The 72,089-nt window shown below is 49.8% G+C and overlaps 2 long non-coding RNA genes across 2 annotated transcripts; one reads left to right on the top strand and one right to left on the bottom strand.

The window, feature by feature from the left end:
• Positions 1-19,458: 19,458 nt before the first annotated feature.
• Positions 19,459-46,065, bottom strand: LOC141087501 (uncharacterized). The gene is made up of 3 exons (XR_012231679.1): positions 45,912-46,065; positions 22,585-22,733; positions 19,459-21,782 (listed from the first exon to the last, which is right to left on the bottom strand). It is a non-coding gene; the product is annotated as an uncharacterized lncRNA (long non-coding RNA).
• Positions 46,066-46,075: 10 nt separating this feature from the next.
• LOC141087500 (uncharacterized) lies at positions 46,076-55,919 on the top strand. Its single transcript, XR_012231678.1, has 2 exons — positions 46,076-46,336; positions 54,795-55,919. It is a non-coding gene; the product is annotated as an uncharacterized lncRNA (long non-coding RNA).
• The last annotated feature ends 16,170 nt before the right edge of the window (positions 55,920-72,089 follow it).

Genomic DNA, 72,089 nt, shown 5'->3' with positions numbered 1-72,089 from the left:
GCGCGCCACCGAAGCACAGCCACTTTCCCGTTGGCGCGCCACCGAAGCACAGCCACTTTCCCGTTGGCGCGCCACCGAAGCACAGCCACTTTCCCGTTGGCGCGCCACCGAAACACTGCCACTTTCCCGTTGGCGCGCCACCGAAGCACAGCCACTGTCCCGCTGGCGCGCCACCGAAGCACAGCCACTGTCCCGCTGGCGTGCCACCGAAGCACAGCCACTGTCCCGCTGGCGTGCCACCGAAGCACAGCCACTTTCCCGTTGGCGTGCCACCGAAGCACAGCCACTGTCCCGCTGGCGTGCCACCGAAGCACAGCCACTGTCCCGTTGGCGTGCCACCAAAGCACAGCCACTTTCCCGTTGGCGTGCCACCGAAGCACAGCCACTTTCCCGCTGGCGTGCCACCGAAGCACAGCCACTGTCCCGCTGGCGTGCCACCGAAGCACAGCCACTGTCCCGCTGGCGTGCCACCGAAGCACAGCCACTGTCCCGCTGGCGTGCCACCGAAGCACAGCCACTGTCCCGTTGGCGTGCCACCGAAGCACAGCCACTGTCCCGTTGGCGTGCCACCGAAGCACAGCCACTGTCCCGTTGGCGTGCCACCGAAGCACAGCCACTGTCCCGTTGGCGTGCCACCGAAGCACAGCCACTTTCCCGTTGGCGTGCCACCGAAGCACAGCCACTTTCCCGTTGGCGTGCCACCGAAGCACAGCCACTTTCCCGCTGGCGTGCCACCGAAGCACAGCCACTTTCCCTTTGGCGTGCCACCGAAGCACAGCCACTTTCCCGTTGGCGCGCCACCGAAGCACAGCCACTTTCCCGTTGGCGCGCCACCGAAGCACAGCCACTTTCCCGTTGGCGCGCCACCGAAGCACAGCCACTTTCCCGTTGGCGCGCCACCGAAGCACAGCCACTTTCCCGTTGGCGCGCCACCGAAACACAGCCACTTTCCCGTTGGCGCGCCACCGAAGCACAGCCACTGTCCCGCTGGCGCGCCACCGAAGCACAGCCACTGTCCCGCTGGCGCGCCACCGAAGCACAGCCACTGTCCCGCTGGCGCGCCACCGAAGCACAGCCACTGTCCCGTTGGCGTGCCACCGAAGCACAGCCACTTTCCCGTTGGCGTGCCACCGAAGCACAGCCACTTTCCCGCTGGCGTTCCACCGAAGCACAGCCACTGTCCCGCTGGCGTGCCACCGAAGCACAGCCACTGTCCCGCTGGCGTGCCACCGAAGCACAGCCACTTTCCCGCTGGCGTGCCACCGAAGCACAGCCACTGTCCCGCTGGCGTGCCACCGAAGCACAGCCACTGTCCCGCTGGCGTGCCACCGAAGCACAGCCACTGTCCCGCTGGCGTGCCACCGAAGCACAGCCACTGTCCCGCTGGCGTGCCACCGAAGCACAGCCACTGTCCCGCTGGCGTGCCACCGAAGCACAGCCACTGTCCCGCTGGCGTGCCACCGAAGCACAGCCACTGTCCCGCTGGCGTGCCACCGAAGCACAGCCACTGTCCCGTTGGCGCGCCACCGAAGCACAGCCACTGTCCCGTTGGCGCGCCACCGAAGCACAGCCACTTTCCCGTTGGCGCGCCACCGAAGCACAGCCACTTTCCCGTTGGCGCGCCACCGAAGCACAGCCACTTTCCCGTTGGCGCGCCACCGAAGCACAGCCACTGTCCCGTTGGCGCGCCACCGAAGCACAGCCACTTTCCCGTTGGCGTGCCACCGAAGCACAGCCACTTTCCCGTTGGCGTGCCACCGAAGCACAGCCACTTTCCCGTTGGCGTGCCACCGAAGCACAGCCACTTTCCCTTTGGCGCGCCACCGAAGCACAGCCACTTTCCCGTTGGCGCGCCACCGAAGCACAGCCACTTTCCCGTTGGCGCGCCACCGAAGCACAGCCACTTTCCCGTTGGCGCGCCACCGAAGCACAGCCACTTTCCCGTTGGCGCGCCACCGAAGCACAGCCACTTTCCCGTTGGCGCGCCACCGAAGCACAGCCACTTTCCCGTTGGCGCGCCACCGAAACACAGCCACTTTCCCGTTGGCGCGCCACCGAAGCACAGCCACTGTCCCGCTGGCGCGCCACCGAAGCACAGCCACTGTCCCGCTGGCGCGCCACCGAAGCACAGCCACTGTCCCGCTGGCGTGCCACCGAAGCACAGCCACTTTCCCGTTGGCGTGCCACCGAAGCACAGCCACTGTCCCGCTGGCGTGCCACCGAAGCACAGCCACTGTCCCGTTGGCGTGCCACCGAAGCACAGCCACTTTCCCGTTGGCGTGCCACCGAAGCACAGCCACTTTCCCGCTGGCGTGCCACCGAAGCACAGCCACTGTCCCGCTGGCGTGCCACCGAAGCACAGCCACTGTCCCGCTGGCGTGCCACCGAAGCACAGCCACTGTCCCGCTGGCGTGCCACCGAAGCACAGCCACTGTCCCGTTGGCGTGCCACCGAAGCACAGCCACTGTCCCGTTGGCGTGCCACCGAAGCACAGCCACTGTCCCGTTGGCGTGCCACCGAAGCACAGCCACTGTCCCGTTGGCGTGCCACCGAAGCACAGCCACTTTCCCGTTGGCGTGCCACCGAAGCACAGCCACTTTCCCGTTGGCGTGCCACCGAAGCACAGCCACTTTCCCGTTGGCGTGCCACCGAAGCACAGCCACTTTCCCTTTGGCGCGCCACCGAAGCACAGCCACTTTCCCGTTGGCGCGCCACCGAAGCACAGCCACTTTCCCGTTGGCGCGCCACCGAAGCACAGCCACTTTCCCGTTGGCGCGCCACCGAAGCACAGCCACTTTCCCGTTGGCGCGCCACCGAAGCACAGCCACTTTCCCGTTGGCGCGCCACCGAAACACAGCCACTTTCCCGTTGGCGCGCCACCGAAGCACAGCCACTGTCCCGCTGGCGCGCCACCGAAGCACAGCCACTGTCCCGCTGGCGCGCCACCGAAGCACAGCCACTGTCCCGCTGGCGTGCCACCGAAGCACAGCCACTGTCCCGTTGGCGTGCCACCGAAGCACAGCCACTTTCCCGTTGGCGTGCCACCGAAGCACAGCCACTTTCCCGCTGGCGTTCCACCGAAGCACAGCCACTGTCCCGCTGGCGTGCCACCGAAGCACAGCCACTGTCCCGCTGGCGTGCCACCGAAGCACAGCCACTTTCCCGCTGACGTGCCACCGAAGCACAGCCACTGTCCCGCTGGCGTGCCACCGAAGCACAGCCACTGTCCCGCTGGCGTGCCACCGAAGCACAGCCACTGTCCCGCTGGCGCGCCACCGAAGCACAGCCACTGTCCCGCTGGCGCGCCACCGAAGCACAGCCACTGTCCCGCTGGCGCGCCACCGAAGCACAGCCACTTTCCCGTTGGCGCGCCACCGAAGCACAGCCACTTTCCCGTTGGCGCGCCACCGAAGCACAGCCACTTTCCCGTTGGCGCGCCACCGAAGCACAGCCACTTTCCCGTTGGCGCGCCACCGAAGCACAGCCACTTTCCCGTTGGCGCGCCACCGAAGCACAGCCACTTTCCCGTTGGCGCGCCACCGAAGCACAGCCACTTTCCCGTTGGCCCGCCACCGAAGCACAGCCACTTTCCCGTTGGCGCGCCACCGAAGCACAGCCACTTTCCCGTTGGCGCGCCACCGAAGCACAGCCACTTTCCCGTTGGCGCGCCACCGAAGAACAGCCACTTTCCCGTTGGCGCGCCACCGAAGCACAGCCACTTTCCCGTTGGCGCGCCACCGAAGCACAGCCACTTTCCCGTTGGCGCGCCACCGAAGCACAGCCACTTTCCCGTTGGCGCGCCACCGAAGCACAGCCACTTTCCCGTTGGCGCGCCACCGAAGCACAGCCACTTTCCCGTTGGCGCGCCACCGAAGCACAGCCACTTTCCCGTTGGCGCGCCACCGAAGCACAGCCACTTTCCCGTTGGCGCGCCACCGAAGCACAGCCACTTTCCCGTTGGCGCGCCACCGAAGCACAGCCACTGTCCCGCTGGCGTGCCACCGAAGCACAGCCACTTTCCCGTTGGCGCGCCACCGAAGCACAGCCACTGTCCCGCTGGCGCGCCACCGAAGCACAGCCACTGTCCCGTTGGCGCGCCACCGAAGCACAGCCACTGTCCCGCTGGCGCGCCACCGAGGCACAGCCACTGTCCCGCTGGCGCGCCACCGAAGCACAGCCACTGTCCCGCTGGCGCGCCACCGAAGCACAGCCACTGTCCCGCTGGCGCGCCACCGAAGCACAGCCACTGTCCCGCTGGCGTGCCACCGAAGCACAGCCACTGTCCCGCTGGCGTGCCACCGAAGCACAGCCACTGTCCCGCTGGCGTGCCACCGATGCACAGCCACTGTCCCGCTGGCGTGCCACCGAAGCACAGCCACTTTCCCGTTGGCGTTCCACCGAAGCACAGCCACTTTCCCGTTGGCGTGCCACCGAAGCACAGCCACTTTCCCGTTGGCGTTCCACCGAAGCACAGCCACTGTCCCGATGGCGTGCCACCGAAGCACAGCCACTGTCCCGCTGGCGTGCCACCGAAGCACAGCCACTGTCCCGCTGGCGTGCCACCGAAGCACAGCCACTGTCCCGCTGGCGTGCCACCGAAGCACAGCCACTGTCCCGCTGGCGTGCCACCGAAGCACAGCCACTGTCCCGCTGGCGTGCCACCGAAGCACAGCCACTGTCCCGTTGGCGTGCCACCGAAGCACAGCCACTTTCCCGTTGGCGTGCCATCGAAGCACAGCCACTGTCCCGCTGGCGTGCCACCGAAGCACAGCCACTGTCCCGCTGGCGTGCCACCGAAGCACAGCCACTGTCCCGCTGGCGTGCCACCGAAGCACAGCCACTCTGCCGCTGGCGTGCCACCGAAGCACAGCCACTGTCCCGCTGGCGTGCCACCGAAGCACAGCCACTGTCCCGTTGGCGTGCCACCGAAGCAAGCCACTGTCCCGTTGGCGTGCCACCGAAGCACAGCCACTTTCCCGTTGGCGTGCCACCGAAGCACAGCCACTTTCCCGTTGGCGTGCCACCGAAGCACAGCCACTTTCCAGTTGGCGTGCCACCGAAGCACAGCCACTTTCCCGTTGGCGTGCCACCGAAGCACAGCCACTTTCCCGTTGGCGCGCCACCGAAGCACAGCCACTTTCCCGTTGGCGCGCCACCGAAGCGCAGCCACTTTCCCGTTGGCGCGCCACCGAAGCGCAGCCACTGTCCCGCTGGCGCGCCACCGAAGCGCAGCCACTGTCCCGCTGGCGCGCCACCGAGGCGCAGCCACTGTCCCGCTGGCGCGCCACCGAAGCGCAGCCACTGTCCCGCTGGCGCGCCACCGAAGCACAGCCACTGTCCCGCTGGCGTGCCACCGAAGCACAGCCACTGTCCCGCTGGCGTGCCACCGAAGCACAGCCACTGTCCCGCTGGCGTGCCACCGAAGCACAGCCACTGTCCCGCTGGCATGCCACCGAAGCACAGCCACTGTCCCGCTGGCGTGCCACCGAAGCACAGCCACTGTCCCGCTGGCGTGCCACCGAAGCACAGCCACTTTCCCGTTGGCGTTCCACCGAAGCACAGCCACTTTCCCGTTGGCGTGCCACCGAAGCACAGCCACTTTCCCGTTGGCGTTCCACCGAAGCACAGCCACTGTCCCGATGGCGTGCCACCGAAGCACAGCCACTGTCCCGTTGGCGTGCCACCGAAGCACAGCCACTGTCCCGCTGGCGTGCCACCGAAGCACAGCCACTGTCCCGCTGGCGTGCCACCGAAGCACAGCCACTGTCCCGCTGGCGTGCCACCGAAGCACAGCCACTGTCCCGCTGGCGTGCCACCGAAGCACAGCCACTGTCCCGTTGGCGTGCCACCGAAGCACAGCCACTTTCCCGTTGGCGTGCCACCGAAGCACAGCCACTTTCCCGTTGGCGTGCCACCGAAGCACAGCCACTGTCCCGCTGGCGTGCCACCGAAGCACAGCCACTGTCCCGCTGGCGTGCCACCGAAGCACAGCCACTGTCCCGCTGGCGTGCCACCGAAGCACAGCCACTCTGCCGCTGGCGTGCCACCGAAGCACAGCCACTGTCCCGCTGGCGTGCCACCGAAGCACAGCCACTGTCCCGTTGGCGTGCCACCGAAGCAAGCCACTGTCCCGTTGGCGTGCCACCGAAGCACAGCCACTTTCCCGTTGGCGTGCCACCGAAGCACAGCCACTTTCCCGTTGGCGTGCCACCGAAGCACAGCCACTTTCCAGTTGGCGTGCCACCGAAGCACAGCCACTTTCCCGTTGGCGCGCCACCGAAGCACAGCCACTTTCCCGTTGGCGCGCCACCGAAGCACAGCCACTTTCCCGTTGGCGCGCCACCGAAGCGCAGCCACTTTCCCGTTGGCGCGCCACCGAAGCGCAGCCACTTTCCCGTTGGCGCGCCACCGAAGCGCAGCCACTTTCCCGTTGGCGCGCCACCGAAGCGCAGCCACTTTCCCGTTGGCGCGCCACCGAAGCGCAGCCACTTTCCCGTTGGCGCGCCACCGAAGCGCAGCCACTTTCCCGTTGGCGCGCCACCGAAGCGCAGCCACTTTCCCGTTGGCGCGCCACCGAAGCGCAGCCACTTTCCCGTTGGCGCGCCACCGAAGCGCAGCCACTTTCCCGTTGGCCCGCCACCGAAGCACAGCCACTTTCCCGTTGGCGCGCCACCGAAGCACAGCCACTTTCCCGTTGGCGCGCCACCGAAGAACAGCCACTTTCCCGTTGGCGCGCCACCGAAGCACAGCCACTTTCCCGTTGGCGCGCCACCGAAGCACAGCCACTTTCCCGTTGGCGCGCCACCGAAGCACAGCCACTTTCCCGTTGGCGCGCCACCGAAGCACAGCCACTTTCCCGTTGGCTCGCCACCGAAGCACAGCCACTTTCCCGTTGGCGTGCCACCGAAGCACAGCCACTTTCCCGTTGGCGTGCCACCGAAGCACAGCCACTTTCCCGTTGGCCACTGAGGTGCATTCATTAGACTTATTGCCTACCATCAGGGTACACACTGTGGCTCTTTCGCTTACCACCGGGACATCTATCTTGGCCTTTTTAACATGCCACCAGGGTGTGCCATTTGGCCTCTTGCCTACCATCGGTGCACCCATCTTGGGCTTTTTAGCATGCTACTGGGGTGCATTTTTTGGCCTTCTTGCGTTCTGCCAGGCTGCCCCTCCAGAGCATTTTAGCTTAGTAACGGGGTGCACTTTCTGCCTACGACCAGGGCACCCATTTTAGTCTTTTTATTCTGCCACTGGGGTGCATTCTCTGACCTTTTTATTTACAAGCATGACGTTCATCTTGGGCTTTTCCGCCTGCCACTGGGGTGCATTCATTGGCCTACCACCAGAGCACGTTCTTGGGCTTTTTAGCATGCCACTCAGGTACATTCATTGGCTTTATTGTCTACCACCATGGCGTCCATCTTGGGGTTTTTTTTACCCTGCCACTGCGGTACATGTTCTGGCCCTTTTGCTTACCACCGGGACACCCATCTTGGGCTTTTTAGCCAGTCACTGCGGTGCTTTGACTTTTCTATTTGACTGCAGGGTACCCATCTGTGCCTTTTTAGCCTGCCCTGCCAACAGTATAATGCCCCCCACACATAGCCCTACATAGAGTAGAATGGGCTCCACATAGCACAACATTTAATGTACTGGACCCCATATAAAAGGCTCTACATAACCCTCCATTTTATACAATGGGCCCAATGTAGCCCTCCAATTAATATAATGCGTCCCACAAGTAACTCAATTTAATATAATGGGACCTGCATAGAACTCTATTATAATGGGACCCAGAAATCCTTCTATTTAATATACTGTGCCCCCTATAGCATTACATTCAAAATAATTAGCCCTACAAAGCCTTCCCTTACCCGTGTCACCGGAGCGCACCCTTTTCCCGCTGGCGCGCCACCGAAGCACAGCCACTGTCCCGCTGGCGCGCCACCGAAGCACAGCCACTGTCCCGCTGGAGCGCCACCGAAGCACAGCCACTGTCCCGCTAGCGCGCCACCGAAGCACAGCCACTGTCACGCTGGCGCGTCACCGAAGCACAGCCACTGTCCCGCTGGCGCTCCACCGAAGCACAGCCACTGTCCCGCTGGCGCTCCACCGAAGCACAGCCACTGTCCCGCTGGCGTGCCACCGAAGCACAGCCACTGTCCCGCTGGCGTGCCACCGAAGCACAGCCACTGTCCCGCTGGCGTGCCACCGAAGCACAGCCACTGTCCCGCTGGCGTGCCACCGAAGCACAGCCACTGTCCCGCTGGCGTGCCACCGAAGCACAGCCACTGTCCCGCTGGCGTGCCACCGAAGCACAGCCACTGTCCCGCTGGCGTGCCACCGAAACACAGCCACTGTCCCGCTGGCGTGCCACCGAAACACAGCCACTGTCCCGCTGGCGTTCCACCGAAGCACAGCCACTGTCCCGCTGGCGTGCCACCGAAGCACAGCCACTGTCCCGCTGGCGTGCCACCGAAGCACAGCCACTGTCCCGCTGGCGTGCCACCGAAGCACAGCCACTGTCCCGCTGGCGTGCCACCGAAGCACAGCCACTGTCCCGCTGGCGTGCCACCGAAGCACAGCCACTGTCCCGCTGGAGTCCCACCGAAGCACAGCCACTGTCCCGCTGGCGTGCCACGAAGCACAGCCACTGTCCCGTTGGCGTGCCACCGAAGCACAGCCACTGTCCCGTTGGCGTGCCACCGAAGCACAGCCACTGTCCCGTTGGCGTGCCACCGAAGCACAGCCACTGTCCCGTTGGCGTGCCACCGAAGCACAGCCACTTTCCCGTTGGCGTGCCACCGAAGCACAGCCACTTTCCCGTTGGCGTGCCCTTACCCGTTGGCGTGCCACCGAAGCACAGCCACTTTCCCGTTGGCGTGCCACCGAAGCACAGCCACTTTCCCGTTGGCGTGCCACCGAAGCACAGCCACTTTCCCGTTGGCGTGCCACCGAAGCACAGCCACTTTCCCGTTGGCGTGCCACCGAAGCACAGCCACTTTCCCGTTGGCGTGCCACCGAAACACAGCCACTTTCCCGTTGGCGTGCCACCGAAACACAGCCACTTTCCCGTTGGCGCGCCACCGAAGAACAGCCACTTTCCCGTTGGCGCGCCACCGAAGCACAGCCACTTTCCCGTTGGCGCGCCACCGAAGCACAGCCACTTTCCCGTTGGCGCGCCACCGAAGCACAGCCACTTTCCCGTTGGCGCGCCACCGAAGCACAGCCACTTTCCCGTTGGCTCGCCACCGAAGCACAGCCACTTTCCCGTTGGCGTGCCACCGAAGCACAGCCACTTTCCCGTTGGCGTGCCACCGAAGCACAGCCACTTTCCCGTTGGCCACTGAGGTGCATTCATTAGACTTATTGCCTACCATCAGGGTACACACTGTGGCTCTTTCGCTTACCACCGGGACATCTATCTTGGCCTTTTTAACCTGCCACCAGGGTGTGCCATTTGGCCTCTTGCCTACCATCGGTGCACCCATCTTGGGCTTTTTAGCATGCTACTGGGGTGCATTTTTTGGCCTTCTTGCGTTCTGCCAGGCTGCCCCTCCAGAGCATTTTAGCTTAGTAACGGGGTGCACTTTCTGCCTACGACCAGGGCACCCATTTTTTTTTTTTATTCTGCCACTGGGGTGCATTCTCTGACCTTTTTATTTACAAGCATGACGTTCATCTTGGGCTTTTCCGCCTGCCACTGGGGTGCATTCATTGGCCTACCACCAGAGCACGTTCTTGGGCTTTTTAGCATGCCACTCAGGTACATTCATTGGCTTTATTGTCTACCACCATGGCGTCCATCTTGGGGTTTTTTTTACCCTGCCACTGCGGTACATGTTCTGGCCCTTTTGCTTAACACCGGGACACCCATCTTGGGCTTTTTAGCCAGTCACTGCGGTGCTTTGACTTTTCTATTTGACTGCAGGGTACCCATCTGTGCCTTTTTAGCCTGCCCTGCCAACAGTATAATGCCCCCCACACATAGCCCTACATAGAGTAGAATGGGCTCCACATAGCACAACATTTAATGTACTGGACCCCATATAAAAGGCTCTACATAACCCTCCATTTTATACAATGGGCCCAATGTAGCCCTCCAATTAATATAATGCGTCCCACAAGGAACTCAATTTAATATAATGGGACCTGCATAGAACTCTATTATAATGGGACCCAGAAATCCTTCTATTTAATATACTGTGCCCCCTATAGCATTACATTCAAAATAATTAGCCCTACAAAGCCTTCCCTTACCCGTGTCACCGGAGCGCACCCTTTTCCCGCTGGCGCGCCACCGAAGCACAGCCACTGTCCCGCTGGCGCGCCACCGAAGCACAGCCACTGTCCCGCTGGAGCGCCACCGAAGCACAGCCACTGTCCCGCTAGCGCGCCACCGAAGCACAGCCACTGTCACGCTGGCGCGTCACCGAAGCACAGCCACTGTCCCGCTGGCGCTCCACCGAAGCACAGCCACTGTCCCGCTGGCGCTCCACCGAAGCACAGCCACTGTCCCGCTGGCGTGCCACCGAAGCACAGCCACTGTCCCGCTGTCGTGCCACCGAAGCACAGCCACTGTCCCGCTGGCGTGCCACCGAAGCACAGCCACTGTCCCGCTGGCGTGCCACCGAAGCACAGCAACTGTCCCGCTGGCGTGCCACCGAAGCACAGCCACTGTCCCGCTGGCGTGCCACCGAAGCACAGCCACTGTCCCGCTGGCGTGCCACCGAAGCACAGCCACTGTCCCGCTGGCGTGCCACCGAAGCACAGCCACTGTCCCGCTGGCGTGCCACCGAAACACAGCCACTGTCCCGCTGGCGTGCCACCGAAGCACAGCCACTGTCCCGCTGGCGTGCCACCGAAGCACAGCCACTGTCCCGCTGGCGTGCCACCGAAGCACAGCCACTGTCCCGCTGGAGTCCCACCGAAGCACAGCCACTGTCCCGCTGGCGTGCCACGAAGCACAGCCACTGTCCCGTTGGCGTGCCACCGAAGCACAGCCACTGTCCCGTTGGCGTGCCACCGAAGCACAGCCACTGTCCCGTTGGCGTGCCACCGAAGCACAGCCACTGTCCCGTTGGCGTGCCACCGAAGCACAGCCACTTTCCCGTTGGCGTGCCACCGAAGCACAGCCACTTTCCCGTTGGCGTGCCCTTACCCGTTGGCGTGCCACCGAAGCACAGCCACTTTCCCGTTGGCGTGCCACCGAAGCACAGCCACTTTCCCGTTGGCGTGCCACCGAAGCACAGCCACTTTCCCGTTGGCGTGCCACCGAAGCACAGCCACTTTCCCGTTGGCGTGCCACCGAAGCACAGCCACTTTCCCGTTGGCGTGCCACCGAAACACAGCCACTTTCCCGTTGGCGTGCCACCGAAACACAGCCACTTTCCCGTTGGCGTGCCACCGAAGCACAGCCACTTTCCCGTTGGCGCGCCACCGAAGCACAGCCACTTTCCCGTTGGCGCGCCACTGAAGCACAGCCCTTTCCCGTTGGCGCGCCACCGAAGCACAGCCACTTTCCCGTTGGCTTGCCACCGAAGCACAGCCACTTTCCCGTTGGCGTGCCACCGAAGCACAGCCACTTTCCCGTTGGCCACTGAGGTGCATTCATTAGACTTATTGCCTACCATCAGGGTACACACTGTGGCTCTTTTGCTTACCACCGGGACATCTATCTTGGGCTTTTTAGCCTGCCACCAGGGTGTGCCATTTGGCCTCTTGCCTACCATCGGTGCACCCATCTTGGGCTTTTTAGCATGCTACTGGGGTGCATTTTTTGGCCTTCTTGCGTTCCGCCAGGCTGCCCCTCCAGAGCATTTTAGCTTAGTAACGGGGTGCACTTTCTGCCTACGACCAGGGCACCCATTTTAGTCTTTTTATTCTGCCACTGGGGTGCATTCTCTGACCTTTTTATTTACAAGCATGACGTTCATCTTGGGCTTTTCCGCCTGCCACTGGGGTGCATTCATTGGCCTACCACCAGAGCACGTTCTTGGGCTTTTTAGCATGCCACTGAGGTACATTCATTGGCTTTATTGTCTACCACCATGGCGTCCATCTTGGGGTTTTTTTTACCCTGCCACTGCGGTACATGTTCTGGCCCTTTTGCTTACCACCGGGACACCCATCTTGGGCTTTTTAGCCAGTCACTGCGGTGCTTTGACTTTTCTATTTGACTGCAGGGTACCCATCTGTGCCTTTTTAGCCTGCCCTGCCAACAGTATAATGCCCCCCACACATAGCCCTACATAGAGTAGAATGGGCTCCACATAGCACAACATTTAATGTACTGGACCCCATATAAAAGGCTCTACATAACCCTCCATTTTATACAATGGGCCCAATGTAGCCCTCCAATTAATATAATGCGTCCCACAAGTAACTCAATTTAATATAATGGGACCTGCATAGAACTCTATTATAATGGGACCCAGAAATCCTTCTATTTAATATACTGTGCCCCCTATAGCATTACATCCAAAATAATTAGCCCTACAAAGCCTTCCCTTACCCGTGTCACCGGAGCGCACCCTTTTCCCGCTGGCTCGCCACCGAAGCACAGCCACTGTCCCGCTGGCGCGCCACCGAAGCACAGCCACTGTCCCGCTGGAGCGCCACCGAAGCACAGCCACTGTCCCGCTGGCGCGCCACCGAAGCACAGCCACTGTCCCGCTGGCGCGTCACCGAAGCACAGCCACTGTCCCGCTGGCGCGTCACCGAAGCACAGCCACTGTCCCGCTGGCGCTCCACCGAAGCACAGCCACTGTCCCGTTGGCGTGCCACCGAAGCACAGCCACTGTCCCGTTGGCGTGCCACCGAAGCACAGCCACTGTCCCGTTGGCGTGCCACCGAAGCACAGCCACTTTCCCGTTGGCGTGCCACCGAAGCACAGCCACTTTCCCGTTGGCGTGCCACCGAAGCACAGCCACTTTCCCGTTGGCGTGCCACCGAAGCACAGCCACTTTCCCGTTGGCGTGCCCTTACCCGTTGGCGTGCCACCGAAGCACAGCCACTTTCCCGTTGGCGTGCCACCGAAGCACAGCCACTTTCCCGTTGGCGTGCCACCGAAGCACAGCCACTTTCCCGTTGGCGTGCCACCGAAGCACAGCCACTTTCGCGTTGGCGTGCCACCGAAGCACAGCCACTTTCCCGTTGGCGTGCCACCGAAACACAGCCACTTTCCCGTTGGCGTGCCACCGAAACACAGCCACTTTCCCGTTGGCGTGCCACCGAAGCACAGCCACTTTCCCGTTGGCGCGCCACCGAAGCACAGCCACTTTCCCGTTGGCGCGCCACCGAAGCACAGCCACTTTCCCGTTGGCGCGCCACCGAAGCACAGCCACTGTCCCGTTGGCGTGCCACCGAAGCACAGCCACTGTCCCGTTGGCGTGCCACCGAAACACAGCCACTGTCCCGTTGGCGTGCCACCGAAGCACAGCCACTGTCCCGTTGGCGTGCCACCGAAGCACAGCCACTGTCCCGTTGGCGTGCCACCGAAGCACAGCCACTGTCCCGTTGGCGTGCCACCGAAGCACAGCCACTGTCCCGTTGGCGTGCCACCGAAGCACAGCCACTTTCCCGTTGGCGTGCCACCGAAGCACAGCCACTTTCCCGTTGGCGTGCCACCGAAGCACAGCCACTTTCCCGTTGGCGTGCCACCGAAGCACAGCCACTTTCCCGTTGGCGTGCCCTTACCCGTTGGGGTGCCACCGAAGCACAGCCACTTTCCCGTTGGCGTGCCACCGAAGCACAGCCACTTTCCCGTTGGCGTGCCACCGAAGCACAGCCACTTTCCCGTTGGCGTGCCACCGAAGCACAGCCACTTTCCCGTTGGCGTGCCACCGAAGCACAGCCACTTTCCCGTTGGCGTGCCACCGAAACACAGCCACTTTCCCGTTGGCGTGCCACCGAAGCACAGCCACTTTCCCGTTGGCGCGCCACCGAAGCACAGCCACTTTCCCGTTGGCGCGCCACCGAAGCACAGCCCTTTCCCGTTGGCACGCCACCGAAGCACAGCCACTTTCCCGTTGGCGTGCCACCGAAGCACAGCCACTTTCCTGTTGGCGTGCCACCGAAGAACAGCCACTTTCCCGTTGGCCACTGAGGTGCATTCATTAGACTTATTGCCTACCATCAGGGTACACACTGTGGCTCTTTTGCTTACCACCGGGACATCTATCTTGGGCTTTTTAGCCTGCCACCAGGGTGTGCCATTTGGCCTCTTGCCTACCATCGGTGCACCCATCTTGGGCTTTTTAGCATGCTACTGGGGTGCATTTTTTGGCCTTCTTGCGTTCCGCCAGGCTGCCCCTCCAGAGCATTTTAGCTTAGTAACGGGGTGCACTTTCTGCCTACGACCAGGGCACCCATTTTAGTCTTTTTATTCTGCCACTGAGGTGCATTCTCTGACCTTTTTATTTACAAGCATGACGTTCATCTTGGGCTTTTCCGCCTGCCACTGGGGTGCATTCATTGGCCTACTACCAGAGCACGTTCTTGGGCTTTTTAGCATGCCACTGAGGTACATTCATTGGCTTTATTGTCTACCACCATGGCGTCCATCTTGGGGTTTTTTTTACCCTGCCACTGCGGTACATGTTCTGGCCCTTTTGCTTACCACCGGGACACCCATCTTGGGCTTTTTAGCCAGTCACTGCGGTGCTTTGACTTTTCTATTTGACTGCAGGGTACCCATCTGTGCCTTTTTAGCCTGCCCTGCCAACAGTATAATGCCCCCCACACATAGCCCTACATAGAGTAGAATGGGCTCCACATAGCACAACATTTAATGTACTGGACCCCATATAAAAGGCTCTACATAACCCTCCATTTTATACAATGGGCCCAATGTAGCCCTCCAATTAATATAATGCGTCCCACAAGTAACTCAATTTAATATAATGGGACCTGCATAGAACTCTATTATAATGGGACCCAGAAATCCTTCTATTTAATATACTGTGCCCCCTATAGCATTACATTCAAAATAATTAGCCCTACAAAGCCTTTCCTTTACCCGTGCCACCGAAGCACAGCCACTTTCCTGTAGGCGTGCCACCGAAGCACAGCCACTTTCCCGTTGGCGTGCCACCGAAGCACAGCCACTTTCCCGTTGGCGTGCCACCGAAGCACAGCCACTTTCCCGTTGGCGTGCCACCGAAGCACAGCCACTTTCCCGTTGGCGTGCCACCGAAGCACAGCCACTTTCCCGTTGGCGTGCCACCGAAGCACAGCCACTTTCCCGTTGGCGTGCCACCGAAGCACAGCCACTTTCCCGTTGGCGTGCCACCGAAGCACAGCCACTTTCCCGTTGGCGTGCCACCGAAGCACAGCCACTTTCCCGTTGGCGTGCCACCGAAGCACAGCCACTTTCCCGTTGGCGTGCCACCGAAGCACAGCCACTTTCCCGTTGGCGTGCCACCGAAGCACAGCCACTTTCCCGTTGGCGTGCCACCGAAGCACAGCCACTTTCCCGTTGGCGTGCCACCGAAGCACAGCCACTTTCCCGTTGGCGTGCCACCGAAGCACAACCTCTTCCCGCTGGCGTGCCACCGAAGCACACAATTTGACGTTGGCGTGCCACCGAAGCACACCATTTCCCATGGCCAGAAGGTCCCAATACTTGGCCTTTTTGCTTACCAGTTGTGCGCGCCCATCTTGGGCTATTTAGCCTGCCATTGAGATACATTCACTGGCCTCATTGTCTGCCACCTTTGCGTCTATCTTGGCTTTTTTTTACACTGCCACTGCGGTTCATGTTCTGGCCCTTTTGCTTACCACCGGGACACCCATCTTGGCCTTTTTAGCCTGTCACTGCTGTGAATTCTTTGACTTTGCCTGCAGGGTGCCCATCTTGGCCTTTTTAGCCTGCCCTGCCAACAGTATAATGCCCACCCACACATATCCCGACAAAGTAGAATGGGCTCCATATACCACAACATTTAATGCAATAGGCCCCATATAGCCCAACATTTAACGTAATGGGCACCGCACAACCCAACATATAATGTAATGGGCCCAATATAAAAGGCTCTGCATAACCCTCCATTTAATACAATGGGCCTCATGTAGCACTCCAATTAATATAATGCATCCCACAAAGAACTCAATTTAATATAATGGGACCTGCATAGCACTCTATTATAATGGGACCCAGAAAGCAATCTATTTAATATATTGTGCCCCCTATAGCCTTAAATTCAAAATAATTAGCACCACATAGCTTTCCCTTACCCGTGCCACCGGAGTGCGCCCTTTTCCCGTTGACGTGCCACAAGAGCTCACCCGTTTCCCATTGGCGTGCCACCGAAGCACATCCTTTTCCCGTTGTCGTCCCACCGGAGCACACCATTTCCGGTTGGCGTGCCACCAGAGCACACCCTTTTATTGTTGGCGTGCCACCGGAGCACACCCTATTTCTGTTGGCGTGCCACCAGACCACACCCTTTTCCCATTGACGTGCCACCGAAGCACACCCTTTTTCAGTTGGCGTGCCACCAAACCACACCATTTCCCGTTGGCGTGCCACCGAAGCACACCATTTCCTGTTGGCGTGCCATCAGAGCACACCATTTTCGGTGGGCCCGCCAGAAGGGCCCAATACTTGCCTTCTTGCTTACCACCGGAGGTGCCAATCTTGGGCTTTTCAGTCTGACACCGGGGTACATTCTCTGACCTTTATATTTACCAGTGTGGTGCCCACTTAGGACTTTTTAGTCTGCCACTGAGGTGCATTCATTAGACTTATTGCCTACCATCAGGGTACACACTGTGGCTCTTTTGCTTACCACCGGGACATCTATCTTGGGCTTTTTAGCCTGCCACCAGGGTATGCCATTTGGCCTCTTGCCTACCATCGGTGCACCCATCTTGGGCTTTTTAGCATGCTACTGGGGTGCATTTTTTGGCCTTCTTGCGTTCCGCCAGGCTGCCCCTCCAGAGCATTTTAGCTTAGTAACGGGGTGCACTTTCTGCCTACGACCAGGGCACCCATTTTAGTCTTTTTATTCTGCCACTGAGGTGCATTCTCTGACCTTTTTATTTACAAGCATGACGTTCATCTTGGGCTTTTCCGCCTGCCACTGGGGTGCATTCATTGGCCTACTACCAGAGCACGTTCTTGGGCTTTTTAGCATGCCACTGAGGTACATTCATTGGCTTTATTGTCTACCACCATGGCGTCCATCTTGGGGTTTTTTTTACCCTGCCACTGCGGTACATGTTCTGGCCCTTTTGCTTACCACCGGGACACCCATCTTGGGCTTTTTAGCCAGTCACTGCGGTGCTTTGACTTTTCTATTTGACTGCAGGGTACCCATCTGTGCCTTTTTAGCCTGCCCTGCCAACAGTATAATGCCCCCCACACATAGCCCTACATAGAGTAGAATGGGCTCCACATAGCACAACATTTAATGTACTGGACCCCATATAAAAGGCTCTACATAACCCTCCATTTTATACAATGGGCCCAATGTAGCCCTCCAATTAATATAATGCGTCCCACAAGGAACTCAATTTAATATAATGGGACCTGCATAGAACTCTATTATAATGGGACCCAGAAATCCTTCTATTTAATATACTGTGCCCCCTATAGCATTACATTCAAAATAATTAGCCCTACAAAGCCTTCCCTTACCCGTGTCACCGGAGCGCACCCTTTTCCCGTTGGCGTGCCACCGGCGCACACCCTTCCCGTTGGCGTGCCACCGAAGTACACCCTTTTCCCGTTGGCGTACCACCGAAGCACATCATTTCCCATTGGCATGCCACTGAAGCACACCGTTTTCCCTTTGGCGAACCACCAGAGCACACCATTTCCCGTTGGCGTGCCACCAACACACACCCTTTTCCTGTTGGTGTGCCACTGGAGCACACTCTTTTCCCGTTGGCGTGCCACCGAAGCACACCATTTCCCATTGGTGTGCCACCGAAGCACACCATTTCCCATTGGCATGCCACCGAAGCACACCATTTCCCTTTGGCGTACCACCGGAGCACACCATTTCCCGTTGGCGTGCCACCGAAGCACACATTTTCCTGCTGGTGTGCCACCGAAGCACACATTTTCCTGCTGGTATGCCACCGGAGCACACCCTTTTCCCGTTGGCGTGCCACCGAAGCACACCCTTTTCCCGTTGGCGTGCCACCGATGCACACCCTTTCCTTTTGGCGTACCACCGGAGTACACCATTTCCCATGGGCCCGCCAGAAGGTCCCACTACTTGGCCTTTTTGCTTACCACTTGTGCGACCATGTTGGGCTTTTTAGCCTGCCATCGAGATACATTCATTGGCCTCATTGTCTGCCACCTTGGAGTCCATCTTGGTTGTTTTTTTTTTTTACACTGCCACTGCGGTTCATGTTCTGGCCCTTTTGCTTACCACCGGGACACCCATCTTGGCCTTTTTAGCCTGTCACTGCGGTGAATTCTTTGACTTTATTTGCCTGCAGGGTGCCCATCTTTAGCCTGCCCTGCCAACAGTATAATGCCCACCCACACATAGCCCGACATAAAGTAGAATGGGCTCCATATAGCACAACATTTAATTTAATAGGCCCCATATAGTCCAACATTTAATGTAATGGGCACCGCACAACCCAACGTATAATGTAATGGGCCCCATGTAAAAGGCTCTGCATAACCCTCCATTTAATACAATGGGCCCCATGTAGCCCTCCAATTAATAAAATGCGTCCCACAAAGAACTCAATTTAATATAATGGAACCTGAATAGCACTCTATTATAATGGGACCCAGAAAGCCTTCTATTTAATATATTGTGCCCCCTATAGCCTTAAATTCAAAATAATTAGCCCCACATAGCTTTTCCTTACCACCGGAGAACACCCTTTTCCCTTGACATGCCACAAGAGCTCACCCGTTTCCCGTTGGCGTGCCACCGGAGCACTCTTGTTGGCGTGCCACCGGAGCACATCCTGTTCCTGTTGGCATGCCATCGAAGCACACCCTTTTCCCATTGGCATACCACCGAAGCACACGATTTCCGGTTGGCGTGCCACCAGAGCACACCCTTTTTTTCAGCTGGCGTGCCACCAAAGCACACCATTTCCCGTTGGCGTGCCACCGAAGAACACCCTTTTACAGTTGGCGTGCCACCAAAGCACACCCTTTTCCAGTTGGCATGCCACCAAAGCACACCCTTTTGCAGTTGGCGTGCCACCGAAGCACACCATTTCCGATTGGCGTGCCACCAGAGCACACCCTTTTCCCGTTGGTGTGCCACCAAAGCACACCATTTCCCGTGGGCCAGCCAGAAGGGCCCAATACTTGGCCTTTTTGCTTACCACCAGTGCACCCATCTTGGGCTGTTTAGCCTGCCTTCAAGATACATTCACTGGCCTTATTGTCTACCACCATGGCATCCATCTTGGGGTTTTTTTTTTACACTGCCACTGCGGTACATGTTCTGGCCCTTTTGCTTAACACTGGGACACCCATCTTGGGCTTTTTAGCCTGACACCGCAGTGAATTCTTTGACTTTTTTATTTGCCTGCAGGGTGCCCATCTTGGCCTTTTTAGCCAGCCCTGCCGACAGTATAATACCTCCCCACACAAAGCCCTACATAGAGTAGAATGGGCTCCATATAGCACATTTAATGTAACAGGCCCCATATAGCCCAACATTTAATGTAATGGGCACCACACAACCCAACATAATGCAATGGGCCCCATATAAAAGGCTCTACATAACCCTCCATTTAATACAATGGGCCCTATGTAGCCCTAAAATTAATATAATGCGGCCCACAAAGAACTCAATTTAATAAAATGGGACCCAGAAAGCCTGCTATTTAATATATTGTGCCCCTATAGCCTTAAATTCAAAATAAATAGCCCCACATAGCTTTCCCTTACCACCGGAGAACACCCTTTTCCCGTTGGCGTGCCACCAGACCACACCCGTTTCCCATTGGCGGACCACCGGAGCACATCCTTTTCTTGTTGGCGTGCCAAGGGAACACATCCTTTTCCCGTTGGGTGTGCCACCGGAGCACACCCTTTTCCCGTTGGCATGCCACCGCAGCACACCCTTATCCAGTTGGCGTGCCACCGAAGCACACCCTTTTCCAGTTGGCGTGCCACTGAAGCACACCCTTTTCCAGTTTTGTGGAGCACATCCTTTTCCAGCTGGGTGTGCCACCGAAGCACACCATTTCCGGTAGGCGTGCCACCAGAGCACACCCTTTTATTGTTGGCGTGCCACCGGAGCACATCCTTTTCCCGCAGGCGTGCCACCGAAGCACACCATTTTCCCGTAGGCGTGCTCCCAAAGCACACCATTTCCTGTTGGCGTGCCACCGGAGCACATCCTTTTCCCGTTGGCGTGCCACCGGACCACACCCTTTTCCCGTTAGCATGCCACCGGAGCACACCCTTTTCCCGTTGGCAGGGCTGCCACTAGGAATTTCGGGGGCCCCATACTGGCAAAATTTTCAGGGCCCCCTTGAGACTCTGCCCAGGCTCCACCCCAGCCCCACCCCTCAAACTGTCGACAGTAAAAACTGCACTTCTCATCAATCACACATTAACAGTTCCCATTACCAGATCACACATCTAGCCAGCAGCTCTTGTTTTGGCCTAAAGATTTTGTAAATCTGCCACCACGACAAGGTAGACTCTTTTGGCCGGGCCCTACTCTACTGTAACCTATTGAACATTTGCTAAAATATCCAATACAATTTAGGTATATTTCTATTTATTTTTCAATTTTTAAAATGACCAATAATCACATCCAAAGGGACTAATACCACCGCACCATCACCATGTCCAGACCACATATTAACACCACATAGTGACCTATAATACCACATACATGGAACAAATACAGCCACACCATGACCAGACCACATATTACCACCACAGAGACAAAATAATAGCACATACAAGGGACAAATACCACCACATCATGTCCCAACCACATATTACCACCACATGATGACCAATAATACCACATACAAGGAACAAATACTGCCACACCATGACCAGACCACATATTACCACCAGTGACAGAATAATAGCACATACAAGGCACAAATACCACAGCACCACGCCCAGACCACATATTACCACCACATGGTGACCAATAATACCACATACAAGGAACTAATACTGCCACACCATGACCAGACCACATATTACCACCAGTAACAGAATAATAGCACACACAAGGAACAAATACCACCGCACCATTCCCAGACCACATATTACCACGACATGGTGACTGAATACTACAATACTGATCATTAATAAAAAAACATAATACTATCACCATAAGTGCCATTATACACAGGAGAGCTGTACTTAGCATGTAGTGTCTGTGTTCAGGTAATACAGTGATCACCGGTGACATTATGCACAGGACCTCCGTATATAGTGCCAGTGTACAGGTAATACAGTGATCACTGGTGACATTGTACAAAGGCACTCTGTATATAGTGTACAGGTAATACAGTGACCACTGGTGACATTATACACAGGAGCTCTGTATATAGTGTCAGTGTACAGATAACACAGTGATCAGTGGAGACATTATACAAAGGCACTCTGTATATAGTGTATAGTGTCAGTGTACAGGTAACACACTGACTCACCAGTGATGTCTCTAGTGAAGTCCTTCATCTTTGTTTTTCATCTTTCATCCAGCACACACTGCCATCACGTCTTCCAGCCAGGGCTTGCCAGGAAATAACAGAATTATCTAGAGCTCCGCTTGCAGAACACATTCCTTATTTTTTTCCCAACTTCTACACTACACCAGATGAAGAAAAAAAGGCGACAGTGTCACTCTGCACAGTAACAGAACCGCCCCCCCCCCATTTAAAACAGTATCGTCAAAAAAAATAAAATAAATACATCATTTTCGTATTTTCTGATGTAAAAATAAACTACTACAAAATACGAAAAATTTCAGTTTTTACACCAGCCCCTTATACACAATATGACAAAGGCCAAGTGTGGCTGATTCTTTTCTTTTTTTTTACTGCCGTGCTTCCCCCCAGAAATGAAAACATTACAAAATTGCAATTTTTTTTTTTTTTTTTTTTTTACAAAACGTTTTCTTTTTTAACACTGAAATAAATGAAAAAAATCTTTGAGGTATGTGACCACGCTCAGGAAGAGCAGCGTTTTGGACGCAGCTCACCTGCACTACATACAAAACACTGCAATCTACTGTACACATTAGAAGCACAATGGATGGGATTTATAGAAATCCCATGCCCAATGTGCTACTACTTAGCGAGGCGTATACTCACCCGCGGTGCGGATTTACGAACATGCAGCTTCCCCCAAAGCCATTCATTAGATGCGGTAAATCCGCACAGTTCACTAAGAACATGCAGCTTTAACTATGTAACTAAATCGCAGCATTTTGGAAGCAGTGAAAATACGCTGCATACGCTGCGTTCAAAACGCTGCTATTTTCTGATAATGGGCACACAGACTGAAATCGCCGTAATAGAACTGCCCTGCAGTATCATGTTGCCCAGCCCTGAAGGCGTTAAAACGTATTTAAAAAAAAAAAAATGATAAAAAGAAATATATTTACTTACTTCATTTTGCCAAACATTAGCATGAACAAAACCCATTACAGGAATTACTTAGAGGATTTTCAGGATCCCAATAAACAATTCCACCTTTTGCTCCAGATCTTCCATTGTTAACAAAGCAGCCATCAGTATGGACATCTGCTGATCTTCCTCTAGAATAGAAAAAAAAAGCCGTCTTGTCACAACAAGTAAGATATTTCAGAGTCAGTTTTACATAATAATCTTATTTTAGGTATTGCAAAAGTATGTTCTCACATTTATTTCTGTAAGGCTAAGATCACATGACCATATTTTTGATCTGAGTGCTTTCTGTGAAAGAAAACGACAACACATGGACAGCGTTCAGGACAATGTTATTTAATGGGGCAATGCAAATGTTTTTTTTTTTTCACAGACTGAATCTGCAAGTGGCAAAAAAAATTGCAGCATGCATTAATTTCTTTCGTGTTTTGCATGAGACTTTTGCACGATGGTTGAGCAAAATATAAAAAATATCACATTTCACACAGGGGCACCATAGGGCATCCAAGGAATGGACACATTGCATTTCTCTATGAAAAAAATGCTGCACTCTATCGTGCTAAAGCAAGTCAATGTGAAATATATGAAATATGAATAGCAATACAGCTTTTCAATACTAGGAAAAAATGAATGAGACGCTTTGCACACAATTTGGCCAAATCACGTCTGCTCATCAACCAACATCAAGGTGGTCTCATAAGGCTGATAGGTCCCTATCTACATGATTACCTCTCTTAGGCCAGGGTCACACTAGCGTAAAATACTGACGAGTGCTACGCGAGAAAACATCGCAAAGCAGTCGGACTACTGTTAATCTATGGGGCAGCTCACATCAAAGTATTTTTTCTCGGGTGTATTCTACGTGCGTGTAAAATCACAGCATGCCCCGATTTTATGCATATATCAGCCGAGCCTCGCCAGTGCAAGCCTATGGGTGCGAGAAAACATCGGACACCACACAGACCATGCGAGTGCTGTCCGATGTATACGCACCGGTGTCCTTTGAAATGCCGTCAATTCATGTGCCGCATACAGTAAAATACTGACAAGTTAGAATAGGATATATACATATACACTGGGTGCAGAATTATTAGGCAAATGAGTATTTTGATCACATCATCCTTTTTATACATGTTGTCCTACTGCAAGCTGTATAGGCTTGAAAGCCAATGATTTGCATCTCTGTAATGAGGAGGGGTGTGGTCTAATGACAACAAAACTCTTTCTAAGGTGTGCTTAACTATTAGGCAACTTCCTTTCCTTTGGCAAAATGGGTCAGGAGAGAGATTTGACGGACTCTGAAAAGTCAAAAATTGTGAGATGTCTTGCAGAGGGATGCAGCAGTCTTGAAATTGCTAAACTTTTGAAGCGTGATCACCGAACAATCAAGCGTTTCATGGCAAATATCCAACAGGGTCGCAAGATGTGTGCTGATAAAAAAAAAAGGCGCAAAATAACTGCCCATAAATTGAGGAAAATCAAGGGTGAAGCTGCCAAAATGCCATTTGCCACCAGTTTTGCCATATTTCAGAGCTGCAACGTTACTGGAGTATCAAAAAGCTCAAGGTGTGCCATACTCAGGGACATGGCCGAGGTAAGGAAGGCTGAAAAACGACCACCTTTCAACAAAAAACATAAGATAAAACATCAAGGTTATGCAGACATCTGCGGGCTGACATTAATAGCCTAGGAAGTGGCCATGGATACTGCCCCCCCCCGGCTAAAAACATCAGCTCTCAGCCGCCTCAGAAAAGGCGCATCTCTAAGATGCACCGATTGTGGCACTTAACCTCGCTCTTCCCACTTGCCCTGTAGCGGTGGCAAGTGGGGTAATAGTTGGGGGGGTTGATGATATCATCAGGTGACATCAAGCCCCAAGGTTAGTAATGGGTTTGCTGAGAGCTGATGTTTTTAGCCGGGGTGGTCAGTATCCATGGCCCCTTCCTAGGCTATTAATATCAGCTCGCAGCTGTCTGCATAGCCTTTGCTGGTTATTAATTATAGGGGGACACCAAGACATTTTGGGGGGGTTTTAACCCCTTTACCCCCAAGGGTGGTTTGCATGTTAATGACCGGACCAATTTTTAAAATTGACCACTATCCCTTTATGAGGTAATAACTCTGGAATGCTTCCATGGATCCCGGTGATTCTGACAGTTTTCTTGCGATATATTGTACTTCACGATAGTGGTAAAATTTCTTTGAAATTACTTGCATCTATTTATGGAAAAAAAACGAAATTTGGCAAAAATTTTGAAAATTTCGCAATTTTCCAACTTTGAGTTTTCATGACCTTAAATCAGAGATATGTCACATAAAATACTTAAGTAACATTTCGCACATGTTTACTTTACATCAGCACAATTTTGGAACCAAAAATTTTTTCTTAGGAAGTTATAAGGGTTAAAAGTTGAACAGCGATTTCTCATTTTTACACCATTTTTTTTTTTTGGGACTGTCTACATCACATTTGAAGCCACTTTGAGGGGTCTATATGATAGAAAATACCCAAAAGTGACACCATTCTAAAAACTGCACCCCTCAAGGTGCTCAAAACCACATTCAAGAAGTTTATTGATCCTTCAGGTGCTTCACAGGATTATTTGGAATGTTTAAAAAATTTTTACTTTAGAATAGATCCAATTTTTTTGTTTAACCCCTTTCTGCCATGAGACGTACTATCCCGTCAATGTGCCCTGGGACTTAATTACCAGGGACGGGATAGTACGTCATGGCATTTAATGCGACATCGTGACTTCAGTCGCGATGATGGCATTAAATTTCCGATGTCCAGGGGTGTGTCGCCGCCCTCCCTTCCTCCCGATCGCTGTGATTGGCTGTTGAAATTGTTGAAATCGAAACAGCCAATCACAGCGCTTCTCATTGTTTCAGCCAATCGGCGCAGCTGAAACAATGATGTGCTAGGCTGGGATCGAGTACCGATGTACTCGATCCTGGATCCGATTACTTGCAACGCTAGGCACCGGCAAAACCCCCCCGGATTGGCGCGATCACATCGATCGCGGCAATCGCAGGGCAGAGCGGCGCTATAGCGCCGCTCAACCCTGCCAGTATCGGTGCTGTATTAGCACCGATCCTAGGCAGGGACCTGATACAGGCCCAGTAGGGCCTGCAGGAGCTGGTTGGCGCGATCGATTAGATCGGCAATCGCGCCAACCACAGGGCACAGCAGCAGTCACTCTGTGACCGCTCTGTGCCCTCCTGGTGACCTGGGCATGACCTGCCTTTGAATCGGAGCTGCGAGCTCCGATCCTAGGTGGTTGCCATGGTCACCAGGCAGTACAGGGATTGGTGGATCGATATTATCATTCGATCCCACCAATGACAGGTCACATCAGCGATGTGACCGCTCTGTGACCTGCCCCTGACCTGCCTGTGACCTGTATGACAGCTCTGCAGGGGGTCCTCACACTAGCTGACGATTCCCTAGAGAGCGGTCATATGTCTGGATCTCCTGGTGTGCTGGGTATTGTGGTGCCACAGCAGCAGTTTAGCAATACCTGCTAAAGAAAGAAGAAAACCCTACAACTGTAAGTATTGCCTGATCCCCGATCCCTGCCCAAACTAGCTTCACCCCCCAAACTAGCTTCATCCCCCCCAATCCCCCTTCCCGCTCTTTTAACCCCCCTCCACCCCTCCTTTGCGCCACCTCCGGGCGCACATTTAGCAGCCGCCGAGCGTTGATTGGTGACGCAGTTCACCAATCAACACTCGTGCTTGCTTTTTTTCCCTAAGCCCCCTTTGCGCCAGCTCCGTATTCGCATCCTACAGCCGCCAAACTTTGATAAGTTGACATAGTTCACTTATCATAGCTTGTGCTTGCTGATTTCCTTTTTTTTTTTCACCCCCTCTTTGCGCCACCTGACTACAAGCATAAGGCCTCTTACACACTTCAGTTTTTTGCATCAGTTCAAATCCGCCAAAAAGGCAGACAAGCGGATCCATTCTCAGACGGATCCTGAAAATGAGGAAATTTAAAGGAACCGCTGGCCGGGAGAGGGAGAGGGAGTTTTTTTTGTCCGGCACCCAGAAAGAATTTCGGGTTAAATTAGTGTCTGGAGGATCCGCCAGAAAAAAAATCTTTGAGGAAGGTGACGGACAGCAACTTTTGGCGGATCCGCAAAAAAAACGGATGCAACGGACGGCAATCCGTCACAATCCGCCAGTTATGGAAGTCAATGGGGAAAAAAACGGATCCTAAAAAGAAAATTGAGGATCCGTTTTTTTCAAAACCTGGCGGATTGTGGCGGATCGTGACTGATTGTAAAAAACTGAAGTGTGAAAGAGGCCTAAGTGCTAATCCCTGTCTGATCTCTCTTCATCCCCACCCTTCCCCCTTCCCTCTTTTTACCCCCTCAATCCCCCTTTGCGTCGCCTCTGTGCACACATTTAGCAGCCCCCTTTGCGCCACTCAGTATTCGCATCCCACAGCCGCCAAACTGTGATAAGTGACATAGTTCACTTATCAAAGCTTGTGCCTGCTGATTTCCTTTTTTTCACCTCCTCTTTGCGCCACCTAACTACAAGTGTAAGTGCTAATACCTGATACCTGTCCGATCTCTCTTCATCCCCCCTTCCCCCACTTTTTACCCCCTCCATCCCCCTTTGCACCGCCTCTGTGCGCACATTTAGCAGCCCCCTTAGCGCCAACGCCTTATTCGCATCGCACAGCTGCCAAACTGTGATAAGTGACAGTTCACTTATCAGAGCTTGTGCCTGCTGATTTCCTTGTTTTCAGCCCCCCTTGCACCACACCTTTACGCACACCCAGCAGCCGCCACTGAACTTTGATAAGTGACGCCGTTCACTTATCAGAGCTAGGGCCTGCTGTTTTAGACTTTTCCTTTCACATTTATTTTTCTCCCCATTTCCTTTTAGCTTTTTCTTTACAGGATAGTGTGCACCAATCACTAGCCCCCCACACCTACACATAGTTGTAAATAAAGTACACCCAAGCATTACTTTCACAAAAAATGTCCCACCCATCGCGTTCGTCCCAACAGCGCTATTCAATGGAGGAGGCATATTCTTACCTTGCCTCCGACACTGATAGCGAGGATGACGATCCGACTTTTCTTTATTTTTCGGATTCTTCATCCTCTTCCCCCTCCTCATCTTCCTCCTCGGGTCCTGCGGAACCGCCACGCAGACGCTCCAGGACAGAAGATGAGGCAGTGCCCACCATGCCCGAAGCTGATTCAGTAGACCCTGTATGGACTTCGCCCCCCCGAAAATTACGAGCCACTGATTCCTGATTTTGTGGCAGAATCAGGAATCAAGTTTGACACCACCGGCCTCACAGAAAAATTTTTTCAAAGTCTTTTTTTTCTCTGAGGATTTTGTTAACCTCATGGTGGAACAAACTAATTTGTACGCTCGTCAATTTTTGGCGGAAAACCCGATTTCAACATATTCCAACTGGTCTCCTGTGGACGCAGTTGAAATGATGCAGTTTTGGGGCCTGGTCCTCCACATGGGGATACTGAAGAAGCCGGATATTCGGTCATGGTCCGGACACGTTTTGAGGCCATCCACAAGTTTCTGCATACCGATAATGCACTGTGTCCCGCACGAGATGACCCCAACTTTGACCGTCTGTTCAAAGTTCGGCCGGTCATTGAACACTTCAACAAAAAGTTTGCTGAAGTGTACGTGCCCCAAAGGATCATCAGCGTGGATGAGTCCTTGGTCCATTTCAAGGGAAGGCTCGGATTCCGTCAATACCTGCCCAGTAAGAGGGCCAGGGACGGAATCAAACTCTACAAACTTTGTGAGAGTACCTCAGGGTACACTCACAGGTTTAGAGTCTACGAAGGAAAGGACACCAGGACTGAACCCCCTGAGTGTCCCCCTGTCCTGGGAGTGAGTGGGAAAATTGTGTGGGATTTAATTCACCCACTGCTGGATAAAGGTTATCACCTCTACACTGATAACTTTTATACCAGCATCCCACTCTACAAATCCCTCTCTGCGCGAGGTACCGCAGCCTACGGTACTGTCCGCAAAAATCAGAGAGGCCTTCCGAAGACGCTACTTGGGCAGATGCTCAGAAAAGGTGAGAGCAGAGCCCAATGTAGCGACCACCTGCTGGTGGTCAAGTACAAGGACAAGAGGGATGTCCATCTCTTGACCACCATACACGGTGATGGCAGCACCCTCTGCACTGTACGGGGTACCTCCACACAGATCAGAAAACCAACCTGTGTAGTGGGGTACAACAAAAACATGGGGGGCGTTGATCTCTCCGATCAATACCTCCAACCGTACAATGCTCTCAGAAAGGCAAGGGCGTGGTACAAAAAGCTGGTCGCGCACATCGTACAAATGGCAATGCTCAACGCATTACTGCTGTCATAATGTGCACACCCCACCAATACGTCGTACCTTCATTTCCAGGAGGTAGTGGTTAAGGCCCTGATGTTTGGCGCTCAGGAAGGAGCGGGTCCCAGTACTTCCAGAACTGAAGGTGCTCGTATCGTACCAGGTCAGCATTTTCCGGGGGTGGTCCCGCCAACTGGTTGAAAAGGTAAGCCGCAAAAAAGGTGCCGAGTGTGTTACAAAAAGGGAATACGCAAGGACACCATTTACCGGTGCGACACCTGCCCCGAAAAACCTGGCCTGTGTATGAAGGATTGCTTCAAATTGTACCACACCTCCATGCACTACTAATTTACATTAGTGTAGTTGGGGGCACATCTAGATTTGTTCTTTGGGGTCCAGTATACAAAATGATGTCTCATGTGGGTTTTTCTCCTGTTTAGGCACATCAGGGGCTCTGCAAACGGAACATGACGCCAGCAGACCCATCAAATTCTGCATTCCAAAACGTCACTACTTCCCTTTCGAGCCCCGACATGTGCCTAAACAGTTTTTTCCCACATGTGTACCAGCGTACTCAGGTCAAATTGGACAACGTCTTTGGGAGTCCAATTTCTCCTGTTACTCTTGGGAAAATTAAAAATTGGGGACTAAAAATAATTTATGTGGAAACAAAATAGGATTTTATATTTTCACGCCTGGGCATTATAATCTTTAGTGAAACACTTGGGGGTTCAAAGTGCTCACCATACATCTAGATAAGTTCCTTAGGGGGTCTAGTTTCCAAAATGGGGTCACTTCTGGGGGGTTTCCACTGTTTAGGTACATCAGGGGCTCTGCAAACGGAACATGACGCCCGCAGACCATTCAATCAAAGTCTGCATTCCAAAACGTCATTGCTTCCCTTTCGAGCCCTGCCGTGTGCCCAAACAGTGTTTCTCCCCCACATATTGGATATCAGCGCACTCAGGACAAATTGGACAACAACTTTTGGGGTCCAATTTCTCCTGATACCCTTGGGAAAATACCAAATTGGTGACTAAACGATCGTGTTTGTGGAAAAAATATGATTTTTTATTTTTACGCCCGGGTGTTATAAACTTCCGTGAAGCCCTTGGGGGTTTCAAAGTGCTCACCACACATCTAGATGAGTTCCTTAGGGGGTCATTTCCAAAATGGGATCACTTGTGGGGGGTTTCCACTGTTTAGGCACATCATAGGCTCTGCAAACGGAACATGGCGTCCGATCTCAATTTCAGCCAATTTTAGGTTGAAAAAGTCAAACGTGCCCTTCCCTTCTGAACCCTGCCATGCGCTAAAACAGTGGTTCCTCCCCACATATGGGGTATCAGCGTACTCAGGACAAATTGGACAACAAATTTTGGGGTCCAATTTCTCCTGTTACCCTTGGGAAAATAAAAAAAATGTTGCTAAAATATCATTTTTGTGACTAAAAAGTTAAATGTTAATTTTTTCCTTCCACGTTGCTTCTGCTCCTGTGAAACACCTGAAGGGTTAATAATCTTCTTGAATGTAGTTTTGAGTAGCTTGAGGGGTGCAGTTTTTAGAATGGTGTCACTTTTGGGTATTTTCTGCAATATAGACCACTCAAACTGACTTTGAATGTGAGGTGGTCCCTAAAAAAAAATGGTTTTGTAAATTTTGTTGTAAAAATGAGAAGTCGCTGGTCAACTTTTAACCCTTATAACTTCCTAATAAAAAAAAAAATTTTGTTTCCAAAATTGTGCTGATGTAACGTAGACATGTGGGAAATATTATTTAGTAATTACTTTGTGTCACATATTTCTCTATTTTAAGGGCATAAAAATTCAAAGTTGGAAAATTGCAAGTTATATGAATGAAATTTTACCACTAACATGAAGTACAATATGTCACGAGAAAACAATCTCAGAATCGCCTAGATCCGTTGAAGTGTTCCAGAGTTATGACCTCATAAAGGGACAGTGGTCAGAATTGTAAAAAATGGCCCGTTCATTAACGTGCAAACCACTCTTGGGGCTTAAGGGGTTAATTAAGGGTAACAGGAGAAGTTGGACCCCACAGGTTGCTGTGCAATTTGTCCTGAGTACGCTGATACCCCACATGTGGGGGTAAACCAGTGTTTGCGCACACGGCAGAGCTCGGAAGGGAAGTAGCGCTGTTTTACTTTTTCAACGCAAAATTGGCTGGAATTAAGATCAGACTCCATGTCGCGTTTGGAGAGCCCCTGATGTGCCTAAACAGTGGAAATTCCCCATAAGTGACACTATTTTAGAAACTGGACCCCCCTAAGGAACCTATCTAAATGTGTGGTGAGCACTTTGAACCCCCAAGTACTTCACAGACGTTTATAACGTAGAGCCATAAAAATAAAGTCATAAAAATGATCTTTTCGCCCCCAATATTTTATTTTCCCAAGGGTAACAGAAGAAACTGGACCCCAAGAGTTATTGTGCAATTTGTCCTGAGTACACGGATACCCCATATGTGGGGGAAAACCATTGTTTTGGGCACATGGCAGAGCTCAGAAGGAAAGGAGCGCCAGATTTTACTGTTAGGCTAAGTGCACACGTACCGGAACTCTCGCGGAAATTACCTAGAGAATTCCGGAATTCCATTCCGCGGGAAAAATCGCATTTTAAAGTCCCGCGATTTTCCCGCGGAAAAACTAGCATTTTGCAAGCGTATTTAGCTTGCAGAATGCTAGCGTTTTCCAAGCGATCTGTAGCATCGCTTGGAGAACTGATTGACAGGTTGGTCACACTCCTCAAACATAGTGTTTGACGAGTGTGACCAACTTTTTACTACTGAGGCCGCCTATGCGGCATCAGTAGTAAAAGATAGAATGTAAAAAAAAATAAAAAATGGTGTTATTCTCACCTTCCGACGTCCCGCGCATCCGTTCCCAGTAATCCTTTGCGAAAATGCCCGCGATGGCGTCCGTTCTCGCGGGATCGCGATGTCTCGCTGTAATTCGCGATGACGTCGCGCAAATGACCACAAGACTTCACGATCCCGCGAGAACGGACGCCATCGCGGGCATTTTCTCAAAGGATTACTGGGACCGGGCGCGTGGAGAGAGGCGGGAATGCTGCGCGGGATGTCGGGTGAGAATAACAATATTTTTTAAATTCTATTTTTTACAGGGATATAGTACCCAAAGCCCGGAGGACAATCTCCACAGCCACATGCGGGAAGTAAGCGGAACAATGCATTCCTATGGGTGCGGGATCGCCGCGATTCCGCAAATTAATGAGCATGCTGCGTTTTTTACCGCAAAGCGATTCTGCCGCGGTAAAAACCGCAGCATTAGCACAGCATTGTGGAATCCCATAGGAATGCATGGATGCTTATTTTTCGCGTTTTCACGGCAAAATCGCGCGGTTAAAACCGCCACGGAAACGCGAAAAATACGCCACGTGTGAACTCAGCCTTATGGTTTGCAGGTGCCATGACGCACTGAAAGAGCCCATGAGGTGCCAAAACAACCGAACCCCCCATAAGTGACCCCATTTTACGAACTACACCTTTCAATGAATTCATCTAGGGATGCAGTGATCATATTGACACCATGGGTGTGTCACAGAATTTTATACCATTGGGCAGCCATGCGGAGAAACTTGGGAGGGACGGAGCGCTATTTGCCTATTCAAGTGAATGGGTCTGTGTACATGTCAGTGTGTTTCCACAGACCGTGTGTCCATGGGCAAAACACACTGACATGTCTGTTCTTTTATGTCAGCACAGGCCACAAAACATCCAGCACACGTGTATACACATAACACATGGATGTCATCCATGTGACACGCACTGGAGCCGGGGAAAAAGCGTTACAGTAAGTGCTGTTCCCCGGCACCGGGTGCTGAACACGGCTCTCATCATTATCCCTTGCTTATGCCGATCACCGGCAGAGCAGGAGAGAATGATGAGAGCGAACAGCGCTTACTCTAAAGGGGGTTTTACACATAGCGATATCGCTAGCGATATCGCTATAACGTCACCGATTTTGTGACGTTATAGCGATATCGCTATGTGTGATACTTACCTCCAACCGGCTCCCCCGCTGTCCATCGCTGATCGCGCGAGAATGTCCGGCTCCATTTCTCGTCGGGCGCTTCCTGCTGTGACGACAAGCGCGACGCCTTGAGGCGGGCGGGAGGACGTCTTCATCGCTGTGTGTGAAAGGTGAGTATCGTGCGTTGCATCGCTGTGAGGTCTGCCTGTGTAACAGCTCACTAGCGATCATTTAGCGATGCACCAGCGATCCTGACCGGGTCGTATCGTTGTCGGGATCGCTGGTGCATCGCTAAATGTAAAAGGGCCTTAAGGCTTCTTCCCTGACAACCGTCCTCGTAGCACTGATGCGGCATACGCATGCCACACGTGACAGAAGTATTACACACACGGACACTAATATCTCTGGAAATATCAGGACGTGTGAAAGAGGCGTTATAGCGGGTTTTTCTGTTTGGCTTCTGTCACACACTAAAAGACGCTTTTTATTGCAAAAAATAGTTTTTGCATCACCATATATTGAGAGCTATAATTTTTCCATATTTTGGTCCGCAGAGTCATGTGAGGTCTTGTTTTTTGCAGGACGAGTTGACGTTTTTATTGGTACCATTTTCGGGCACATGACATTTTTTGATCGCTTTTCATTCTGATTTTCGGGAGGCAGAATGAACAAAAACCAGCAATTCATGAATTTCTTTTTTTTTTGAGGGGGGGGGGTTATTTTGTGAAATAATCATGATTTTTTTTTAAAAATTTAATCTATCTATATTATCTAACATATATATATACACACACACACACATTATATATATATATATATACATATATACATACACACACATACATACACAGCTCTTGTAAAAAATTAAGAGACCTCTGCAAAATTTTCAGTTTGTCTGATTTTTCTCTTTATAGGTATATTTTTGAGTAAAATGTAAATTGCTCTTTCAATCTATAAACTACTGACAAAAAACGAATAAGACGTTTTGCACAATTTGGCCAAATCATGTCTGCCAATCGACCAACGTCGAGGTGGTCTCATAAGACTAATGTGTCACTCCCTATCTATATGATTACATCTCTTAGGCCGGGGTCACACTTGCGAGTGTGATGCGAGAAACTCGCGCGAGTCTCTCACATCAATACCCGGCACTGCTGCTGGCACTTAGGAGTGTGCAGCTGCATATTCTGTGCAGCCGCAGACTCTGGTCCCGAGTGCCGGCGGCAGTGCTGGGTATTGATGCGAGAGACTTGCATGAGTTTCCCGCATCACACTCGCAAGTGTGACTCCGGCCTTAGGCTGATGTCTGAATTCCTAGGTGAATGTGACACCTCTCTCAGTAATGACTGCATTTATGAGTAGGTAGGAACCTGCTGTAATTAAAATCACCACATCAGCCCAAGGCCGGGGTCACACTTACCGTATGAAAAATCGGTCCGAGTCCCCCTACTGAGAGTCGCAGGAGTGTAATGTGAGTATCATGCGAATACAATCCGATTTCTCACACCTAGCATCTGATTTACATCCGAATGCATTGCGATTGTAATGCGATTTTAACATGAGCTTTCACATACAGCAATTCTGTCATTACACATCATTTTCAAACAAAATATTCCTCAAAACACACAGATATATATTATAAATACACACACACATATTATATATATACACACACACACACACTTCTCTGGCAAAAATGTGCAGTGCGCAGGTGCCGGGAAAGATCACAGAGTCATTGCCAACTCATGCAGATCTTGCACATGTGCGCCACTCATTTCGCCAGCATCACTGCGGATCTCTAGCTGAGTGTAGGCTTTTAGGCTTCAGATGCACACTGCACATGACTGGAACTTCAGAAGATGCCTTCTTCTGGTCATTCACAATACGATTCTGAAACCGGGAAGCATATACCCAGCTACAGAGGTGCAGCCTAAATGAGCGGCACGCATATGAAAGATTTGCATGGGCTGGTGATGACGCTAGCTCATGATACCATGGAGAAAGGGATAACTAGTCTGGGGAAATTAATGCCTCATCGACTAGTCAAAGCCCTAATTAGGATAAGAAATGGAGACATTATGTTTTTTTAAAACATTTATTTAACTGAACAACGTTATACAGGGCTGGTTAGGTAGGGAATTTACTCATACATGGGTGAATTCTTCTGAGTTGGAGAGCATGGATATGGAGGGCAAAGATATGTTCACTCAGGTAGTAATTAGTGCAGATTTTACATCCAGAAGTAGTTGCATAATACAATACTAGCATTGAGAATGAGATGTTACAAAATCTCTTCCAAAAGCCAGTGAGAAAATCCACAGTCAGGGCTGTGGAGTCCGTAACCAAACCACAGACAACTCAATTTGCCAGACTCCCAACCCCAAAGCATTGCCTCACTACTGAGCCTGTACATAAAGGACAGCCACAGATTCATCTCAGCTAAAAGCCCAGGTCCTTAGATCAGGAACAGAACAGACATTTATCGGACGTTTCATAACTCCACAGCACTGGTCACTACTGAGCCTATACATAAAGTGCAGCACATATTCATCTCCACTAAAAGCCCAGATCCTTAGATCAGGAACAGAACAGACATTTATAGGACGTTTCATAACTCCACAGCACTGGTCACTACTGAGCCTATACATAAAGTGCAGCACAGATCACCTCCACTAAAAGCCCAGATCCTTAGATCAGGAACAGAACAGACATTTATAGGACGTTTCATAACTCCACAGCACTGGTCACTACTGATCCTATACATAAAGTGCAGCACATATTCATCTCCACTAAAAGCCCAGATCCTTAGATCAGGAACAGAACAGACATTTATAGGACGTTTCATAACTCCACAGCACTGGTCACTACTGAGCCTATACATAAAGTGCAGCACAGATTCATCTCCACTAAAAGCCCAGATCCTTAGATCAGGAACAGAACAGACATTTATAGGACATTTCATACCTCTGACCCCACAGCACTGGTCACTACTGAGCCTGTACATAAAGTGCAGCACAGATTCATCTCAACTAAAAGCCTTAGATCAGGAAAAGAACATTTAATATCTTTCCCAAATTCTTATGAAACATTTACAGCACAACTCAACTTGTTATGTATTTTAGGAGTCTGTTCCTTTTACAACCAACTCCAACTCCACAAAAATGGACACAGACTAGTCCACAGCCTTGTGACCGCAGGTCAAATTGAACAATGCTGAGGATTTGATATCTGCAGCCTATTAATTTCTGTATGGTTAGTAATTAATCTGTGGTTACAGTAACGTACTGGAAATGGCCATGATTTGTAAACTTGTAGTAGGTCGGAGTCACACTACTGTACAACACGGCCAAGTGCTATGCGAGAAAACATCGCATAGCTCTCAGCCCAGTGTAACTCTAGGGAAAGCTCAGATCTGCAATTATTTTCGCATGCTATATCGGCATGCGAGAACAATCGCAGCATGACTCGGCTCACTCATACACAAGTCTATGGGTGTGAGTGACAATGCACAGCACCCTGATATCACCCGAGTGCAGTGCGATATACGCCGACAGCAGAGATGGAGAAATTAATTTCTCCGCCTCCTCCGAAGCTGTGCTCCAATCCTCTCTGTGCGAGAGGATCAGAGCACAATAGCATTGATACTCGCTCGGCTCCTGCTCTGGTGTGAGCCAAGGGTCATTAGCATATTGCACACAGCATCACTAACATGTTTCTCTCAAGCAAAATGTCCCAGTATTTATTGCAAAAATCACTTTTCATACTTTAAGGCCGGGGTCACACTGGCGAGGAATTCGGCCGAGAGGCGCTAAAAGCACGCATTAGACACGGACCAATGATTCTCTATGGGGTCCCTCGCACCAGCCGTATATTTCTCATCCGTATTCTACGCTCCGTGCCAATCGCAGCATGCTGCGTTTGTCAGCTTACTACGCCCGTAGTACGCCAACGCAAGTCTATGGGTGCGCAAAAAATACGGATTACACACGGACCACACATGTGACTTGCGAGAAATACGCACCCGGTGTCTTTTAGCAAAGCCGGCAATTCAGTGCGCTATACAGTAAACTCACCCTGACAGGTTTAATAAAGAAACGAAAGAATAGATATAGACACATAGAATACATATACTGTATATATATTTATATATATGCATTCTATGTGTCTATATCTATTCTTTGGTTTCTGTTAGAAACCCTGTCATAGGGTTCCATTATATGACCATTTTGCAAGCCTGCGAGAAAATCTCACCATACGGATGCAGACATGCGCAAAATACACGACCACACCTTGATTACGGATGACATACGGAGCACTGTTTAGGGGCCATTCATCCGTATTACGCATGTAAAATACTGACCGTATTCGGTTAGTGTGACCCCGGCCTTATAGAGGTGGGCAGACGCCTGGATGTAAGGGTCCAGCTGAATAGTTATAAAAAGTTCGGGTTCAGGTACCAGAACTGTACTAGGACCCACTCACTTGAATCGGGGACCCAGGTGTGAAAAACTTGTTCCATCATTCCTAAGACGACTCATGGCTGTACTAGCTCAAAAGGGTGCTTCTACTCAATGCTGAGCAAAGGGTCTGAATACTTATGAACATGTGATATTTCAGCTTTTCTTTTTAATAAATTTGCAAAAATTTCTACATTTGTTTTTTTTCAGTCAAGATGGGGTGCAGACACATTAATGAGAAAAAATGAACTTTTTTGAATTTACCAAATGGTTGAAATGAAACAAAGAGTGAAAAGTTTAAAGGGGTCTGGATACTTTCCGTACCCACTGTATCTTTAACCTTTAGGGTATGTGCACACGCTGCGGATTCTGCTGCGTTTCCGCAGCATTTTTGGCTCTGCAGAAACGCAGCAGATTTTGCTGCGTTGTACAGTACCTTTATTTCCTATGGAAATAAAAAAAAGCTGTGCACATGCTGCGTTTTTTTCCGCGCGGTTTTGCTGCGTTTTACAATCCGCAGCATGTCAATTGTTTGGTGCAGGAACGCTGCGGTTTTACACCTCATCCATTATGAGGTGTAAAACCGCAGGGCAAAACCGCAGAAAAAACGCAGATAAACCGCAGCACTTTGTCCTGCGGATTTCCTGCGGTTTTCTCTACAAAATCCGCAGAGACTAAAAACTACGTGTGCACATACCCTTATACCGTATTTCTTACTGCTGCGATCATCTGATCTCTTCTACTTTATATAGTAAAATACAAATGCATGTTCACACACAGGAAATTACACATGCACGCGCATACACATGAAAATACACATAATAATAAATTTTATTTTTATAGCGCCGACATATTCCGCAGCACTTTACATTTCAGAGGGGATTTGTACAGACAATAGACATTACAGCATAACAATAATCACATACAGTAGATTATAACAAAAACCAAGAGGAAAGAGGGCCCTGCTCGCAAGCTTACAGTCTATGAGGAAAGAGGGAGACACGAAAGGTGGGTGGTAACAGTTACCCTGATTGTATGAACCAGTCATAATGTTAAGTGTGTAACAGTACAGACACAGAGGGCTAATGGAGGCATAAAGCATGTGGGAACATGATGCGGGGGACCTGGTTATGGTAAAACTTTTGGCTGTGCCACACAGGGATAGATTAGGTTAATGTGTTGGGGTGGTAGGCCAGTCTGAATAAATGCGTTTTCAGGACACGCTTAAAATTGTGGGGATTGGGGACTAATCGTATTGACCTGGGAAGTGCATACACATGTACGCTCCCACAGAAAAATACACATACACGCTCACACACAGGAAAAATACACATACACGTTCACACACAGGAAAATACACAAGCACGATTATACAGGAAAATACACATGCATGTTCACATACCAAAATACACATGTATGCTCACATGCAGGTTCACACAGGAAAATACAAATGCACACTCACACAGGAAAATACACCTGCATGCTCACACACAGGAAGATACATATACATGCTCGCTCACACAAACAGAAAAATACACATGCACGCACACACACACAGGATAAGACACATGCAGCTCACACACAGGATAATACACATGCACGATCAAACACACAGGAAAATACAAATGCGTACTCAAACACAGTGTGCACAGAGCACAACAGTGTGATGATCTCTCTGCTGTGCTCTGAACAGGTCGGTGAGGAGAGGCACTGCAGACACTCACCCCAGACGGACCTCCCCTCCCTGGCATCTTCTTCCCCATGCAGGTCCTGTCATCGCACTGTCCAGTGCGTGCGATGACGAGAAAATGAAGCCCACAGCTTACGCTCCGAGGTACAACAAAATGGCCGCAATCTCCTCCCACAGCTGTGACCTGGACAGCCCAGGGCGCATGCCTAGATCACAGCTAATCAGCAGGTGAAGCGGCCTCAATGCTAGAGATGTAGTCGCTGTTCGACCGCAGGCTCTTTTATGCCCGTGGCTGCCGTAAGTGAGGTGTGCAAGCGTCATGGTTAGACACCCCCACTAATTAAAATGTCAGCTAAATAGAAAAAATATAAATTAGTTTTGTATTAAAAATTGATTATACAGTCATATGTTAAAGTTTGGGCACCCCTATTAATGTTAACCTTAATTCTTTGTAACAATTTTGTTTTTTGCAATAGCTATTTCAGTTTCATATATCTAATAACTGATGGACTCAGTTATATTTCTGGATTCAAATGAGGTTTATTGTACTAACAGAAAATGTGCAATCTGCATTTAAACAAAATTTTAAAAATTAAAATCATGGCACCTTCCCGCATGTGTAAAAAAGGTAAATACGCATCTGCTAGTTTGCATAAAAGGTGCGGACGTTATGCAGCGTCAAAACCACAGCAGATCCTGAACGTGGGAATGTACCCTAATGCAGTGACATTGAGTACCGCGACAAGCAGAAGTCAATGGCTATGTGCACACGATGCGTTTTCGCGTTTTTTTAACATTTTACTGACCTGCGTCGGTCTGCGCACGGCCGCCGCTAAGCTCCGCCCCCTGGCCGCTCCGACTATGGGCACATGACACTGCATGCGACCTGTGTACCCCATTTTTAGCAGTGGGTACGCAGGCCGTGCGCAGGTATGCGTTTGTCGGCGCATGCGTCCTTTTAACGGTGCGCCGAGCGCACCAAAATGCAACACTGTGCGTTTGGCGCAGGTAGGGTACGCAGGTCGCATGCAGCGTTATGCGCCCATAGGCGGAGCGGCGGGGGCGGAGCTTAGCGGCGGCCGTGCACAGACCGACGCAGGTCAGTGAAACGCTAGCATGAAACTAGCCTAAATGGTCCAAAAACGCAATGGAATACTTATTGCAAGGTAATTCAATGACAATCCTGAAGTGTTGTGCACATGATCAGGAAATTTCTGTCCGTATTTGCTGCGTTTTATTTTCCGCAGCATGTCAATTCTTTTTGCGTTTCTACAGTGTGTTTTTGACTCATTGACTTCAATTGAGTCAGTCAAATCTGCAGCAAAAATACAGCTGTAAAAAGATTTGCATCTTTGCTGCATTTTTACTGCTTAGGCCTGTTTCACACATCAGTTTTTTCGAATCAGTCAAGATCCGCCGTTTTCCCAAAAAAAAAAGGATCCGCATGCGCGGTCGAAAATGGCGGACACGACGCACAAAAAAGTTACATGTAACGTTTTTGTGTGCGTCGCGGCCGCCAAAACACGACGCATCCGTCGCACGATGGATGCGACGTGTGGCCATACGTCGCAATGCGTCGCTAATGCAAGTCTATGGAGAAAAAACGCATCCTGCGGACAACTTTGCAGGATGCGTTTTTTCTCCAAAACGGCGCATTGCGACGTACGTCACACGACGCTAGTGTGAAAGTTGCCTTAGATAAAAGAGAACCTAGAAATGTTTGGTGTCTATGAACTTGTAATGACCTGGAGAATCATAACGGCAGGTCAGTTTTAGCATTTAGTGAACCTAGCATAAAAGCCAAACAAAAAACAAGAGTGGGAATTCACTTTTTTTGCAATTTCACTGCACTTGGAATTTTTTTTCCCATTTTTCTAGTAAAGAACAAATTGTGTCGTTCAAAAGTACAACTCGTCGTGCACATAGCGCAAGTCAGCCTTTTTGTGACTTTCCTCTTGTGGTATCCTTGGGGTTGTAATGCGACCGCCATTCACCTGAATTACACTGTGATGCACCATAGTAACAGCACATAGTGATCTTTGCCATGGGACACGTGTCGCGGCTAAAGTCAGTGTAGCCCAGGTCTTACAAGGTCAGGCACCCTAACAAAACATGCAACTGTCAAACTCCTTGCATACTAAGGCCTGTTCCACACTTCAGTCTTTTGGAATCAGTCTCAATCCGTCAAATTGTGAAAAAAACGGATCCACTGCTGATTGCAAAAAACTGATGCACCAGATCAGTCTTTTTTACGGATTTGTTGCAGCATCCGTCACTGGATTCCGCCATGTGACGGACGGCGACGGATCCGTCGCCAATAGGCATCCATTTTACCAGACAACGGACGGCGACGAATCCATCACCGTCCGTCTTTTCTGCACAGACAAAAAACGTTCTTCTGGACGTTTTTTCCGGCCGATGGACAGGTATTTTATGACGGATCCGTCGCACGGCGGACAAAACGGAAGGCCATCCGGCACAATCCGTCGCTAATACAAGTCTATGGGGAAAAAGACAGATCCGCCAGGCAAATCCGTCGGATCCGTTTTTTTCCGCTGACGGATTTTGACTGACGCTAGAAAACTTAACTGTGAAACAGGCCTAATCCATAAAAAATAAAATTACAACATTGTTACTGCAGTAATCGTACAGATCTGGAGAATCCTGTTTCCATGTTTTCGTTATCACACTATACTCTATAAAACAAAATTTAAAAAAATGATGGCAGAATAATTTTTTCACACCACTTGAGACATTTTTCCCCCGTTTTTCATTACATTATATGGTAAAATAGATGGTGTGATTCAAAGTACAACTGGTGCTGCGCAATAACTAGCTCTAGTATGGCTATGTCGGAAAATAAAACAAAATAAGACTCTTGGAAGAGAAGGAAAAAGCGGAAGCGCAAACAATTAATCAATCACCGGGTCAGAAAAGGGGTTACATGCTACATCTAAACACTCATCAAAATCCTGTCAGGTTAAAGTGACCTAAAAGGCTTTCCACTATTTCCAGCTGCAGTGAACTCTGCGCAGGGGCCGACAAGGAGATAGACAAGGATGAGAGAGAGATTTTAGCGGCTCCCGGGACGGTAGTTAAGGGTTAAAATGCTTCCCAGAGTGAAAAAAGCAGACCGTCACTGCAAATAAAACTTTGCAGGGTTCCTCTCATCCGCCCGGGAGGCGCTAAAATCTTGGCGGGTCCGTACAATAACGTGTGACGGACGACCGTCAGTCAAGATCCGCCAATAATGTAAGTCTATGGGTGTAAAAAACGGATCTGCCCCTTTTTTGGCGGATTCGTTTTTTAAAAATTGGCGGATCTTGACTGACGGGAAAAAACAGATGTGTGAAACAGGTCTTACAGTAACTGTTCTACTAATGCAGTACTAAGTTTAGCTTGCGCTATTTGCCAAGACGGTTGTATATTAATTTCCACCTCTTTATATGGATACCCTTTGCGAGTGCAATACATAAAGCCTGTCATTAGGCATGAAACTACTGAACATTAGGTCCATGCTATTTATTTCGCTACTTCTACAATTCAACGGATTTGCTGCTTATTTCTTTATATAGAAATATCATGAGCAGTGCCGCTAATCTTTATATAGAAATATCACGAGCGGTGCCGCTAATCCTTATATAGAAATATCACGAGCGGTGCCGCTAATCTTTATATAGAAATATCACGAGCGGTGCCGCTAATCTTTATATAGAAATATCACGAGCGGTGCCGCTAATCTTTATATAGAAATATCACGAGCGGTGCCGCTAATCTTTATATAGAAATATCACGAGCGGTGCCGCTAATCTTTATATAGAAATATCACGAGCGGTGCCGCTAATCATTATATAGAAATATGACGAGCGGTGCCGCTAATCTTTATATAGAAATATCACGAGCGGTGCCGCTAATCTTTATATAGAAATATCACGAGCGGTGCCGCTAATCTTTATATAGAAATATCACGAGCGGTGCCGCTAATCTTTATATAGAAATATCACGAGCGGTGCCGCTAATCTTTATATAGAAATATCACGAGCGGTGCCGCTAATCTTTATATAGAAATATCACGAGCGGTGCCGCTAATCTTTATATAGAAATATCACGAGCGGTGCCGCTAATCTTTATATAGAAATATCACGAGCGGTGCCGCTAATCTTTATATAGAAATATCACGAGCGGTGCCGCTAATCTTTATATAGAAATATCACGAGCGGTGCCGCTAATCTTTATATAGAAATATCACGAGCGGTGCCGCTAATCTTTATATAGAAATATCACGAGCGGTGCCGCTAATCTTTATATAGAAATATCACGAGCGGTGCCGCTAATCTTTATATAGAAATATCACGAGCGGTGCCGCTAATCTTTATATAGAAATATCACGAGCGGTGCCGCTAATCTTTATATAGAAATATCACGAGCGGTGCCGCTAATCTTTATATAGAAATATCACGAGCGGTGCCGCTAATCTTTATATAGAAATATCACGAGCGGTGCCGCTAATCTTTATATAGAAATATCACGAGCGGTGCCGCTAATCTTTATATAGAAATATCACGAGCGGTGCCGCTAATCTTTATATAGAAATATCACGAGCGGTGCCGCTAATCTTTATATAGAAATATCACGAGCGGTGCCGCTAATCTTTATATAGAAATATCACGAGCGGTGCCGCTAATCTTTATATAGAAATATCACGAGCGGTGCCGCTAATCTTTATATAGAAATATCACGAGCGGTGCCGCTAATCTTTATATAGAAATATCACGAGCGGTGCCGCTAATCTTTATATAGAAATATCACGAGCGGTGCCGCTAATCTTTATATAGAAATATCACGAGCGGTGCCGCTAATCTTTATATAGAAATATCACGAGCGGTGCCGCTAATCTTTATATAGAAATATCACGAGCGGTGCCGCTAATCTTTATATAGAAATATCACGAGCGGTGCCGCTAATCCTTATATAGAAATATCACGAGCGGTGCCGCTAATCTTTATATAGAAATATCCCGAGCGGTGCCGCTAATCTTTATACAGAAATATCACGAGCGGTGCCGCTAATCCTTATATAGAAATATCACGAGCGGTGCCGCTAATCTTTATATAGAAATATCACGAGCGGTGCCGCTAATCTTTATATAGAAATATCACGAGCGGTGCCGCTAATCTTTATATAGAAATATCACGAGCGGTGCCGCTAATCCTTATATAGAAATATCACGAGCGGTGCCGCTAATCTTTATATAGAAATATCACGAGCGGTGCCGCTAATCCTTATATAGAAATATCACGAGCGGTGCCGCTAATCTTTATATAGAAATATCACGAGCGGTGCCGCTAATCTTTATATAGAAATATCACGAGCGGTGCCGCTAATCTTTATATAGAAATATCACGAGCGGTGCCGCTAATCTTTATATAGAAATATCACGAGCGGTGCCGCTAATCTTTATATAGAAATATCACGAGCGGTGCCGCTAATCTTTATATAGAAATATCACGAGCGGTGCCGCTAATCTTTATATAGAAATATCACGAGCGGTGCCGCTAATCTTTATATAGAAATATCACGAGCGGTGCCGCTAATCTTTATATAGAAATATCACGAGCGGTGCCGCTAATCTTTATATAGAAATATCACGAGCGGTGCCGCTAATCTTTATATAGAAATATCACGAGCGGTGCCGCTAATCTTTATATAGAAATATCACGAGCGGTGCCGCTAATCTTTATATAGAAATATCACGAGCGGTGCCGCTAATCTTTATATAGAAATATCACGAGCTGTGCCGCTAATCTTTATATAGAAATATCACGAGCTGTGCCGCTAATCTTTATATAGAAATATCACGAGCGGTGCCGCTAATCTTTATATAGAAATATCACGAGCGGTGCCGCTAATCCTTATATAGAAATATCACGAGCGGTGCCGCTAATCTTTATATAGAAATATCACGAGCGGTGCCGCTAATCTTTATATAGAAATATCACGAGCGGTGCCGCTAATCTTTATATAGAAATATCACGAGCTGTGCCGCTAATCTTTATATAGAAATATCACGAGCTGTGCCGCTAATCTTTATATAGAAATATCACGAGCGGTGCCGCTAATCTTTATATAGAAATATCACGAGCGGTGCCGCTAATCTTTATATAGAAATATCACGAGCGGTGCCGCTAATCTTTATATAGAAATATCACGAGCTGTGCCGCTAATCTTTATATAGAAATATCACGAGCTGTGCCGCTAATCTTTATATAGAAATATCACGAGCGGTGCCGCTAATCTTTATATAGAAATATCACGAGCGGTGCCGCTAATCCTTATATAGAAATATCACGAGCGGTGCCGCTAATCTTTATATAGAAATATCACGAGCGGTGCCGCTAATCTTTATATAGAAATATCACGAGCGGTGCCGCTAATCTTTATATAGAAATATCACGAGCGGTGCCGCTAATCCTTATATAGAAATATCACGAGCGGTGCCGCTAATCTTTATATAGAAATATCACGAGCGGTGCCGCTAATCTTTATATAGAAATATCACGAGCGGTGCCGCTAATCTTTATATAGAAATATCACGAGCGGTGCCGCTAATCTTTATATAGAAATATCACGAGCGGTGCCGCTAATCTTTATATAGAAATATCACGAGCGGTGCCGCTAATCTTTATATAGAAATATCACGAGCGGTGCCGCTAATCTTTATATAGAAATATCACGAGCGGTGCCGCTAATCTTTATATAGAAATATCACGAGCAGTGCCGCCTAGCAGTGACCACGTTTCCCGCCTACCAGTGACCGCGCTTCCGCCAATTTGTGACCACTAGCTTCTGTGCGTAGGCGTAGTACGTCTCACGTTTTCCCGCCGAAATTGCCCGCAGTCTATGTCGCCTGCTCCAGCAGAACTGCGCAGTTATAAACATCGGCATGACAGATTCTATCGCGCAGTTCTCACTTGTGACATAATAAAGGTAAATGCTAGACTGTATGGGCTCCTTCCAGGTGTGATGTCAGCTCTGGGGGCGTGTCATACCGGGGGGGCGTGTTCTGACAGCAAAGGCAGGAAGAGAAGACGCCATTACACGTCTCTGCCGTCTGGTGCAGGGAGAGAAGCCTCCATTACATACTGTCTTAGCTGTCTCTATGGCGCCGGCGTCTGTGAGCAGTGTGGAGTTAGGTCAGCAGCGTCGGTGACAGGCAGGAGGGTTTAGTAACAGGTTGGTGTCTTAGATGTTTGGTTGATGGGGCTAACTAGTGGGATTTGGGGGCTTACCTGGGAGCTGTTGGGTTCCCGGAGGGGAGGGGGAATTAATGCACGCTGGTTGGGTCGGTGGGTTAATGCATGCTTACGGGCTCTATTTGGGTTCGGGGGGGGGGGGGGTGTTAATGCACGCTTTTGGGTAGGGGTTAATGCATGCTTACGGGGTCTGTTTAGGGTCTTGAGGGGTTAATGCTTGTGGGGTCTGCTTGGGCTCCCAGAGGGGTTAATGAATGCTTGCAAGGTCTATTTGGGGTCCGGGGGGTTTATGCATGCTTGTGGGGTCTGGTTGGGGGCTTGGGATATATAATGCATGCTTGTGGGGTCTGGTTGTACTTTGGGGGGGTTCTAATATATGCTTGTGGGGCCTGTTTGGGGCAGGGGTGATGGGGGTTAATGCACGCTTACGGGTCTGGTGGGGTCCGGGGAGGGTTAATGCATGCTTGTGGGGTCTGGCTGTACTTTTGGGGGGGGGTTAATGCATGCTTGTGGAGTGTTTGGGGCAGGGGGTTAATCCACGCTTACGGGTCTGGTGGGGTCCGGGGGGGTTAATGCATGCTTCTGGGGGGTGGTGGGGTTAATGCACGCTTGTGGGGTCTGGTTGTACGTTGGGGGGTACTAATGCATGCTTCTGGGGTCTGTTTGGGGCAGGGGTTAATGCACGCTTGAGGGGTCTGTTTGGGGCAGGGGGGTGGGGGTTAATGCACGCTCGTGGGGGTCTGGTTGTACTTGGGGGGGGGGGGGGGGGTTTACTAATGCATTTTTGTGGGGTCTGGTTGTACTTCGGGGGGTACTAATGCATGCATTTGAGGTCTGCTTTGGGCTCCCAGGGGGGTTATTGCACGCTTGCAGGGTATGTTTTGTCAGGGGGGTGGGGGTTAATGCACACTTGTGGGGTCTGCTTGGGCTCCCAGGGGTGTTAAGGCTGGCTTGTGGGGTCTGTTTGGTCGGGGGGGGTTAATGCACGCTTGTGGGGTCTGGTTGGGTCCTGGGGGGGTTAATGCACGTCTGAGGGGTCTGGTTGGGTCTCCAGGGGGGTGTTAATGCACGCTCCTGGGGTCTGGCTGGGTACAGGGTGTGTTAGTGCACGTTTGTGGTGTCTGGTAGTCCCGGGAGAGAGGGGTTAATGCACGTTTGTGGTGTCTGGTAGTCCCGGGAGAGAGGGGTTAATGCACGCTTGTGGTGTCTGGTAGTCCCGGGGGGGGGGGGGGGGTTAATGCACGCTTGTGGTGTCTGGTAGTCCCGGGAGAGGGGGGTTGATGATGCACGCTTGTGGTGTCTGGTAGTCCCGGGAGAGGGGGGTTGATGATGCACGCTTGTGGTGTCTGGTAGTCCCGGGAGAGGGGGGTTGATGATGCACGCTTGTGGTGTCTGGTAGTCCCGGGAGAGGGGGGTTGATGATGCACGCTTGTGGTGTCTGGTAGTCCCGGGAGAGGGGGGTTGATGATGCACGCTTGTGGTGTCTGGTAGTCCCGGGAGAGGGGGGTTGATGATGCACGCTTGTGGTGTCTGGTAGTCCCGGGAGAGGGGGGTTGATGATGCACGCTTGTGGGGTCTGGTAGTCCCGGGAGAGGGGGGTTGATGATGCACGCTTGTGGGGTCTGGTAGTCCCGGGAGAGGGGGGTTGATGATGCACGCTTGTGGGGTCTGGTAGTCCCGGGAGAGGGGGGTTGATGATGCACGCTTGTGGGGTCTGGTAGTCCCGGGAGAGGGGGGTTGATGATGCACGCTTGTGGTGTCTGGTAGTCCCGGGAGAGGGGGGTTGATGATGCACGCTTGTGGGGTCTGGTAGTCCCGGGAGAGGGGGGTTGATGATGCACGCTTGTGGGGTCTGGTAGTCCCGGGAGAGGGGGGTTGATGATGCACGCTTGTGGGGTCTGGTTGGGGGTTAATACACGCTTGTGGGCTCTGGTTGTATTTCGGGGGGGTACTAATGCATGCTTGTGGGGTCTGCTTGGGCTCCCAGGAGGGTTAATGCACGCTTGCCGTGTCTGGTTGGGTCCGGGGGGGGGTGTTAATGCACGCTTGCCGTGTCTGGTTGGGTCCCGGGGGGGTGTTAATGCACGCTCCTGGGGTCTGGCTGGGTACAGGGTGTGTTAGTGCACGTTTGTGGTGTCTGGTAGTCCCGGGAGAGAGGGGTTAATGCACGTTTGTGGTGTCTGGTAGTCCCGGGAGAGAGGGGTTAATGCACGCTTGTGGTGTCTGGTAGTCCCGGGGGGGGGGGGGGGGGTTAATGCACGCTTGTGGTGTCTGGTAGTCCCGGGAGAGGGGGGTTGATGATGCACGCTTGTGGTGTCTGGTAGTCCCGGGAGAGGGGGGTTGATGATGCACGCTTGTGGTGTCTGGTAGTCCCGGGAGAGGGGGGTTGATGATGCACGCTTGTGGTGTCTGGTAGTCCCGGGAGAGGGGGGTTGATGATGCACGCTTGTGGTGTCTGGTAGTCCCGGGAGAGGGGGGTTGATGATGCACGCTTGTGGTGTCTGGTAGTCCCGGGAGAGGGGGGTTGATGATGCACGCTTGTGGTGTCTGGTAGTCCCGGGAGAGGGGGGTTGATGATGCACGCTTGTGGTGTCTGGTAGTCCCGGGAGAGGGGGGTTGATGATGCACGCTTGTGGGGTCTGGTAGTCCCGGGAGAGGGGGGTTGATGATGCACGCTTGTGGGGTCTGGTAGTCCCGGGAGAGGGGGGTTGATGATGCACGCTTGTGGGGTCTGGTTGGGGGTTAATACACGCTTGTGGGCTCTGGTTGTATTTCGGGGGGGTACTAATGCATGCTTGTGGGGTCTGCTTGGGCTCCCAGGAGGGTTAATGCACGCTTGCCGTGTCTGGTTGGGTCCGGGGGGGGGTGTTAATGCACGCTTGCCGTGTCTGGTTGGGTCCCGGGGGGGTGTTAATGCACGCTTGCCGTGTCTGGTTGGGTCCTGGGGGGGGTTAATGCACGCTTGCCGTGTTTGGTTGGGTCCCGGGGGGTTAATGCACGCTTGCCGTGTTTGGTTGGGTCCCGGGGGGAGGTTAATGCACACGCAGGGTTGGGTAGTCCTGGGGGGGGTTAATGCACGATTGTGTGTTCTGTTTGGGTCCCGGGGGGGTTAATGCACGTTTTTGAGGTCTGGTTGGGCTCCCGGGGGATTAATGCACGCTTGCCGTGTTTGGTTGGGTCCCGGGGGGGTTAATGCACGCTTGCCGTGTTTGGTTGTGTCCCGGGGGGAGGTTAATGCACACGCAGGGTTGGGTAGTCCTGGGGGGGGGGGGTTAATGCTCGATTGTGTGTTCTGTTTGGGTCCCGGGGGGGTTAATGCACGTTTTTGAGGTCTGGTTGGGCTCCCGGGGGATTAATGCACGCTTATGGGTTCTGGTTGGATCTCAGGGGTGGTTAATGTACGCTTGTGGGTTCTGTTTGGATCTCCGGCTGGATTAATGCATGCATGTGGGGTCTGGGTGGGCTCCTTACTGTGGGGGGGGATTAGTGCACGTTTTTGTGGTTTGGTCGGGCTCCGGGGGGGGTTAATGCATGCTTTTGGGGTCTAGTTGGGCCCTGGGGGGGTTAATGCACGTTTGCGGGGTCTGAGTGGACCCTGCATTAACCCACCCCAGATCCCACAAGCGCGGAGGGTTTAATTCACACTTGTGTGTCTGGTTGGGCTCACGGGGAGGGGGTTAATGCATGCGTTTGTTGTCTGGTGGGCTCCTTGGGGGTCTAATGCAGGGCCCAACCAGACCTCTCAAGCGTGCATTAACCCTTCCCCGGGGCCCTACCAGACCCCACAAGCATGCGTTAATCGACCCCCAGAAGCCCAACCAGACCCCACGAGCTTGCATTATCCCTAGTAGGGCCCCCCGGGGACAAACAGACCCCACAAGCGTGCATTAACTCCTCCTGGTCAGGCTGGGATCTTGGGGCAGGGGGGATTTAATGCGCAATTGTGGTGTCTTGGGAACTTGATGCTAGGGCAACGGGGCCTGTCTGCATCTGTTGTGACTTGAAAGGGATGGATTGATTTTGGGGTAGGCGCTCGACTGGTAGGGCTTTTTGTTTGGGGAAGAGGTGCCATCTGGTGGGGGTTTATACTTTCGGGGGATGGACATCCAACAGGGGTTTATGATGGGGAAGCTGGACAACCAATGGGACTTAGGCTGGGAGGGGGTGGACGTCCGATGAGGTTTTATGTGGGGGGTGAATGTCCAATGATGGTTTTATGCTGGGAATGGCATCCAATAGGGGCTTAAGGGGGGTGGATGTCCGATAGGGGCTTAGGCTTAAGGGGGGTGGACGTCCGATGAAGGTTTATGCTGGGGGGGTGGACGTCCTATGGGGGTTTATGCCGGGGTGGACGTACGATGGGGGTTCATTCTGGGGGGTGGACGTCTGATAGGGTTTTATGCTTGGGGGCGTGTGGACGTCGGATGGGGGTCTTATGCTTGGGGGCGTGTGGACGTCGGATGGGGGGCTTATGCTTGGGGGCGTGTGGACGTCGGATGGGGGCTTATGCTTGGGGGCGTGTGGACGTCGGATGGGGGCTTATGCTTGGGGGCGTGTACACGTCGAATGGGGGCTTATGCTTGGGGGCGTGTGGACGTCCGATGGGGGCTTATGCTTGGGGGCGTGTGGACGTCCGATGGGGGCTTATGCTTGGGGGCGTGTGGACGTCCGATGGGGGCTTATGCTTGGGGGCGTGTGGACGTCCGATGGGGGCTTATGCTTGGGGGCGTGTGGACGTCCGATGGGGGCTTATGCTTGGGGGCGTGTGGACGTCCGATGGGGGCTTATGCTTGGGGGCGTGTGGACGTCCGATGGGGGCTTATGCTTGGGGGCGTGTGGACGTCCGATGGGGGCTTATGCTTGGGGGCGTGTGGACGTCCGATGGGGGCTTATGCTTGGGGGCGTGTGGACGTCCGATGGGGGCTTATGCTTGGGGGCGTGTGGACGTCCGATGGGGGCTTATGCTTGGGGGCGTGTGGACGTCCGATGGGGGCTTATGCTTGGGGGCGTGTGGACGTCCGATGGGGGCTTATGCTTGGGGGCGTGTGGACGTCCGATGGGGGCTTATGCTTGGGGGCGTGTGGACGTCCGATGGGGGCTTATGCTTGGGGGCGTGTGGACGTCCGATGGGGGCTTATGCTTGGGGGCGTGTGGACGTCCGATGGGGGCTTATGCTTGGGGGCGTGTGGACGTCCGATGGGGGCTTATGCTTGGGGGCGTGTGGACGTCCGATGGGGGCTTATGCTTGGGGGCGTGTGGACGTCCGATGGGGGCTTATGCTTGGGGGCGTGTGGACGTCCGATGGGGGCTTATGCTTGGGGGCGTGTGGACGTCCGATGGGGGCTTATGCTTGGGGGCGTGTGGACGTCCGATGGGGGCTTATGCTTGGGGGCGTGTGGACGTCCGATGGGGGCTTATGCTTGGGGGCGTGTGGACGTCCGATGGGGGCTTATGCTTGGGGGCGTGTGGACGTCCGATGGGGGCTTATGCTTGGGGGCGTGTGGACGTCCGATGGGGGCTTATGCTTGGGGGCGTGTGGACGTCCGATGGGGGCTTATGCTTGGGGGCGTGTGGACGTCCGATGGGGGCTTATGCTTGGGGGCGTGTGGACGTCCGATGGGGGCTTATGCTTGGGGGCGTGTGGACGTCCGATGGGGGCTTATGCTTGGGGGCGTGTGGACGTCCGATGGGGGCTTATGCTTGGGGGCGTGTGGACGTCCGATGGGGGCTTATGCTTGGGGGCGTGTGGACGTCCGATGGGGGCTTATGCTTGGGGGCGTGTGGACGTCCGATGGGGGCTTATGCTTGGGGGCGTGTGGACGTCCGATGGGGGCTTATGCTTGGGGGCGTGTGGACGTCCGATGGGGGCTTATGCTTGGGGGCGTGTGGACGTCCGATGGGGGCTTATGCTTGGGGGCGTGTGGACGTCCGATGGGGGCTTATGCTTGGGGGCGTGTGGACGTCCGATGGGGGCTTATGCTTGGGGGCGTGTGGACGTCCGATGGGGGCTTATGCTTGGGGGCGTGTGGACGTCCGATGGGGGCTTATGCTTGGGGGCGTGTGGACGTCCGATGGGGGCTTATGCTTGGGGGCGTGTGGACGTCCGATGGGGGCTTATGCTTGGGGGCGTGTGGACGTCCGATGGGGGCTTATGCTTGGGGGCGTGTGGACGTCCGATGGGGGCTTATGCTTGGGGGCGTGTGGACGTCCGATGGGGGCTTATGCTTGGGGGCGTGTGGACGTCCGATGGGGGCTTATGCTTGGGGGCGTGTGGACGTCCGATGGGGGCTTATGCTTGGGGGCGTGTGGACGTCCGATGGGGGCTTATGCTTGGGGGCGTGTGGACGTCCGATGGGGGCTTATGCTTGGGGGCGTGTGGACGTCCGATGGGGGCTTATGCTTGGGGGCGTGTGGACGTCCGATGGGGGCTTATGCTTGGGGGCGTGTGGACGTCCGATGGGGGCTTATGCTTGGGGGCGTGTGGACGTCCGATGGGGGCTTATGCTTGGGGGCGTGTGGACGTCCGATGGGGGCTTATGCTTGGGGGCGTGTGGACGTCCGATGGGGGCTTATGCTTGGGGGCGTGTGGACGTCCGATGGGGGCTTATGCTTGGGGGCGTGTGGACGTCCGATGGGGGCTTATGCTTGGGGGCGTGTGGACGTCCGATGGGGGCTTATGCTTGGGGGCGTGTGGACGTCCGATGGGGGCTTATGCTTGGGGGCGTGTGGACGTCCGATGGGGGCTTATGCTTGGGGGCGTGTGGACGTCCGATGGGGGCTTATGCTTGGGGGCGTGTGGACGTCCGATGGGGGCTTATGCTTGGGGGCGTGTGGACGTCCGATGGGGGCTTATGCTTGGGGGCGTGTGGACGTCCGATGGGGGCTTATGCTTGGGGGCGTGTGGACGTCCGATGGGGGCTTATGCTTGGGGGCGTGTGGACGTCCGATGGGGGCTTATGCTTGGGGGCGTGTGGACGTCCGATGGGGGCTTATGCTTGGGGGCGTGTGGACGTCCGATGGGGGCTTATGCTTGGGGGCGTGTGGACGTCCGATGGGGGCTTATGCTTGGGGGCGTGTGGACGTCCGATGGGGGCTTATGCTTGGGGGCGTGTGGACGTCCGATGGGGGCTTATGCTTGGGGGCGTGTGGACGTCCGATGGGGGCTTATGCTTGGGGGCGTGTGGACGTCCGATGGGGGCGTGGGGGCGTGTGGACGTGCGCTTGGGGGCGTGTGGACGTGCGCTTGGGGGCGTGTGGACGTGCGCGTGGGGGCGTGTGGACGTGCGCGTGGGGGCGTGTGGACGTGCGCGTGGGGGCGTGTGGACGTGCGCGTGGGGGCGTGTGGACGTGCGCGTGGGGGCGTGTGGACGTGCGCGTGGGGGCGTGTGGACGTGCGCGTGGGGGCGTGTGGACGTGCGCGTGGGGGCGTGTGGACGTGCGCGTGGGGGCGTGTGGACGTGCGCGTGGACGTCCGATGGGGGGCCTGTGCGCTTGGGGGGCGTGTGGACGTCCGATGGGGGGCCTGTGCGCTTGGGGGGCGTGTGGACGTCCGATGGGGGGCCTGTGCGCTTGGGGGGCGTGTGGACGTCCGATGGGGGGCCTGTGCGCTTGGGGGGCGTGTGGACGTCCGATGGGGGGCCTGTGCGCTTGGGGGGCGTGTGGACGTCCGATGGGGGGCCTGTGCGCTTGGGGGGCGTGTGGACGTCCGATGGGGGGCCTGTGCGCTTGGGGGGCGTGTGGACGTCCGATGGGGGGCCTGTGCGCTTGGGGGGCGTGTGGACGTCCGATGGGGGGCCTGTGCGCTTGGGGGGCGTGTGGACGTCCGATGGGGGGCCTGTGCGCTTGGGGGGCGTGTGGACGTCCGATGGGGGGCCTGTGCGCTTGGGGGGCGTGTGGACGTCCGATGGGGGGCCTGTGCGCTTGGGGGGCGTGTGGACGTCCGATGGGGGGCCTGTGCGCTTGGGGGGCGTGTGGACGTCCGATGGGGGGCCTGTGCGCTTGGGGGGCGTGTGGACGTCCGATGGGGGGCCTGTGCGCTTGGGGGGCGTGTGGACGTCCGATGGGGGGTTTTGCTTGGGGGTGGAGGGTGCATGATGGGGATTTATGCTTGGGGGAAGGGGGCATTTGGGCTTTGATGGGTTTATCCTGTGGGGTCCACTGATTAGTGTGAGGTGGAGGTTTATGATTGGACAGGGGGGGGTGGTTACCCTGTGTGGCCCTCTGGTTGGTGTGCGGGGTGGTTAATGCTTCATTGGGGCACACAAAAAGCTATGTTTGTATGCTGCTTATGCTAGGAGGGAACACTACTAACTGGCATGAAGCTAATCCGTTTTCGCTTAGTGTCAGTAGGAGGCAGACATGGGTCTGGACCACCCAGGCTGGTTTCTGCCTTAGGTCTTCATTTTTTTTTTATTAATGATTTCCCTTTTTTCTTTCAGATATGGCTTTTAAGGGCGACAGAGTCGAGTTATCACTCTGATCTCCCACCTAGAATTGTCACTACCATATCTTCTGTGGTCTACGAGGCAGGGCCTTAACACATCAAGAGTGTTTGCGGTTTTCCGGCGGACAGTCCTTGCCACTAATCCCCTACCCTCTCGCCCCCCAGAGCCAGATAGAGTAGGGAGGGAAGACAAATCCATTACCTGCCAGTCGCCTGAAAGTCTGTGTAAAGGTTAGGATTTGAAATCTTCAGGATAGGTATATCCTACCAGGCAGTGAGGGGGCTCCATTAAAAAAATGAAGGGACAAGACAAATATGTCCTAGTTTTCCCCTGAGCAATATGGACATCTCCTGGGGAAACCTTCCTATTCATGCGGCCTCCACGTTTGACAGAGGCTCCTGCGACCCTACTCTTAAAAATCCAGGCTCTTGTCTAGCCTCTGGTGGCTGGGCCACACCACCTGCGCCCTGAACAATCATGCACGCCATCTTTCTAGTGCTTCCTGCCCTCTACCTATCAGGGTAAGAGTACTTTTCTTCTGCAACAGAAGACTAAACTGCTTCCCAAGAGGTGCACAGTCCAATTGTGGTTTCGGAAATGTTCAGTCCAAAAAAGCAACCAACAGGACAACTCCCCTACCCGCCAGGAAAAGAAACATTCCTTCAGGCCCAACCCCCTCCTGGCGTCCACAAACCCATCAGCGCTGGTCTACTACGCCTGGATCTAGCAGACTCCCTTTGGCATGACAGGGCGTTCCCACCTTGGATGTCTTTCAGGGTTGGCTGCCATCTTCACTATTCAAGGCTGGTATTATGATATCTGGTCCTAGACACCGGAAGCAGGCCATGGGGGGGCCGAGCCACAGGCCCTTCAGTCATGCCCGCATGCACCAACATCATATTACAGTTGTACAATACATAGAAATGCATTGCATGAAACAAGCAAAATTTTTCAATGCAAAAAAACGCACTTTTATAAAATTAAAGGTTTCTATATATGTAAATGTTATTTAGCCAATATTTCTGTAAGTAAAAGTCTGAGATTTCTGTGGGAAATCTTAATTTGTTCCTCTTAAACTGGTTCTGAATGTAAATAAAACATTGCTCTGATTTAAGTCTCCATGTTGTAATTTAGCCTTTTATTTCATGCATGGACAAGCCCATTGATGCATCTGTGTAAGGCCCCTTTCACACTTCAGTTTTTTGCATCAGTCAAGATCTGCCAAAAGGACGGATGGCGCATCCGTTTTAGTACTGATGCCAACGGATGTCACCCGTCCGTTTTTTTGACAGATCCGACAAATGAAGAATTTTAAAGGAATCGCAGCCTGGAAAAGGAGAGAGAGAGATTTTTTTTTTTGTCCGGCAGCCAGAAAGAATTTCGGGTTAAGAGTGTCTGGAGGATCCCCCACAGAAAAAAACGTTGCAAGCTCCGTTTTGAAATCTTTGAGGATGGTGACGGACAGGAACTTTTGGCGGATCCGCAAAAAAACGGATGCAACGGACGTCAATCCGTCACAATCCGCCAATAATGGAAGTCGATGGGGAAAAAAACGGATCCTCAAAAGAAAATTGCGGATCCGTTTTTTTTCAATACCTGGCGGATTGTGACTGATTGTAAAAAAACTGAAGTGTGAAAGAGGCCTAACACATGGAAGGTACTGTAATAACTGGGTTAAGCTAGTCTCACACCAACATATCTACACGCAGTGCACGGCGCCCCCTCCCGTCATCTACTATCGCACATCGCTGCATGCCATCTGCGCACCCTATCTTGAGCATAGGGTGCGCAGACTGCGCTAGTAGGATTTTGCGTGCGCTGTGCTCTTTTGACGGTGCGCCGAGCGCCCCAAAATGCAACATGATGCGCTCGGCGCACCGTCAAAAGGGCGCAGCGCACGCAAAATCCTACTAGCACACAGTCTGCGCACCCTATGCTAAAGGTAGGGTGCGCAGATCGCATGCAGTGATGTGCGATAGTAGGAGATGACCGGAGGAGGCGGGGATTAGTGGCGCCGTGCGCTGCATGTAGATACACTAGTGTGAAACTAGCCTTAGACAGGTAAACCACTTTTGAGAGTAAAGTTCACTTGTACAAGCTGCATAGATGTAAGCCTGCCTAAAGGGAACATGTCACCAGGATTCCCCATAAAAAACAATACAAACTGGTGTGCATGGAGCGTGTAAGCGCACGTTCACACTGGCCAGTGAACAGAAAAAAAAAAAAACATGACTGAATACCCTGCAGTAAATGGCATAGTGCATGAAAATAATATAGGGGATTTAGTTAACACGTTCTTTATTAAAAAAAAAAAAAAGCCAAAGCCATCCCACCACTTCACTGTGCCGTAATTGGGACAGTCCTAACTAATAAAAACCTTACCGCTTTGAACTGTGACTTGCATGTGGATAAGGACTGAGAAGGATTAGCCCCAAATAGTGGACACAGGAATGGGAAACCACATCAATATATAAAGGGTTTTAATATTAGTTATCACTGTCCCAATTAGGGTCACTGTGAGGTGGTAGGATGGCTTATGGCTTCTGCATTTTTTTTTTAAATCGAGCGTGTTAACCAAGTACCTTATATTTTCATGCATTATTGCTGTCTACTACAGGGTATTCAATCATTGTTTATGCGCCCCCCCCCCGTATAAAGTACTACCACCACCTGTATGTCGCCATATACAGCATTCTAGAATGCTGTGTACATAGTACGACCACTACCTGTATACCCTCTATATACAGCATTTTATAAAGCACGTCCACTATCTGAATGCCCTTATATATACACAACATTCTAGAGTGCCAATCTGCATAAAAAAAATTTTTTTTTCTTATTAGATTTGCCCTTGGGGCAGCCCCATCCAATGGGCTTCGCTAGTCTTAATCCGGTGCCTCCTCCTATCCTTCTTTGAGTCGACGACGCGTCCTAAGTCCATCCACACAGTGTCTTCCATCGCGGTTCGGTGCAGACTTCTCTTTGTACTTTGCTTTGTGATCGGCAGGGCAGAGACGTGTTCCTGCACAGAAGTGTCATGGGGGAGGTTGTGTTGATGTAGGATGCATTATCCACAGGAAAAGGAGGACTGTACTGGAAGAAGAACTGACAAACATAATACCAGACCGCCCTGTAGGTGAGTATAAGATGTTCACATTTGCCTCAGACCACACGTGAGGACGTTTCGAGACCGTGCCTCAGACCACACGTGAGGACGTTTCGAGACCGTGCCTCAGACCACACGTGAGGACATTTCGAGACCGTGCCTCAGACCACACGTGAGGACGTTTCGAGACCGTGCCTCAGACCACACGTGAGGACGTTTCGAGACTACCCGCCAGACATCAGACCACATGGGAGAACATTCCTACGTTGTGCCTGCCATGCCTCAAAGTGGCACAGAAAGCAGAGTAGAAAGTTGGTCATTGTATTTTAACCCCTTCATGACCAAGCCTATTTTGACCTTAATGACCAGGCCATTTTTTGCAATTATGACCAGTGTCCCTTTATGAGGTAATAACTCTGGAACACTTCCAACAGATCCTAGTGGATTCTGAGATTATTTTTTCATGACATATTGGGCTTCATATTAGTGGTAAATTTAGGTCGATAATTTTTGCGTTTATTTGTGATAAAATCAGAAATTTGGAGAAAATTTTGCAAATTTTGAATTTTTATTCTGTTAAACCAGAGACTTATGACACAAAATAGTTACAAAATAACATTTCCCACATGTCTACTTTACATCAGCACAATTTTGGAAACAAATTTTTTTTTGTTAGGAAGTTAAAAGGGTTAAAAGTTGAACAGTGATTTCTCAATTTTACAACAAAATTTACAAAAAAAAAAATTTTTTTAGGGACCACCTCACATTTGAAGTCACTTTGAGGGGTCTATATGGCAGAAAACACCCAAAAGTGACACCATTCTAAAAACTGCACCCCTCAAGCTACTCAAAGCTACATTCAGGAAGATTAGTAACTCTTCAGGTGCTTCACAGGAACTAAACCAACGTGGAAGGAAAAAATGGACATTAATTTTTCCAACAAAAATTTTCTTTTAGCATCAATTTTTTCATTTTCACATGGGCAACAGGATAAAATGGATCCTAAAATTTGTTGGGCAATTTCTCCTGAGTGCACAGATACCTCATATGTGGTCATAAACCACTGTTTTGGTGCATAGAAGGGAAGGAGCGCCATTTGACTTTTTGAATGGAAAATTAGCTCCAATCGTTATTGGACGCCATGTCACGTTTGGAGAGCCCCTGTGTGCCTAAACAGTGAAAACCCCCTACAAGTAACACCATTTTGGAAACTAGACCCCTTAAAGAACGTATCTAGATGTCTAGTGAGCACTTTGAAACCCCAAGTGCTTTACAAAAGTTTATAACAGCAGTGAAAATAAAAAATCTTTTTTTCCTCAAAAATGATTTTTTATCACGCTATTTTTTATTTTCCTAAGGGTAATAGGAGAAATTAGCCCCCCAAAGTTGTTGTGCAATTTGTCCTGAGTACGCTGATACCCCATATGTTGGGGTAAACCACTGTTTGGGCACACGTCGGGGCCTGGAAGGGGGTGAGCACCGTTTGACTTTTGGAACGCAAAACTGGCTGGAATCAATGGTGGCACCATGGCGTGTTTGGAGACCCCCTGTGATGTGCCTAAACAGTGGAAACCCCTCAATTCTAACTCCAGCCCTAATCCCAATACACCCCTAACCACAACCCTAACCCCAACCCACCCCTAATCCCAACCCTAACCACAAGCCTAACCCCAACACACCCCTAACCCTAATTCTAACACTAATTCCATCCGAAACTCTAGTTGCACCCTAACCCTAATTCCAACCCTAACCCTAATTTCAACCCTATTTCCAACCCTAACCCTAATGGAAAAATAAAAATGTTCTTTATTTCATTATATGTGGCTACCTATGGGGGTGATAAAGGGGGGGTTTATTTACTTTTTATTTTACTTTGATCGCTGTTAAAGTTTATCACAGTGATCAAAATGAATGAATGAAATCTGCAGCCGCAGATTCTGGTGGGCGCACTGCGCATGCGCCCGCCATTTTCTAAGATGGCGGTGCCCATGATCCGGGACCGCGGGACACCGGGAGCAGCACTCGGAAAGGTACCAGGGGGTGGGAGAGGAGGTGATCGGAAGGCGGGGGGAGCAGATGATGACAGCGGCAGCCGATCGCTGCTGTCATTCAGCGGCGGGGGGCAGATCAACCCCGTTAACCGTGTGGGGGAGTCAGATTGGTGTCTTCAGCCATGTTCGATGCTACTGCAGCATCGGCCATGGCTGGTTTGTAATATTTCATCAAATTTCATTGGTGAAATATTACTATCGCTCTGATTGGCTGTTTCACTTTTAACAGCCAATCAGAGCGATCGTAGCCACGTGGGGGCGAAGCCACCCCCCCCCTGGTGAAGTACAAAGCCCCCTGTATCTGCGGGTCGGGTGACCTTTCATTGACCCCGGGCACCCGACCCGCAGGGAGGCTTTAAATCCATGACACAGCATACAGTCATGTGTTAAAGTTTGGGCACCCCTATTAATGTTAACCTTTTTTCTTTATAACAATTTTAGTTTTTGCAACAGCTATTTCAGTTTCATATATCTAATAACTGATGGACTCAGTTATATTTCTGGATTCAAATGAGCTTTATTGTACTAACAGAAAATGTGCAATCTGCATTTTAACAAAATTTGACCGGTGCAAAAGTATGGGCACCTCAACATAAAAGTGACATTAATATTTCGTAGAGCCTCCTTTTGCAAAAATAACAGCCTCTAGTCTCTTCTTGTAGCTATTAATGAGATCCTGGATGAAGGTATTTGTGACCATTCCTGCTTACAAAACAATTCCAGTTCAGTTAAGTTTGATGGTCGCCGAGCATGGACAGCCCGCTTCAAATCATCCCACAGATGTTCAATGATATTCCGGTCAGGGGACTGGGATGGCCATTCCAGAAAATTGTATTTGTTCCTCTGCATGAATGCCTGAGTAGAATTGGAGCGGTGTTTTGGATCATTGTCTTGCTAAAATATCCATCCCCTGCGTAACTTCAACTTCGTCACTGATTCTTGCACATTATTGTCAAGAATCTGCTGATGCTGAGTTGAATCCATTCGACCCTCAACTTTAACAAGATTCCCGGTGCCGGCATTGGCCACACAGCCCCAAAGCATGATGGAACCTCCACCAAATTTTACTGTGGGTAGCAAGTGTTTTTCTTGGAATGCTGTGTTATTTAGCCTCCATGCATAACGCCTTTTTGTATGACCAAACAACTCAATCTTTCTTTCATCAGTCCACAGGACCTTCTTCCAAAATGTAACTGGCTTGTCCAAATGTGCTTTTGCATACCTCAGGCGACTCTGTTTGTGGCGTGCTTGCAGAAACGGCTTCTTTCGCATCACTCTGCCATACAGCTTCTCCTTGAGCAAAGTGCGCTGTATTGTTGACCGATGCACAGTGACACCATCTGCAGCAAGATGATGCTGCAGGTCTTTGGAGGTGGTCTGTGGATTGTCCTTGACTGTTCTCACCATTCTTCTCTGCCTTTCTGATATTTTTCTTGGCCTGCCACTTCTGGGCTTAACAAGAACTGTACCTGTGTTCTTCCATTTCCTTGCTATGTTCCTCACAGTGGAAACTGACAGGTTAAATCTCTGAGACAACTTTTTGTATCCTTCCCCTGAAAAGCTATGTTGAATAATCTTTGTTTTCAGATCATTTGAGAGTTGTTTTGAGTCGCCCATGATGCCACTCTTCATAGGAGACTCAAATAGGAGAACTACTTGCAAGTGGCCACCTTAAATACCTTTTCTCATGATTTGATACACCTGGCTATGAAGTTCAAAGCTCAATGAGGTTACAAAACCAATTTAGTGCTTCAGGAAATCAGTAAAAAGTAGTTAGGAGTGTTCAAATCAAGAAAATGATAAGGGTGCCCATACTTTTGCACCGGTCAAATTTTGTTTAAATGCAGATTGCACATTTTCTGTTAGTACAATAAACCTCATTTGAATCCAGAAATATAACCGAGTCCATCAGTTATTAGATATAAGAAACTGAAATAGCTGCTGCAAAAACCAAAATTGTTAAAAAGAAAAAAGGTTAACATTAATAGGGGTGCCCAAACTTTAACATATGACTGTATGCGTCATTGGTCGGATTGGCACCAACTTTCATGACGCATACGCTGCCACTGGTCGGGAAGGGGTTAAGTCATTACTTGTAGGTGGTCATTACTGTATATACAGGAGATCTTCATATAAAGATCTGTGTGGCCCGGTAGTGTACAGTGATGTGAAATACTTTTTGCCCACCCCTCCTGGTTTTTTACTCTCTTGCATGTTTGTCATACTTAAATGTTTCAGAGCAACAAACAAATTAAAATATTTGACAGCACAAGTAAACACAAAATTCAATTTGTAAATGAAGGTCTTTATTATTTATTGGGAAGAAAATACAGGGCCCTGTGTGAAAGTTATTGCCTCATACTTTTTTTTTTTAACTGTGGTTTGTCACATCTTCGAAAAGCAAAGTTCAGTTTCCGTAGCCCTACCCAGGCCTGATTACTGCCACACCTATCCTCAATCAAAAAATCACTTAAATAGGACCTGCCTGAGGCTGGTTTCACACTTGCGTTTTTTTTGCGGGATTTTAGCGCTAAAAAACGCATGCATTTTTTTTTCCTATACTTTGCATGGGATGCGCTTATGTGCACATACACATGCGTTTGTATGCGTTTTTCCGCGCATGCGTTTTTTTGCGGTATGCGCTCGGGCGCACAAAATGCATCCTGTTGCATTTTTTGGGCGTCCGACTTGCCTCAAAAAAACGCATGCGCGCGCAATGCGTTTTTTTACAGCAGGACACCCATTATAAGTCTATGGGTGCGCATATGTGCGCATTGGCATGCTTATGTATGCGTTTTTTTGAGCATGCGTTTTTTTTTTTACCATTAGTTTGACAATGGAATTTAGGGGTTTGGGTTAGAGTTAGGGTCAGTTAAGGGGGTTTAGGGTCAGGGTTAGGGTTAGTATGGTTTGGTTAAGGGTTAGGGTCAGGGTTAGGGTTAGTATGGTTTGGTTTAGGGTCAGGGGCCACCTAATGTTGAAAAAAAACGCAAACGCGGTAAAAACGCATACAAACACATAAAAACGCTGCGTTTTTTTCATGCATGCTCATAAAAATGCTTGAAAAAAAACGCAGCATTTGTATGCGTTTGTATGCGTTTTTTCAATGCGTTTTTTTGCGGGAAAAACGCGCTGCAAAAAAAAGCAAGTGTGAAATTAGCCTGACAAAGTGAAGTAGACAAAAAGATCCTCAAAAAGTAGACATCATGCTGCGATCCGAAGAAATGCATGAACAAATGAGATGGAAAGTAATTCAGATCTATCAGTCTGGAGAAGGTTATAAAGCCATTTCTAAAGCTTTGATATTCCAGCGAACCACCGTGAGACCCATTATCCACAAATGGAGAAAACATGGTACAGTGGTGAAACTTCCCAGGAGTGGTCTGGTCATTAAAGTTAAAAAATACTGGGGGGATGAAAAGGTTATTGAAATTGGCATTTTTTAAAGTTTATTTTATATGAAAAAAATATTTTCTTCAACTGTACAATATAGGAACATAGAGATACATAGTACATAGCAATGCATCTCTGTACTTATATCCTCTGCTTCTGAACTCACAACCTGCAGTACAGCTCACTATTAACAAATGTTGCAATATTTTTTCAGTGTGGGCGGGAGATCACTGACAGAGCTGTTACCTGTGGGCATTATTTTTCATGATTTTAATGTTTTGAATAAAGTTTTTAGTTTATTTCTATTTTTTAATGGTGATGCAGAGTTTTTTTTCTCTCTTTATTTATACTCCATTCCGATATCATCACTGATACAATTGTGCTCAAAAGTTTACATACCGCCGTAGAACTTTTGCTTTCTTGGCCTTTTTTCAGAGAATATGAATGATAACATCAAAACTTTTTGGTGGTCAGAGTGGTCAGCTTTACCATCTGAGAAAATAAAGAACCTTATCCATAACTACCACAAACGACTTCAAGTAGTCAATTGATATTAGAGGGGGCTATACATGGTATTACAAAAAATGTGGTATGTAAACTATGATCAGGGTGATTTGGATGTTTTGGGTTGTCATAATTAAAAAAAGAGAAAAAACAGTAGTATGACAATAAATGGCTTCACCCAAACACTAACCATGAGTGGAGAAAACATCAAGACTTTATCATTCATATTCTCTGAAAAAAGGCCAAGAAAGCAATAATTCTGCCAGGCTATGTAAACTTTTGAGCACAACTATACACTTGACAGGCCCATACATTCTGATATCATCACTAATATATACCTGTCAGGGGCTCATACAATCTGTATCTACAATAATATATACCAGACAGGAGCCCGCACAGTCTGTATCTACAATAATATAGACCTGACAGGAGCCTGTAAAGTCTATATCTACAATAATACATACCTGACAGAAGCCCATGCAGTCTATATCTACAATAATATATACCTGACAGGAGCCATACAGTCTATATCTACAGTAATATATACCTGACAGGAGCCCATACAGTCTATATCTACAATAATATATACCTGACAGGATCCCATACAGTCTATATCTACAATAATATATGCCTGACAGGAGCCCGTACAGTCTGTATCTACAATAATATATACCTGACAGGGGCCTGTACTGTCTGTATCTACAATAATATAATCCTGACAGGAGCCCGTACAGTCTATATCTACAATAATATATACCTGACAGGAGCCCGTACAGTCTATATCTACAATAATATATACCTGACAGGAGCCCATACTGTCTATATACAATAATATAAACCTGACAGGAGCCCGTACAGTCTATATCAACAATAATATATGCCTGAGAGTAGCCCATACAGTCTATATCTACAATAACATTTACCTGACAGGAGCCATGCAGTCTGTATCTACAATAATATATACCTGACAGGACCCCTTACAGTCTATATCTACAATAATATATACCTGACAGGAGCACATACAGTTTATATGTAAAATAATATATACCTGACAGGAGCACGTACAGTTTATATCTGCAATAATATATACCTGACAGGAGCCCATACAGTCTGTATCTACAATAATATATACCTGACAGGAGCCCGTACAGTCTGTATCTACAATAATATATACCTGACAGGAGCCCATACAGTCCATATCTACAATAATATATACCTGACAGGAGCCCGTACAGTCTGTATCTACAATAATATATATCTGACAGGAGCCGGTACAGTCTGTATCTACAATAATATATACCTGACAGGAGCCCGTACAGTCTATATCAACAATACTATATACCTGACAGCAGCCCGTACAGTCTGTATCTACAATACTATATACCTGACAGGAGCCCGTACAGTCTGTATCTACAATAATATATATCTGACAGGAGCCGGTACAGTCTGTATCTACAATAATATATACCTGACAGGAGCCCGTACAGTCTATATCAACAATACTATATACCTGACAGCAGCCCGTACAGTCTGTATCTACAATACTATATACCTGACAGGAGCCCGTACAGTCTGTATCTACAATAATATATACCTGACAGGAGCCGGTACAGTCTGTATCTACAATAATATATACCTGACAGGAGCCCGTACTGTCTATATCTACAATAATATATACCTGACAGCAGCCCGTACAGTCTGTATCTACAATAATATACACCTGACAGGAGCCCGTACAGTCTATATCTACAATAATATAAACCTGACAGGAGCCCGTACTGTCTGTATCTACAATAATATAAACCTGACAGGAGACCGTACAGTCTATATCAACAATAATATATGCCTGAGAGGAGCCCATACAGTCTATATCTACAATAACATTTACCTGACAGGAGCCATGCAGTCTGTATCTACAATAATATATACCTGACAGGACCCCTTACAGTCTATATCTACAATAATATATACCTGACAGGAGCACATACAGTTTATATGTAAAATAATATATACCTGACAGGAGCACGTACAGTTTATATCTACAATAATATATACCTGACAGGAGCCCATACAGTCTGTATCTACAATAATATGTACCTGACAGGAGCCCATACAGTCCATATCTACAATAATATATACCTGACAGGAGCCCGTACAGTCTAAATATACAATAATATATACCTGACAGAAGCCCATACAGTCCATATCTACAATAATATACACCTGACAGGAGCCCGTACAGTCTGTATCTACAATAATATATATCTGACAGGAGCCGGTACAGTCTGTATCTACAATAATATATACCTGACAGGAGCCCGTACAGTCTATATCAACAATAATATATGCCTGAGAGGAGCCCATACAGTCTATATCTACAATAACATTTACCTGACAGGAGCCATGCAGTCTGTATCTACAATAATATATACCTGACAGGACCCCTTACAGTCTATATCTACAATAATATATACCTGACAAGAGCCCGTACTGTCTATATCTAAAATAATATATACCTGACAGGAGCCCGTACAGTCTGTATCTACAATAATATATACCTGACAGGAGCCCGTACAGTCTGTATCTACAATATATACCTGACAGGAGCCCGTACAGTCTGTATCTACAGTAATATATACCTGACAGGAGCCCGTACAGTCTATATCTACAATAATATATACCTGACAGGAGCCCATACAGTCTATATCTACAATAATATATACTTGACAGGAGCCCGTACAGTCTATATCTACAATAATATATACCTGACAGGAGCCCGTACAGTCTGTATCTACAATAATATATACCTGACAGGAGCCCGTACTGTCTATATCTACAATAATATAAACCTGACAGGAGCCCGTACAGTCCATATCTACAATAATATATACCTGACAGGAGCACGTACAGTTTATATCTACAATAATATATACCTGACAGGAGCCCATACAGTCTGTATCTACAATAATATATATCTGACAGGAGCCATACAGTCTGTATCTACAATAATATATACCTGACAGAAGCCCGTACAGTCTGTATCTACAATAATATATACCAGACAGGAGCCCGTACAGTCTATATCTACAATAATATATGCCTGAGAGGAGCCCATACAGTCTATATCTACAATAATATATACCTGACAGGAGCCCGTACAGTCTATATCTACAATAATATATACCTGACAGGAGCCCGTACAGTCTGTATCTACAATAATATATACCTGACAGGAGCCCATACAGTTTAGATCTACAATAATATATACCTGACAGGAGCCCGTACAGTCTGTATCTACAATAATATATACCTGACAGGAGCCCGTACAGTCTGAATCTACAATAATATATACCTGACAGGAGCCTGTACTGTCTGTATCTACAATAATATATACCTGACAGGAGCCCATACAGTCTGTATCTACAATAATATACACCTGACAGGAGCCCGTACAGTCTATATCTACAATAATATATACCTGACAGGAGCACATACAGTTTATATCTAAAATAATATATACCTGACAGGAGCCCGTACAGTCTGTATCTACAATAATATATACCTGACAGGAGCCCGTACAGTCCATATCTACAATAAAATATACCTGACAGGAGCCATACAGTCTGTATCTACAATAATATATACCTGACAGGAGCACGTACAGTTTATATCTACAATAATATATACCTGACAGGAGCCCGTACAGTCTGTATCTTCAATAATATATACCTGACAGGAGCCCATACAGTCTATATCTACAATAATATATACCTGACAGGAGCCCGTACAGTCTATATCTACAATAATATATACCTGATAGGAGCCCGTACAGTCTATATCTACAATAATATATACCTGACAGGAGCCCATACAGTCTATATCTACAATAATATATACCTGACAGAAGCCCGTACAGTCTGTATCTGCAATAATATATACCAGTCAGGAGCCCGTACAGTCTATATCTACAATAATATATACCTGACAGGAGCCCGTACAGTCTATATCTACAATAATATATACCTGATAGGAGTCCGTACAGTCTATATCTACAGTAATATAAACCTGACAGGAGCCCATACAGTCTATATCTACAATAATATATACCAGTCAGGAGACCGTACAGTCTATATCTACAATAATATATACCTGACAGGAGCCCGTACAGTCCATATCTACAATAATATATACCTGACAGGAGCACGTACAGTTTATATCTACAATAATATATACCTGACAGGAGCCCATACAGTCTGTATCTACAATAATATATATCTGACAGGAGCCATACAGTCTGTATCTACAATAATATATACCTGACAGAAGCCCGTACAGTCTGTATCTACAATAATATATACCAGACAGGAGCCCGTACAGTCTATATCTACAATAATATATGCCTGAGAGGAGCCCATACAGTCTATATCTACAATAATATATACCTGACAGGAGCCCATACAGTCTATATCTACAATAATATATACCTGACAGGAGCCCGTACTGTCTATGTCTACAGTAATATATACCTGACAGCAGCCCGTACAGTCTGTATCTACAATAATATATACCTGACAGGAGCCCATACAGTTTATATCTACAATAATATATACCTGACAGGAGCCCGTACTGTCTATATCTACAATAATATATACCTGACAGGAGCCCGTACAGTCTGTATCTACAATAATATATACCTGACAGGAGCACGTACAGTCTGAATCTACAATAATATATACCTGACAGGAGCCTGTACTGTCTGTATCTACAATAATATATACCTGACAGGAGCCAATACAGTGTATATCTACAATAATATATACCTGACAGGAGCCCGTACTGTCTGTATCTACAATAATATATACCTGACAGGAGCCCATACAGTCTATATCTACAATAATATATACCTGACAGGAACCCGTACAGTCTATATCTACAATAATATATACCTGACTGGAGCCCGTACAGTCTGTATCTACAATAATATAAACCTGACAGGAGCCCGTACAGTCCATATCTACAATAATATAAACCTGACAGGAGCCCATACAGTCTGTATCTACAATAATATATACCTGACAGGACCCCTTACAGTCTATATCTACAATAATATATACCTGACAGGAGCCCGTACAGTCTATATCTACAATAATATATACCTGACAGGAGCCCATACAGTCTATATCTACAATAATATATACCTGACAAGAGCCCGTACTGTCTATATCTACAATAATATATACCTGACAGGAGCCCATACATGCTATATCTACAATAATATATACCTGACAGGAGCCCGTACAGTCTATATCTACAATAATATATACCTGACAGGAGCCCGTACAGTCTGTATCTACAATAATATATACCTGACAGGAGCCCGTACAGTCTATATCTACAATAATATATACCTGACAGGAGCCCGTACAGTCTGTATCTACAATAATATATACCTGACAGGAGCCCATACAGTCTGTATCTACAATAATATATACCTGACAGGAGCCCATACAGTCTGTATCTACAATAATATACACCTGACAGGAGCCCGTACAGTCTATATCTACAATAATATATACCTGACAGGAGCACATACAGTTTATATCTAAAATAATATATACCTGACAGGAGCCCGTACAGTCTGTATCTACAATAATATATACCTGACAGGAGCCCGTACAGTCCATATCTACAATAATATATACCTGACAGGAGCCTGTACAGACTACATCTACAATAATATATAAAAAACAAATCTGAACTGAGAAAAGTAAGTTAATGTGTATGCACAATGTAAGTGCATATTAACACATGACCATTAATCAGAGAAAACAAAAAGCAAAAACACAAATATCCTGAACTAAAATTTTAAAATATGCTGCAAATAATGCATAAAGGTAATAATAATAATAAGGGTATTTAGTAAACATAATTTTGATCAAAATAATGTACAAGCCATCCCGCCACGTCACGGCAACCCTTGTGGGACAGTCCCTACTCTAGTATTTAAAACCTTTTCACTTGCCAAGTGGCGTGAATGTGAATAAGGGTCGAGCGGCTGAACCACTAGTAACAGCTTAGGCCAGACAGGATGGCTTTCCCAGCTCAGAAAGAGGGCGGCCACACCCATATATGCACTGAATGCACAATGAAATGAATAAAAAACAAATCTGAACTGAGAAAAGTAAGTTAATGTGTATGCACAATGTAAGTGCATATTAACACATGACAATTAATCAGAGAAAACAAAAAGCAAAAACACAAATATCCTGAACTAAAAGTAAAAAATATACTGCAAATAATGCATAAAGGTAATAATAATAATAATAATAAGGGTATTTAGTAAACATAATTTTGATCAAAATAATGTACAAGCCATCCCGCCACGTCACGGCAACCCTTGTGGGACAGTCCCTACTCTAGTATTTAAAACCTTTTCACTTGCCAAGTGGCGTGAATGTGAATAAGGGTCGAGCGGCTGAACCACTAGTAACAGCTTAGGCCAGACAGGATGGCTTTCCCAGCTCAGAAAGAGGGCGGTCACACCCATATATGCACTGAATGCACAATGAAATGAATAAAAAACAAATCTGAACTGAGAAAAGTAAGTTAGGCCGGTTTCACATTAGCGCTTTTTAAGCGCACGCACGGCCGGGGGTAGCTCCGCCCCCGAGCCGGCTCTCTGCCCGGCGTGCCCGCCCCTTGCTTGTAGCGCCGCCTCCTAGCGCACAGCGGCGCCTGCGATCGGCGCACCCTATCTTTAGCATAGGGTGCGCAGATCGTGCACAGGCCGTGCGCTAGTTGCGCTTTGACCTGCGCTGCGCACTTTTGACGGTGCGCCATGCGCGCCAAAATCAAACTTTTCAGATTTTGGCGCGCATGGCGCACCGTCAAAAGTGCGCAGCGCAGGTCAAAGCGCAACTAGCGCACGGCCTGCGCACGATCTGCGCACCCTATGCTAAAGATAGGGTGCGCCGATCGCAGGCGCCGCTGTGCGCTAGGAGGCGGCGCTACAAGCAAGGGGCGGGCACGCCGGGCAGAGAGCCGGCTCGGGGGCGGAGCTACCCCCGGCCGTGTGTGCGCTTAAAAAGCGCTAATGTGAAACCGGCCTTAATGTGTATGCACAATGTAAGTGCATATAAACACATGACCATTAACCAGAGAAAACAAAAAGCAAAAACACAAATATCCTGAACTAAAAGTAAAAAATATACTGCAAATAATGCATAAAGGTAATAATAATAATAATAATAATAATAATAATAATAATAATAATAAGGGTATTTAGTAAACATAATTTTGATCAAAATAATGTACAAGCCATCCCGCCACGTCACGGCAACCCTGAGCTGGGAAAGCCATCCTGTCTGGCCTAAGCTGTTACTAGTGGTTCAGCCGCTCGACCCTTATTCACATTCACGCCACTTGGCAAGTGAAAAGGTTTTAAATACTAGAGTAGGGACTGTCCCACAAGGGTTGCCGTGACGTGGCGGGATGGCTTGTACATTATTTTGATCAAAATTATGTTTACTAAATACCCTTATTATTATTATTACCTTTATGCATTATTTGCAGTATATTTTTTACTTTTAGTTCAGGATATTTGTGTTTTTGCTTTTTGTTTTCTCTGATTAATGGTCATGTGTTAATATGCACTTACATTGTGCATACACATTAACTTACTTTTCTCAGTTCAGATTTGTTTTTTATTCATTTGATTGTGCATTCAGTGCATATATGGGTGTGACCGCCCTCTTTCTGAGCTGGGAAAGCCATCCTGTCTGGCCTAAGCTGTTACTAGTGGTTCAGCCGCTCGACCCTTATTCACATTCACGCCACTTGGCAAGTGAAAAGGTTTTAAATACTAGAGTAGGGACTGTCCCACAAGGGTTGCCGTGACGTGGCGGGATGGCTTGTACATTATTTTGATCAAAATTATGTTTACTAAATACTATTATTATTATTATTATTATTATTACCTTTATGCATTGTTTGCAGTATATTTTTTACTTTTAGTTCAGGATATTTGTGTTTTTGCTTTTTGTTATCTACAATAATATATACCTGACAGCAGCCCGTACAGTCTGTAGCTACAATAATATATACCTGACATGAGCCATACAGTCTGTATCTACAATAATATATACCTGACAGGAGCACGTACAGTTTATATCTACAATAATATATACCTGACAGCAGCCCGTACAGTCTATATCTACAAAAATATATACCTGATAG

Source organism: Dendrobates tinctorius, unplaced genomic scaffold (genome assembly GCF_039654945.1).
Source record: "Dendrobates tinctorius isolate UK_male_01 unplaced genomic scaffold, ASM3965494v1 ptg000034l, whole genome shotgun sequence".
NCBI classification, from domain to species: Eukaryota; Metazoa; Chordata; class Amphibia; order Anura; family Dendrobatidae; genus Dendrobates; species Dendrobates tinctorius.
This window is presented reverse-complemented; position numbering and strand designations above follow the sequence as displayed.